General features: G+C 45.1%; 1 protein-coding gene across 1 annotated transcript; it reads left to right on the forward strand.

Moving 5' to 3' along the window:
- Positions 1–11,070: 11,070 nt before the first annotated feature.
- On the forward strand, positions 11,071–46,657 carry OCIAD1 (OCIA domain containing 1). Its single transcript, XM_088475253.1, has 8 exons — positions 11,071–11,269; positions 17,606–17,678; positions 19,088–19,141; positions 36,600–36,647; positions 40,479–40,596; positions 43,532–43,695; positions 44,527–44,682; positions 46,517–46,657. The coding sequence occupies exons 1-8, from the start codon at positions 11,213–11,215 to the stop codon at positions 46,552–46,554; spliced, it is 708 nt and encodes a 235-aa protein (XP_088331379.1). The 5' UTR covers positions 11,071–11,212; the 3' UTR covers positions 46,555–46,657.
- Positions 46,658–55,103: the final 8,446 nt, after the last annotated feature.

A 55,103-nucleotide genomic window follows, 5' to 3' on the forward strand; every position in this document is an offset into this window, starting at 1 on the left:
TCCTGCCAGTACAGGTATGGACTGTCTGACATGCCTACTTGGATGCTGTCACCGATGTAATCCTCCACCATTCTGTCAATGGTGACAGTATCATATGCAGTGACAGTAGACATGTCAGAAATTGTTGCCAGGTCCTTCAGTCCGGACCAGATGTCCAAACTTGGTCCTGCCTGCCCTGCATCACCGCCAGCGGGTTGCTTAGGATACCTACGTTTTTTCCTGGCAGCCCCAGTTGCGGGAGAAAATGAAGAAGGAGCCGTTGACGTGTCACGTTCCGCTTCAGCTGACAGTGTGTTCACCAGCAGGTCTTTGCACCTCTGCAGGCTTGTGTCGGCCGGAAAGAGAGACACCACATAGGCTTTAAACCTAGGATCAAGCACGGTGGCCAAAATGTAGTGGTCTGATTTCAACAGATTGACCACCCTGGAATCCTGGCAAAGCGAATGAAGGGCTTCATCCACAAGTCCCACATGCCGAGCGGAATCGCTCCGTCTTAGCTCCTCCTTCACTTTCTCCAGCTGCTTCTGCAAAAGCCTGATGAGGGGAATGACCTGACTCAAGCTGGCTGTGTCTGAACTGACTTCACGTGTGGCAAGTTCGAAGGGCTGGAGAACCTTGCACAACACGGAAATCATTCTCCACTGCGCTTGAGTCAGGTGCATACCCCCTCCTTTGCCTATGTCATAGGTGGATGTATAGGCTTGTATGGCCTTTTGCTGCTCCTCCATCCTCTGAAGCATATAGAGGGTTGAGTTCCACCGCGTCACAACCTCTTGCTTCAGGTGATGGCGGGGCAGGTTCAAGAGTGTTTGCTGGCGCTCCAGTCTTCGGCACGCAGTCGCTGAATGGCGAAAGTGGCCAGAAATTTTTCGGGCCACCCAAAGCGTCTCCTGCACGCCCCTGTCGCTTTTCAGAAAATTCTGCACCACCAAGTTTATTGTGTGAGCAAAACATGGGACGTGCTGGAATTTGCCCAGATGTAATGCCCGCACAATATTGGTGGCGTTGTCAGATATCACAAATCCCCAGGAGAGTCTAAGTGGGGTAAGCCACTGGGCGATGATTTCCCTCAGTTTCTCTAAGAGGTTGTCGGCGGTGTGCCTCTTACTGAAACCGGTGATACACAGCGTAGCCTGCCTTGTAACGAGCTGGCGTTTCTGAGATGCTGCTACTGGTGACGCTGCTGCTGTTGCTGCGTAAGGTGATACATCTACCCAGTGGGCTGTCACAGTCATATAGTCCTTAGTCTGCCCTGTTCCACTTGTCCACATGTCCGTGGTTAAGTGGACATTGTGTACAACGGCATTTTTCAGGACACTGAGGACACTTTTTCTGACGTTTCTGTACAGTCTCGGTATCGCCTGCCTAGTGAAGTGGAATCTAGACGGGATTTGGAACCGGGGACACACTACCTCCATCAATTGTCTAAATCCCACTGCACTAATGGCGGATACCGGACGCACGTCTAACACCAACATAGCAGTCAAGGCCTCAGTTATACGTTTTGCTTCAGGATGACTGCTGTCGTACTTCATCCTCCTCGCTAAGGACTGTTGGAGGGTCAATTGTTTAGTAAAAGTAGTGGTGTTCCTACTTCCTCTCTGGGATGATGAACGACTCCCAGCAGCAGCAACAGCAGCAGCGGCAGCAGTAGGCGTAGCAATGCAGGATCCTCCAGAGGAATCCCGGATAGGAGAGTCAGTCATGCCAGTGACATGGCCTGCAGGACTACTTCCGATCCTGACTAAGGAGGAAATTGACGAGGAGGGAGTTGACGGTGTGGTTTGCAGGCGCTTGGATACAACAGGACAACGGGATTTAGGTGTCCCTGGACTGCTTACGGTCTTAGCCAAAGTTTCTGAACTTGACAGTAACTTTTTATGAACGCGCTGCAGGTGCCGTATAAGGGAGGATGTTCCTAGGTGGTTGACGTCCCTACCCCTACTTATTTCACCTTTACATATGGTACATATGGCAAGACAGTTGTTGTCCGGATTTGGATAGAAATATTGCCAGACCAAAGAGGTGGAATGTTTGGTCTTCTGCCCAGGCATGACCGTGATGGGCTTTTTCATCCCACGGACAACAACTGTCTCCCCCGGAGCCTGATTTAAACAAACCACATCACCATCAGAATCCTCCTCGCCAACTTCCTCCTCAGCGCCAGCTACACCAGTATCCTCATCCTGTTGTACTTCAACAGTGACATCTTCAATTTGCATATCAGCAAGTGGACTGTGGGTGCTCCTTTCAGCACTTGCAGGGGGCGTGCAAATGGTGGAAAGAGCCACCTCTTCCCGTCCAGTGCTGGGAAGGTCAGGCATCGCAACCACCACCACACTTGGACTCTCCTTGGGGATTTGTGATATCTTCTTAGAAAGCACAGTTCTTCGCTGTGCTTTTGCCAGCTTAACTCTTTTGATTTTTTTAGTGGGAGGAGGGCTTCCATCGTCATGTGAAGCTGAACCACTAGTCATGAACATACTAGGGATCGACCTTAGCCGTTCCTTGCCACTCCGTGTCGTAAATGGCATATTGGCAAGTTTACGTTTCTCTTCAGCTGATTTAAATGTCTTTTTCAAGGTCATTTTCCTGAACTTTGCCATTTGGGATTGTATGTGCCCTCTACTATGACATTGGGCATCGGCCTTGGCAGACGACGTTGATGGCATGTTATCGTCTATGTCATGACTAGTGGCAGCAGCTTCAGCACTAGGAGGAAGTGGTTCTTGATCTTTCTCTATTTTATTTTTATCGGAGAAAGTTTGGTCCTCCATTTATGTTATATCGATTTGATATATACGTGCGGCTAAACACAGAAAATAATTTTTTTTTTGGTTTGGACTGGAGTGTACTTTGGGGGTTACAGCACCCTTTAACGGTCAAGCCAGCCGGCCCTTTACTTATGACACAGGCGCACTCTTGGCACTACTTTGTTGATGCACGTGCGGCTACTGCGCACACAATTCACAAACACAGAAAATAATTTTTTTTTTGGTTTGGACTGGAGTGTACTTTCGGGGGTTACAGCACCCTTAACGGTCAAGCCAGCCGGCCCTTTACTTATGACACAGGCGCACGCTTGGCACTACTTTGTTGATGCACGTGCGGCTACTGCGCACACAATTCACAAACACAGAAAATAATTTTTTTTTTGGTTTGGACTGGAGTGTACTTTGGGGGTTACAGCACCCTTTAACGGTCAAGCCAGCCGGCCCTTTACTTATGACACAGGCGCACGCTTGGCACTACTTTGTTGATGCACGTGCGGCTACTGCGCACACAATTCACAAACACAGAAAATAATTTTTTTTTTGGTTTGGACTGGAGTGTACTTTCGGGGGTTACAGCACCCTTAACGGTCAAGCCAGCCAGCCCTTTACTTATGACACAGGCGCACGCTTGGCACTACTTTGTTGATGCACGTGCGGCTACTGCGCACACAATTCACAAACACAGAAAATAATTTTTTTTTTGGTTTGGACTGGAGTGTACTTTCGGGGGTTACAGCACCCTTAACGGTCAAGCCAGCCGGCCCTTTACTTATGACACAGGCGCACGCTTGGCACTACTTTGTTGATGCACGTGCGGCTACTGCGCACACAATTCACAAACACAGAAAATAATTTTTTTTTTGGTTTGGACTGGAGTGTACTTTCGGGGGTTACAGCACCCTTAACGGTCAAGCCAGCCGGCCCTTTACTTATGACACAGGCGCACGCTTGGCACTACTTTGTTGATGCACGTGCGGCTACTGCGCACACAATTCACAAACACAGAAAATAATTTTTTTTTTGGTTTGGACTGGAGTGTACTTTCGGGGGTTACAGCACCCTTAACGGTCAAGCCAGCCGGCCCTTTACTTATGACACAGGCGCACGCTTGGCACTACTTTGTTGATGCACGTGCGGCTACTGCGCACACAATTCACAAACACAGAAAATAAATTTTTTTTTGGTTTGGACTGGAGTGTACTTTCGGGGGTTACAGCACCCTTAACGGTCAAGCCAGCCGGCCCTTTACTTATGACACAGGCGCACGCTTGGCACTACTTTGTTGATGCACGTGCGGCTACTGCGCACACAATTCACAAACACAGAAAATAATTTTTTTTTTGGTTTGGACTGGAGTGTACTTTCGGGGGTTACAGCACCCTTAACGGTCAAGCCAGCCGGCCCTTTACTTATGACACAGGCGCACGCTTGGCACTACTTTGTTGATGCACGTGCGGCTACTGCGCACACAATTCACAAACACAGAAAATAATTTTTTTTTTGGTTTGGACTGGAGTGTACTTTCGGGGGTTACAGCACCCTTAACGGTCAAGCCAGCCGGCCCTTTACTTATGACACAGGCGCACGCTTGGCACTACTTTGTTGATGCACGTGCGGCTACTGCGCACACAATTCACAAACACAGAAAATAATTTTTTTTTTGGTTTGGACTGGAGTGTACTTTCGGGGGTTACAGCACCCTTAACGGTCAAGCCAGCTGGCCCTTTACTTATGACACAGGCGCACGCTTGGCACTACTTTGTTGATGCACGTGCGGCTACTGCGCACACAATTCACAAACACAGAAAATAATTTTTTTTTTGGTTTGGACTGGAGTGTACTTTCGGGGGTTACAGCACCCTTAACGGTCAAGCCAGCCGGCCCTTTACTTATGACACAGGCGCACGCTTGGCACTACTTTGTTGATGCACGTGCGGCTACTGCGCACACAATTCACAAACACAGAAAATAAATTTTTTTTTGGTTTGGACTGGAGTGTACTTTCGGGGGTTACAGCACCCTTAACGGTCAAGCCAGCCGGCCCTTTACTTATGACACAGGCGCACGCTTGGCACTACTTTGTTGATGCACGTGCGGCTACTGCGCACACAATTCACAAACACAGAAAATAATTTTTTTTTTGGTTTGGACTGGAGTGTACTTTCGGGGGTTACAGCACCCTTAACGGTCAAGCCAGCCGGCCCTTTACTTATGACACAGGCGCACACTTGGCACTACTTTGTTGATGCACGTGCGGCTACTGCGCACACAATTCACAAACACAGAAAATAATTTTTTTTTTGGTTTGGACTGGAGTGTACTTTCGGGGGTTACAGCACCCTTAACGGTCAAGCCAGCCGGCCCTTTACTTATGACACAGGCGCACGCTTGGCACTACTTTGTTGATGCACGTGCGGCTACTGCGCACACAATTCACAAACACAGAAAATAATTTTTTTTTTGGTTTGGACTGGAGTGTACTTTCGGGGGTTACAGCACCCTTAACGGTCAAGCCAGCCGGCCCTTTACTTATGACACAGGCGCACGCTTGGCACTACTTTGTTGATGCACGTGCGGCTACTGCGCACACAATTCACAAACACAGAAAATAATTTTTTTTTTGGTTTGGACTGGAGTGTACTTTCGGGGGTTACAGCACCCTTAACGGTCAAGCCAGCCGGCCCTTTACTTATGACACAGGCGCACGCTTGGCACTACTTTGTTGATGCACGTGCGGCTACTGCGCACACAATTCACAAACACAGAAAATATATTATTTTTTTAGCACTTGGGGGGAGCACCCCTGATGGACAGAGCACCCCCTGGACAACACTGCAGCACTCCTTTAGGACTGGGACACTGCACAGGACTTTGGAGTGGACACAGCCCCTATGGAGAACTGACTGCACAACACAGTCCAGCCAGCCCCTATGGACTTTGAAGTAGTGGACACAGCCCCTATTAACAACAGCAGCACAGCACAACACAGCCAGCCCCTATGGACTTTGAAGTAGTGGACAACAGCAGCACTACACTACACTACACTACACAGCCCTAACTCCCACCCTCCCTCTTCACTGTCCACAGCCGAGTGAGAAAATGGCGCCGACGTGGGTACCTTATATAGGATCCAAAACCCGCGAGACTCGGAAGGCGGGATGATGACGTTTTGCCTCGATTTCAGATCCGAGTCAGGCGGGAAAAGTCGAGCCTGATTCGGATCGGACTCGGATCGGGGGGGCTCGGATTTCAGAAATCCGAACCCGCTCACCCCTAATATATATATATATATATATATATAAAAAAAATCCAGTGGTCCTGCACTCACGTCCAATGAAGCCAACAGCGGGGTGCAACCTCCCAAGACTTAGCAATAATGTCCCAATATATCCAAGGAAGTCCTATATGTATAAGAACAGAGGGCACTCACCAATAGCCAGTAATGTCTTTTATTCAATATCTCACATGGGTGTATAGCCTTAATCGACGTTTCGATCCCGGAGGACCTTTGTCAAGATAATCATCACCTGCATTTAATCGCCAGTAGTATCACCAACACACATGTATCACCCATGACATCATCTCATGGTTATGATGTCATGGGTGATACACGTGTGTTGGTGGACTTCCTTGGATATATATATATATATATATATATATATATATATATATATATATATACAGATCCAATGGTTCGGCAGTCCAGTGAAATGACGATGCAGCCCCCGTGCCCTCCGCAAACTTGTATACGAACAGCAAAAAAAGGACAGCGGCACTGAGGGTCTTGAATATGTGAAATATATTGTCACCAACGTTTCAGGGCTAAAATGCCCTTTTGTCATTGTAAAACAAACAAAATTAATTACATTCTTACCTTACATAACCTCACCACTTAATGTGACTATCAGCCTCGTGGGACCCGCGAGTCTGCACACTGCAGGGTGCGTCCCTCCATGATGATGTAGGGGCGCTCCGTGTACTCTCGTTTCCATAGCAACAGGACACACTCCAGAAGACCCCTTCCGTCTAGCGGCTGTGACACAAAATAAACATACAGTGAAATACACCATTACCAGTTAAAATAGATAGACAAGTACGTATGTAATTAGCTGGAGAAATACAGTATGACATACACTCTGACATAACCATAGATGAGAACAGAGGCAAATGTCAGATCAAATAACTAGGTACACATACAACATATCAATAGATCGGTGACAGTACTGGACAGTACTGAAAAAACTATAGTGAGAAATCTAAAACCTGACAGGATGATTAATGACGGGATCTGTATCACTTAACATACTGGGTACATGTTATATAAGATGGACATAATTCATGTATACGAATGAAAATGATAAATAAGAACAATACGGCATAACTGTATTGCAAATAATGTAGAGCATTTAAAGATGATAGGAGTCTGGTGTGCTAGACCATAATGCAGTTCAATTATAGCATGTTCCAACAGATTTTATCCTTTGGGATTGATAGTATCCATAGTCATAATCCATCTTGCTTCAAGTCTCAAAAGTTGGCCTGGTCTATCTCCTCTCCTTAGTGATTCCGGTATATGATCAATTATATTGTGTTGAAAATTTGATAAACTATGTCCCCTCTCAACATAGTGTCTGGCAACAGGCTGGTCTGTAGGTTTATCTGATAATGCTGCGCGTATCGCAGAGCGGTGTAGCGCCATGCGTTCACGCATAGTTCTCATTGCTTTGCCCACGTACAACATGCCGCAGGGACAGATGATGATATATACTATAAATGGCATAGTACAGGTAACAATGTGTCTGATCTTGTATAGTTTGCCACTCTGTGGATTCTTAAAGTCTGATCCTGTTAACATATTGCGGCAAGTGGTACATATTTGAATCCAGAAATGTCAGTATGCATAATATAATCCTTAATATTCCGACTTCTGGTAAAGCATGTTATGGGTCTCTGTCCATGGAGACCAGGTAATTCCTTGTCGGACGTGATGATCGGCCAAAGAGCTTTGATAGCATGTTGTAATACAGGACTCGAGGTTGTGTATTGATGTTTCCAGGTTATAACGTTCTCCTTTTTCTTAGTAGTGGTTTTCAACAGTGTTTCACATGCTAATTGTAACACCTCCTGTTTCTGTTATTTCAAAAGGTTCAAACTGTATCCACTATTGCTAAATTTGGTGATAACCTGGTCAACAGCTTGTTCAACTTCCTCTTTTTCACTTGTAATGTGTGCTGCCCTAATCATTTGTGATTTAGGTAAGCCTTTCTTTAATGATTGAGGGTGATGACTTGCTGCCAGCAGTAAGTTGTTTTTATCCTTTAGTGACACAGAAATGAGAGTACTCAATAAGGGTCTATCCTTCGTACCCACAAACGCCCATAGTGAATTTCAGTGGCAATTTGATCTCCACAAATTCTCACGGAAACTGTGTCTACGTGAACACTTCCAATATAAACAAAACCCTTCCACTAGCAATAAATTCACACAATTCTTACAAAAGAGATCGACATCTAAATTTAATCCACAATCAAATAATTAATCGATAATAACTCATTCTGAGATTATCAAGTGAAACTGGAGTTATGGACTGAATAAGTCTTTAATGAAATCATCTGAACCATCACACAAAAGATTTTATATGTGAATTTACAAAGTTTGCATTATTATACATTAGCGCCTTCAGGTATCTCTTATCATATATATATATATATATATATATATATATATATATATATATATATATATATATACAGTCAGGTCCATAAATATTGGGACATTGACAGAATTTTCATATTTTGTCCTCTATTCACCACCACAATGGTTTTGAAATGAAACAAACAAGATGTGCTTTAACTGCAGACTTTCAGATTTAATTTGAGGGTAATTACATCCTAATCAGGTGAACGGTGTAGGAATTACAATGGTTTCTATATGTGCCTCCCACTTTTTAAGGGGCCAAAAGTAATGGGACAAACTAAACAATCCTAAATCTAACTTTCACTTTTTAATACTTTGTTGCAAATCCTTTGCAGGCAATTACACCCTGAAGTCTGGAACGTATAGACATCACCAGACGCTGGGTTTCATCCCTGGTGATGCTCTGCCAGGCCTCTACTGCAAATGTCTTCAGTTCCTGCTTGTTCTTGGGGCATTTTCCCTTCAGTTTTGTCTTCCTCAAGTGAAATGCACGCTCAATCGTATTCAGGTCAGGGGATTGACTTGGCCATTGCATAACATTCCACTTTTTAGCCTTAAAAAACTCTTTGGTTGCTTTTGCAGTATGCTTCAGGTCATTGTCCATCTGCACTGTGAAGCGCTGTCCAATGAGTTCTGAAGCATTTGACTGAATATAAGCATATAATATTGCCCGAAACACTTCAGAATTCATTCTGCTGCTTTTGTCAGCAGTCACATCATCAATAAATACAAGGGAACCAGTTCCATTGGCAGCCATACATGCCCACACCATGACACTACCACCACCATGCTTCACTGATGAGGTTGTATGTTCTGGATCATGAGCAGTTCCTTTCCTTCTCTTCTCTTCCCATCACTCTGGTACAAGTTGATCTTTGTCTCATCTGTCAATAGGATGTTGTTCCAGAACTGTAATGGCTTTTTTAGATGTTGTTTGGCAAACTCTAATCTGGTCTTCCTGTTTTTGCGGCTGACCAATGGTTTGCATCTTGTGGTGAACCCTCTATATTCACTCTTGTGAAGTCTTCTCTTGATTGTTGACTTTGACACATATACATCTACCTCCTGGAGAGTGTTCTTGATTTGGCCAACTGTTGTGAAGGGGTTTTTCTTCACCAGGGAAATAATTCTTTTGTCATCTACCACAGTTGTTTTCCGTGGTCTTCCGGGTCTTTTGGTGTTGCTGAGCTCTCCGGTGCGTTCTTTCTTTTTAAGAATGTTCCAAACAGTTGATTTGGCCACATCTAATGTTTTTGCTATCTCTCTGATGGGTTTGTTTTGATTTTTCAGCCTAATGATGGCTTGCTTCACTGATAGTGACAGCTCTTTGGATCTCATATTGAGAGTTGACAGCAACTGATTCCAAATGCAAATGTCACACCTAGAATCAACTCCAGATCTTTCACCTGTTTAATTGATAATGAAATAATGAGGGAATAGCCCACACCTGTTCATGAAATAGCTTTTGAGTTGATAGTCCCATTACTTTTGGCCCCTTAAAATGTGGGATGCGCATATTGAAACTGTTGTAATTCCTACACCGTTCACCCGATTTGGATGTAATTACCCTCAAATTAAATCTGAAAGTCTGCAGGTAAAGCACTTCTTGTTTGTTTCATTTCAAAACCATTGTGGTGGTGAATAGAAGCAAAAATCTGAAAATTCTGTCAATTTCCCAATATTTATGGACCTGACTGTATATATAGTGTCCAGAAAGACTGGGGAGTGCACTTTTTTCTGGACACTATATTAATCCTTAGACAACAGGGCATTGATGTGGCACCCCAGTTTACTGAATATAATGGAGAGAGTGTGGACACTAGTAACTGTTTATATATATATATATATATATGCCTTCAACTTGCGCTCATAATATAAAATATATATTAAAGATGAATAACAATACTTAATAAATTCACAAGTGATTTATAGTCTTTGGATGATGAATAATCTCAGTCTGTTCTTTTTATAATTCAATCTATTAATAGAAGAAGATCCGGTGGTGACCCAGAGATCTTGTTGTCTTCTTTGAGACTGTATGATCCACATTGTAGACTTTCTCTTGAATGGATTTTTCACGTGGGTAACCTTTTTACTAAAAATAAACTCTCACACCTTCAAATTCTTTGATTCACAAATTGTGGGGACCTAAAACAAGCGTGCTCAAACTGTACAGTATATATACTAAATTCCCAATTTAATTGAAAAAAAAAACATCTGTTTGTGATCGATCCTATCCGAGTTGAAAAACGGGACAAATCGGGACCAAATCGAATCCTAGTAAAATTACCCCTTAATGTAAGGACCCTTATAATACACTGCACAGTGCTGTGTGCAGCTGCTTATATCAGGCAGCAGGAGGAGCTCTGCACTATAATATACGGCACACAACACACAGTGCTGCTGTTGCTTAAACCGGGCAGCAGGGGAAGCTCTGCACTGTAATATACTGCACATACAGTGCTGCTGTTGCTTATACGAGGCAGCAGGGGAGCTCTGTAGTATAATATACTGCATGTACAGTGTTTGCTGTTGCACATACCGGGCAGCAGATGGAGCGCTGCACTATAATATACTGCACACATAGTGCTGCTATTGCTTATGCCGGACAGCAGGTGGCGATCTGCTGGGTGACTGCTTCCGAGAACAGGGACAAGGATATCCGGACTGCATGTTGTGTATGAGCCAGAGAGAGGTCATTGCTCACATGTCAGGCTGATGTTAATTGTAACAGCAATCAAATGGACCCGCCGCACGGACACCTGGGCAGGCGGCGAATGGAGCAGCGGAATATGCAGGTCAGCGCTCTGTGCCCTCTGGCCATTATGGGTTGCTGCCAGGAGACTGGGCATCACTTATACGGAGTTACATGTATGCCCATCCCCTGTATGATATGTACTGCATATTCTGCTGCTAGGGGACCAATAACCACTTTTACAGTGTTATAGATATGCCCATCCCCTGGGGTATGTGTGTTACTGCACTGTCTGCTAGGTAACTGGGCACCACTTATACAGAGTTGCCTATATGTCTATTCCCTGTATGTGTGTTAAGGTGCGTACACATTGGGCGATAAAGTGGACGACTGAACGATAACGATATCGTTAGCGTTCAGTCGTCCACTTTATCGTCCATTTTTAAGCCCAAAAAGATGAACGATGACGACGACGCGCGTTCCCGCGGGTCGTTCGTCATCATCGTTCATCGGGCTGACATGCAGGCCAACCTGACGATCTCGTCAGGTTGCTGCATGTCAGGGAATGGGGGAGAGAGCCCGGCGCTGAACGATATCGTTAATGATATCGATCAGCGGCTGTGCTCAATGTCATGAACGACATTGAGCACAGCCTGCCGGGGACACACTACACGATATCGCTTAGGGAGCATATCATGTAGTGTGTATGCACCTTAAGTCTGCTGACAGGGCACTGGGTACCACTTATGCAGTGTTAGTGTTCATTCTAGCACCCTGCACCTGTCACCACCCGTGCAGTTCCTCTTTCCTGCCATGGGGTATTGCTCTCTACTCTGGTGCTTCTAGCACACTCTGGTGTGTATCTGAACTGTTTGTTGCAACAGTTTAGTGTGTTAGAAGCGCCAGAGCAGAAAGCGACACCCCAGGCCGGTAAGAGGAACTGCACAGGATGTGACAGGTGTAGGGTTATAGAATTAACGCTACAGTGTTACAAATGTGCTCATTAAAAAGATGGAATTACCCTTTGTGGTGGGATGGACTTCCTTTGTTATTCCCTTGGGTGTTTTACAGTTTGTTTAGGATACGCATACTGTAATTAAAATGCCATTACTGATCACGATTCTCATGCTGCTTGGCTGCTGTATGGTCACCAACTGTGAGTGTCAATTGTACACCATTGTGATTCGCTCATTTATAGAATAGTCGCTGCCAAAACCTGGAACTCCTGGCCTCAGGGCGGTGTGTGTAACTGCTGCAACACTTTTACTGAGCACTTAATCTAAGGGCCTGCTTCAGACCCGCTTGCAAGCGGGTCGTTGGTGGGCCCGGAGTGAGTGAGATCACTCGCTCCGGGGCTCGCTACAAGACTGGGCGGCTGTCGATGTTGATCGACAGGTCGCCCCGTTTTGTAGACGGGGAGGAGGGGTGGTTGCACAAACTGAGGCGTTCCTGAAGGAACACCTGACGTTTGGGGGTGGCCCTACTGACATCACTAGTGATGTCAGTAGTGGACTTCCTGCTCTATTAGAGCAGGAAGTCCACTCGGGCTTGCGAGACCTGAGACCCTACCACAGGGTCTCCTCGCAAGCCCGATAATCGCGACCATCGCCAGGCCGCACGCACACGCTGCGGGTGGTCACCCACAGCCGTGCGAGCTGCCTGGAGGCCGGTCAAAAAAAATTAAATAGGGACATACTGATTGAGAGCGAGCGCATGCAAATAGCGTGCGCCTCTGAATCAGGCTCTTAATCAGGACCAGACTAGAGTGTTAGCTGTAATGCTGTGTACACACTGGGCGATATATCGACCTTTATATGGAGTGTCGACAAATTCTTATCCCTGACCAGTGTTGTCTGTGCTGACATCATATCGGCAGAACGATTGGTAAGTGCATAGTGATTGCAAAATACGCGCTATAGCAAACTGGGGACCCAGTTTTAGAAACTGATCGGGTCCTGTAGGACACACTGGAGTTGTTTGTGCTGCAGTAGGCAATCGCCGCACAGCGGCATCTCCCCCCAGCCAATCGCCGCACAGCGGCGTCTCCCCCAGCCAGGTGCCCTTGCCGCAAGACTCTCACTGCATGCAACAGGCAGCAGAATTGAAGGTGGTGCTGGGACCCTCTAGCAGCCTGCGCTCCTTCAGTCAGCTGAGCTCTCTGCATGCAGGAGGCAGGGAAGGTGGACACTGCATGGGACAGGAGGGAGCTGCAACAGTGACCTGGCCGGACGGCTCCCAACAAAAGCAAGGAGATAACCGCTACCCCATGTGCCGCCTATCTTTATCCCCTCCCTGACCACAGTACTGCCCCCAGTATTGCCTGCCCCTAACCCCTTCCTTGCCCCCAGTACTGCCATAGTTATCTACCCTTACCCCTCCCTACACTCAGTATTGCTTGCCCCTAACCTCTTCCTTGCCCCAAGTACTGCCCTGGCTGCTAACAACTCTTTTCTCCTCTATGCCTCCCATACTGCCCCTGCTGCTATCTACACTTGCCCACCTCTCTACCCCCAATGCTGCCCCAGCTGCTATCCTGACCCAGCACTGCCCCTAACCCTTCCTTGCCCCCCCAGTACTGCCCGAGCTGCTGTCTACCCTCGCCCCCTCCCTACCCCAAGTACTGCTTTCCGGTAACCCCCACCGTGCCCCCCAAATGCTGCGCCAGCTACTATATACCATTGCCCCTCCCTACCCCCAGCACTGCCTGCCACTAGCCCCCCAGCACTGTTGCAACTGTCTGCACTCTCCCCTCCCTGCCTGTCCTTACTCCCTTATATCTGCAGCTCTACCCCAACTTCTCCCTGCCTTTACCCCCTGCTCTACCACAACCCCCTCTAGCCCACTATATACCCCCCAGCACTGTCCCAACTGGTACCTGCCCTCAACTCCCATAACTTGTAACTGGACCCAGAAAAATTGGTATAGGACCCAATTTTTTAAACTGAGGGGTCCTTGGGACCCACAGTTCTGTTTGCTCAGCGCGATCACTGGTGTATATGCACTTACCATTCGTTAGGCCAGCTGTTGGCCAAATTTGTACCCAGCTTTAGTCGCAGGACTATATTAGGTATGGGTGCTTCACAGGCAAAGAGACAGAACTTTAGTAGTCGTGATCATTCTATACTCACAAAAAGTTGTTATACACAAGACACACTTGAATGTAGTAATTATTATGCACTTTTACATGGGGCTGTTTACTCCTTAATTTACAAAAATGTGTTGATTGGATAATCGAGTGCCTTCTCCTTTTACCCAGGCCAATATGATTTTCTGAACTATCAAAAGAATCAGCTAGGTTAATTTTTTTACTTTAAAATGGCACTCTGTGGCTACAACTGACTGCGCTCTTTGAGCTCCTCTGTGGTGCATTGCACCCTGGCATGCCCAGAGACAGGCCACCATCAGGATCCATTGAATCCTTTAGAAAAGGGGCCTGGAGAAGCTGCTTCCTGATCTGGTCACAGCAGCCTGCATGCTGGCAACTTCCGCTCACTTATTCACTCCTGCAGGGCTAAAGCCAAACTTACACTGGGCTACTAGTGTTCATTCTAGGTCCGGCGCTGGGCAGGGCGCCAGAACGTAGGAAGGGCACTGTCGCGTGTGCCCACAAGAAAAGGGAGTATGTCTTTTAATCACTCTTGGGGACATGCCCAGCACTTATTGACATGCTGGGCTGCCCCCAAGCTCTCCCCTCACTGTGGATAGATGCCATGCACACAGCATCTATTCACCGGCAGTGAGCGCTGCACAGCAATTCCCCCGCCGGACACTGTGGCCCCTGGGTGGGGTGCAGCACCTGGCATTTTGTTTTAGCAAGGCACCGCCATAAGGGCAGGGTGCATTCTGCTCTTCTGAAATCGGGCAGGACACGTGGGGCCTCTCTACAACAGCCTAGCGGGAACGCTAGTCTACGATGGACCTTTTTCCTTATCCGGCGCTTTAGACAGATCAGCCCTCTTTGGACCTGCCCGACCCACACCTGACCACCAGTGCAAGACTTGCTAGTTTAAACTTCAGAAGCACTCCTCACGTTTTTAAATAATAGTTGCAGTTTGAAAAAGGCTCCTAATACTTAAACATTACATTTTATAGAATGCACTTAAGGCATTGTGAAACGCAAATAACATATCCCCACACCATGGACCTCATTCAGAGCCGGATGCTATTTGCGCTCGCTCGTTCAGAAAAAAGGGGTGGCTATACAAATGAACTGTTCGCTCTTTGCGGTCTGTTCACGCCTCTGTCTGAACGAGCGAACAAAACATGCGGTCATTTTTGGGAAAACTACGCCCCCTGGCCGCTCGTATCCTACGTCATGTCCGCTATTTATTAGATTAATCGAGTACATCAACCAGCGTATGAACTGCTCGCTATTCTTGTGGTTGGTTTTTCCTACCGCAATCTTGCGAGCAGTTCTGACTATAACATAACCCAGTGACGTGGTCAATGACGTTGCTGTATTAATTATGCACACCCTTAAAACGCCCGTTTTGACCTTTAAGCACGCCTGCGTTCGGATCTCCACTCCCCGTTTTCAAGCACCTTCCCCCGTTACCACCCACATACGCCTTCTCCTGTCACTCAAAATAGCAGGCATTCGCTATTTAGCGAACAAACGATTTTCGGCCGCACTGACTGGTTCGCGCATGCGTATTACGATCCGTACGCATGCGCAGTTGTGCAAACATCGGAACGAACGAGCGGCCGCTTACGAGCGGCTCTGAATCAGGCCCCATGTTCACATGCAGGGGTGACCTTGAATTATTAGTTTAACTGTATGTAGGTGATAGTTGCACCCACAAAAGACATAATTTATTTTGAGTATTAGGTTATAAAATGTATATATTCACATTCTAGCTGAGATACCCGGCATTGCCCGGGTTGAAGACTGGACACTGATGTACACCTGCAGCCTTTTATTTGTTTAATTGTCCTCGCCTATAACCCCATTCCATTGATCCTGAAAAGGATCCCACTGCTGCTAAAATGCATTCAAACAGTGGTGTAACTATCCTGGGTGCAAGGAGGGGGCATTACTGTGTGGTAAAATGTGTAAGGGGCCCTACTATTGCGTGGAATAATGTGTTATGTGGGGCACTACCACTATGTGGCATAATCTGTAAAGGACATTACTGTGCTATGTGTAGGGTGCATTACTGTGTGGCATAATGTATAAGGGGCACTAGTACTGCGTGGCATAATGTGTATTAAGGGATACTACTGTGTGGCATAACATGAATGGGCTCTGTGAGGCAGCAAGTGTATGTGTTTTTTTGTTTTGTTTTTGTTTACCCTGGGGGGGGCTTTTAAGATCTTGCTATGTGGCCCACAAAGTTGCACCTATGCAAACCTACAGGGCTGACTAATATATACGGTCACTTTAAAAAGGACTAAATGCCCCTACACACTACACAATATTGCTAACAAATTGGCCGATTCCGACGCATTGGAACAACAAATCATTCATGTCGTGCAGTGTGTATGCATTACATTGTGTAGTGCACACTTCCGTGGGGTCATCAGCCGTGCTGTCTTTTTCTTTTGTACATGCAGTAAAATCAGGCGCTGCGGCTGATGATCCCAATCAGCGCAATACAGCAGCGGCCGGCATATTGGGCGGTCGGGTACCGGATCGTCGAGTTTTATGTTGGCGATGGCATCATGGATCAAATCGCCAGTCTTAACTCTTGATTTAATATGAACTTGCATGAGTCATAAAGTTTGACACTTGCTCAGACTGTGAGGTTAAAAGGATACTTCTGTAGCTTTCTACCATGCCCAAATTGGTGGAGCTAGGTCCAAAACTCTGGCGTGCATAAAGGACAGACAGGCTTTCTCGCTTATTATATAGATATGGAATATCTTATGGGTAACATAACATTGTTTTACATTGTGCTGGAGACATAACAATTGTAAGGTCTCATCAATTATAGGGGTCTATGTTCTAAGCATTGGAGAGAGATAAAGTGAATGGAGATAAAGTACCAACCAATCAGCTCCTAACTGTCACTTTACAGGCTGCAATCTAGAGATCATTAAACCTTCTAAAGAGGACAAATAGTGGTGTTGGCCAAAACAATCCGGTTGTAGCTATTATTTTATAAAATGTACTAGATAAATGATACATAGATCCTGATTGGTTGCTAAAAAGAACACCTCCACTTGTCCACTTCAAAACGTTTGATACATCTCTCATACAAAGTACAATGTATTGGGAATTCTCTGAATTAATATAGATCATTAGGGATCTGGGAGAGTAAAGCACATGTAACCCAAACTCATTTGTAGTGGGTCTGATATGGAATAACAAATACATCCTTATATTGTTGGCAAGATCTATGGGCTTCAGAGTATATGATGCCATAAATGTATAGTTGTTTGTCACTAAAGACTTTGCCATATTACTGGCTGAACTGGAGACAGTGCTTTTATTTTACAGGGCGCCAATGCCCCGACTGAGGAAGAGCTACGTGCCGCACGGGATTGTTTGATTAAGAATTTTTGGTACAGATGTAAGTACTGTATTTTTAAACCAAACCACTCACTTTATAATCTGTTGTTGTACAATGTAAAATACCAGTGACCTTTATTTAAAGGCATCAAAAACTAATTTGTGTTCTTTGTGTACAAGAAGGTAAACTTGAAAATACCGTCATACTAAAATCATCTTTGGATAAATGATGTAGAACAATATGGCTACAAGTCCAAACGCCTACAGCACATATTACATTTCTGTCATCATGAACAAATGTGTGTGTGTGTTTATATAGAAAGGAAATTGCATGTAAATATCTACAGGCGGCTAAATAGTGTGGGTTTCCTGATGGCTGCTGCTGTAATGGTAACCATAAAATAAGTGATTTTACGAGGGTATTTCATATATAATATAATGTAATATATATATATTTATTTCATTAGTCTGTTTGTTTGTCCTGTTAATCATTCGGACACCTATGAAACCAACGCAAGGTGGTCTAGTTGGATCTTGGCCAGGTTTTATGGGGGTTAGGGTCCCGGTTGGACCTCCTGTTGGTGAACACTGGGCAGAACTTTGACCCAGGGAGTTTGTTCTGAGCCTTCCACTGGATGGATTTGGACGAAAACTTCGCAGAGTGGATATACTAGGGGGCAGAGTTCCTGGTCGGACCTCTCTTTGGTGTATGCTGGGCAGATCTTTGACCCAGGGAGCCTGTTCTGGGCCTTTCACTGTATGGATTTGAACAACATCACATAATAAAACGGCTACCATCCATGGTGGGGAACAGTCCGGTTCTCCACCATCATGATAAAAGTACTCGACCTTGGCCATAGACCATCGATGGTTTAGCCAGGCAGGGCTTGATAGGACTCACTGAGTCGGTTTCTGGGTGGGGATTACAGCCATGCTGGTCAGGTCCAAAAATTCAGATTTGTTTCAGAAAGATACCGAAGTTCTCTAAACGTGCACAAGCCATGCCCCCCACTCTGAGCCTACAACGAAATGTCCATTGTCACCAGTTGGTAGACAACTGGAAGCTTCGAATTGGAGCAGCAAGCGGGCCCCTCAACCCAAATCGGCAGAAGGCTCCCTCCTGGGGAAGATGCAACAGCACTATAAGTGTGACCCAGCTTACCTTTGTGATAACTCATTCATATAACTCTTTGGCCAGTGCTAGCCTGTGTGAGTGTGATTTTAACAATTAACTCTGCTGGTGGCCAGACCCACTCTGCTGTCCGGAAATGGGAGTATTGGTTGCACCTCCTGGTGGCAGCCCTGCAGCGAAGTGGGCAAAGTAAGTTTTCATGTTCACTTTGCTTAATTCCTAAGTATAAGGACAAGAACAAAGTGACTGCATATGCTGTTCCATCTGACTGCTCTAGCCGATGAACAATATTGTTCAACATAAAGCCAGAATCTAACCAGTATTTCACTTTATTCTAGGTGTCCCCTTAACAGTGATCAGCATGGTGGCTACAAAGGCCCTTCTCTCTAAAGGTACAGACTCTATTCTTCTCCTAATGATGCATTATGTACAGTAGCTATATTGTTATTTGCAGTGTTAGTATCTGAACTTTATTCATTCATCATATTTAAATGTATGTGATATCCACCCTCCTGCAATCATACTCTGAACTTTATTCATTCATCATATTTAAATGTATGTGATATTTTAAATTGTTGCAATAGTCATTTCCTTTTTTTGTGATGTTGTTGTTAGTGAAGCATAGTTTATGATGGCAAACTGGGCTGTTGTTTACATCGTCAAACACAAGGCAATATAACACCTTAGGTCAGCTGGACATGTCTCAGATGTAGCCTATGTTAATCAGCCACAGTATATCTTACTAGTCAGATCTAGAGAGCTGGGCTCGATTGAGCTGGGCATCCCATGCATGAAGTATCCTATGCATAAAGTATCAAAATGAACAGTTAAAAAAACAGTTGAACAAACATTGAAAAACATCATAAAGCAGGTAATTTCTAAATGCAAACAATAACTATTTATATTCTACGGATTTTCTCTTTTTATTCTAAACCATCATGTACCAAACATTTTTCATTCTTATTTCACTCCATGGCATGTTCTCTAAGGCTATTGCATCCTTTACTCTCCCTGCAGCTCACCCCTCTGTACACATTGCAGCCTCAATAATCTACTCCCCTCTTATGAACACACATGAGCTATTTACTTATCTTTCTAAATTGACCATAACATCCACAACCTGTTGCCATAAAAAACTTTCATACAAAGCACAGAACTTTATTTATGTCTCTCTCCTTCTACTTCTCTTAGCTGGTGACATATCACCAAATCCAGGCCCTACACACATGCCCTACTCACGGAATATAAATCCAGCAAACCTCAGACACATCACATGCCTCCCATCACCCTCCAAAACACTGAAATGTGCCTTATGGAATGCACGCTCTGTCTGCAACAAACTAACATCCATCCATGACCTCTTTATTTCTAATAACCTCAATCTTCTGGCATTAACAGAAACATGGCTCACACAAACAGACACTGCCTCCCCTGCAGCACTCTCACATGGTGGTCTACACTTCACACACACCTCCAGGCCTGGTAATAGTAAAGGAGGTGGAGTAGGAATACTACTGTCCCAATCTTTTACATACACAGTTATTCCACAGGTACTATCCCTTACATTTACATCATTTGAAGTACATTCTATTAGGACTTTCACTCCTTTCTCTCTGCGCATTGCTGCTATCGTCCACCTGGACCACCCAATCAATTTCTGGAACATTTTTCTGCCTGGCTCCCTCACTTCCTATCCTCTGACATCTCCACCATCATCATGGGTGATTTCAATATCCCCATTGACAGTCCACAATCCCCTCATGCCTCCAAACTTCTCTCCTTAACATCCTCTCTTGGCCTCTCCCAATGGACTGACTCCTCTACTCATCAAGATGGCCACTGCCTTGATCTTGTATTTACCAGACTATGCTCAGTCTCTGATTTCACTAATTCTCCTTTCCCTCTCTCAGATCATAACCTTATCACCTGCACACTCTCCTCCATTACATCAGCCTCAATGCCAAGCAAATCAACCAAACCTCCTCAAACCCGCAGAGATATTAATGCTATTAATTTTGAACAACTATCCACCTCTCTGCAACAATCACTCTTACCTATTTCTACTTTCACTTCTCCTGAGACTGCTGTATCACACCTGAACCAGACCCTAGAACTAGCCCTTGATGAAGTAGCTCCAGCTACCCATCACATTCCGCGTAGACTTAGACGTCAGCCGTGGCATTCCAAATTCACAAGACACCTACAAAAACTCTCACGTAAAGTAGAACGTCAGTGGCGAAAGTCTCATACTCCAAGTGACTTCCTCACGTATAAGACAATCTACCACTCTTATCGTAATGCACTGGATAATGCCAAACAGATATATTTCCAATCTGTTATCTCTGCCCAAGCCTCTAACCCCAAGCGACTTTTTAATACATTTAAATCACTTCTTAACCCTCCATCACCCAACCCACCTGCTACTATCAGTGCACAAGATCTTGCTTCCTATTTCAAAAACAAGATTGATAATATCCGAAATGAAATGGTATGCACTTCCTCAGCCAGGGTCTTGTTCAATTCTCTACCTGAACCCAATTGCACGTTCTCATCATTTGACCCCACTAATGAAGATGAAGTAGCTACACTCTTCTCATCCTCCTACTCTACTACCTCTCCTCGTGATCCTATACCCTCACAAATCAGTAAAGCTCTGTCTCCTGTGCCATTCCACACTTAATTAAAATCTGTAATCTCTCTTTCTCTACTGGTATCTTTCCATCACTGTTCAAGCATGCAGTGATCACTCCCATTTTGAAAAAACAAAATTCTGACCCTAACTCTCTCTCAAATTACCGTCCTATCTCCCAGCTACCTTGCCCCTCCAAGCTACTGGAGAGACTTGCCTACACTCGCCTCACACACTTTCTTAACACCCACAACTTATTGGATCCACTTCAGTCAGGCTTTCGTTCCCAACACTCCACTGAGACAGCACTGGCTAAGGTAGTAAATGATCTGGTCACTGCCAAGGCTAAAGGCCATTATTCACTTCTAATTTTTCTAGATCTCTCAGCTGCCTTTGACACTGTTGACCACTCTCTTCTCATACAAACACTACAATCCATAGGTCTTCAAGACACAGCCCTTTCTTGGTTCTCATCTTACCTATCTAATCGCTCTTTCACTGTTCGCTTTTCTGATTCTACCTCCACTTCGCTACCTCTATCAGTTGGAGTACCACAAGGTTCAGTATTAGGTCCTCTGCTTTTCTCAATATATACCACCTCTCTTGGCAAACTAATCAGCTCTTTTGGTTTTCAGTATCATCTGTATGTGGACGATACTCAAATTTACCTATCCTCCCCAGATTTGTCACCATCTGTGCTGGTCCGTGTCACTGAATGTCTCTCTGCCATTTCATCTTGGATGTCATCTCGCCACCTCAAACTTAATATATCCAAAACAGAATTAATTATATTTCCACCAGCCAATAGCAGTTACCAACCTGATATCTCTATTACTGTTGACAACTCGACAATCTACCCCACCCCACAAGCTCGCTGCCTAGGTGTCATCCTTGACTGTGAACTGTCTTTTGTTCCCCACATTCAATCTGTCTCTAAATCCTGTTACATACATCTAAGAAACATAGCCAAAATTCGATCATATCTTACGCAAGACACTGCAAAAACTCTTATACACGCACTCATAATTTCCCGCATTGACTATTGCAATAGTCTCCTTATTGGTCTTCCCAAAAACAGGCTCTCCCCACTACAATCCATTTTGAATGCAGCTGCGAGGTTGATCTTTCTCACCAAACGTTCAGTGTCTGCTGATCCACTCTGTCAGTCCCTCCATTGGCTGCCGGTCTTCTACCGTATTCAATTTAAAATACTTACACTCACACATAAAGCTATTAACCAAACCACACCAACATACATCTCTTCACTTATCTCAAAATATCTTCCAACCCGACATCTCCGTTCTGCACAAGATCTGCGTCTCTCATCCCCGCGCATTACTTGTTCCCATGCACGGTTACAGGACTTTTTTCGGGCTGCACCCACCCTGTGGAATGCCCTCCCATGCACAATAAGACTTTCCACTAGTTTCCAAACATTCAAGCGTTCTCTGAAAACTCACCTCTTTAGACAAGCTTATCAGATTCCAGGACCGCCCACCTAACCTTTTATAGCTCCCTATCTAACTCTCTTCTTATAGTAAACACACATCTTCTCTTTCTTCAATTGAACATCCTCCTAACCCTAGGCCAATTTTCCAGTGTGATTGGATTATACAGCCCACCAAGAATATCTGCAATTGGGCTGGACCAATTTGCAATAGCACCTCTCCTTGTGTATCAACACCTATTTCCCTATAGATTGTAAGCTTGTGAGCAGGGCCCTCTTACCCTTATGTATGTCATGTATGTATGTCTTTTACAACCCAGTATAATGTTAATCTTGATTCAAATTGTAAAGCGCAACGGAATTTGCTGCGCTATATAAGAAACTGTTAATAAATAATAATAAATAAATATATATATATATCACATGTACATCAGTATTCACAGCCTTTGCTCAATACTTTGATGCACCTTTGGCAGCAATTACAGCCTCAAGTATTTTTGAATATGATGCCAAACGCTTGGCACACCTATCTTTGGGCAGTTTCGCCTATTCCTATTTGCAGCATCTCTCAAGCTCCATCAGGTTGGATGGGAAGCGTCGGTGTACAGACATTTTCAGATCTCTCCAGAGATGTTCTATTGGATTCAAATCTGGTCTCTGGCTGGGCCACTCAAGGACATTCACAGTTATCCTGAAGCCACTCCTTTGATATCTTGGCTGTGTGCTTGGGTCCGTTGTCCTGCTGAAAGATGAACTTTCAACCCAGTCTAAGGTCAAGCGCGCTCTGGAGCAGGTTTTCATCCAGGATGTCTCTGTACATTCCTGCATTCTTCTTTCCCTCTATCCTGACTAGTCTCCCAGTTCCTGCCGCTGAAAAACACCCCCACAGCATGATGCTGCCACCACCATGCTTCACTGTAGGGATGGTATTGGCCTGGTGATGAGCGGTGCCTGTTTTCCTCCAAACATAACGCTTGGTATGCACACCAAAGAGTTCAATCCTTGTCTCATCAGACCAGATAATTTTGTTTCTCATGGTCTGAGAGTCCTTCAGGTGCATTTTGACAAACTCCAGGCGGGCTGCATGTGCTTTTTACTAAGGAGTGGCTTCATTCTAGCCACTTTACCATACAGCCCTGATTGGTGGATTGCTCAAAGATGGTTGTCCTTCTGGAAGGTTCTCTCTCCACAGTGGAATGCTGTAGCTCTGACAGGGCCCTTCTCCCACGATCGCTCAGTTTAGACGACCGGCCAACTCTAGGAAGAGTCCTGGTGGTTCCGAACTTCTTCCATTTACGGATGATGGAGGCCATTGTGCTCATTGGGACCTTCAAAGCAGCAGATATTTTTCTGTACCCTTCCCCAGATTTGTGCCTCGAGACAATCCTGTCTCAGAGGTCTACAAGACAATTCCTTGGACTTCATGCTTGGTTTGTGCTCTGCATGCACTGTCAAGCGTGGGACCTTATATAGACAGGTGTATGCCTTTCAAAATGTTCAATCAACTGAATTTAGAACAGGTGGACTCCAATTAAGCTGTAGGAACATCTCAAGGATGATCAGTGGAAACAGGATGCACCCGAGCTCAATTTTGAGCTTCATGGCAAAGGATGTGAATACTTATGTACATGTGATTTCTTAGTAGTTTTTTTTTTTTTTTTTTTCTTTAATTTAGAAATGTGAAGCTCCTCCCCCTCTATGCCCCATCAGCCCTCAGTTTAGAAAATGTGCCTCTAGGAGCTGGTCACAATCTGCTGTGCTCCAGCAAAGACACTTATTTATTTCTTTATTTTATTTTATACATCTTTTACATTCCTATAGGTACCCTTCGCCACCTATCTAAAAGGTGGGGTCCGGTTACCTGGCGCCCTGGTGTTTTAGAACATCAGGAAGGAGTGCGCAGGGCTCATTCCAAAAGAGCTCCTGACAGCTCCTTACCGCCACAACAGAGTCTTCACACACAAGAAGAGAAGACTCTGCTGACTGCCGAGAGAGACCTTCGGGGACACGCAGTGAGTAACATGCTGCGCATCCCCCGGCTCCTTCCCCGCTCCCAACATCACTAACACAGCATGCTGCGCTGTGCTAGTGTGTACATAGCGCAGGTTAACAAGCGCTACACGTGGCTCCTGTCACGCTGTAGGCGCTACACTGCACTGTGTCAGGGAAGCTGCGTGTACACGGCTCCCTGCTTCTCCCCTCTCCTCGCTGACCAGCGCTAGCACAGGCTGCGCTGTGTTCAGTTACACATAGCGCTGTTGAAACAGCGCTACACGCGGCTCCCTGCTTCTCCCCTCTCCCCGCTGATACATGCGGGTGGCGCGGAGGGGGAGGTAATGACCACATAGCAGCCATAATTGGAGCCCTTAGGGCATGAAGAAGGGGACGGAGCCTAATCAGCGCGGGCTGTCTCTCTCTATACGCGGCAAGCGGCTGTGTTAAACAGCGTGGCTGCCGCCGTGTTTAACTAATACATGCCTGCATCTCTCCCTTATTCAGGAAGTGTGCAGCAGAGCTACAGAGGCTGGATTCTCTTGCTCCCCAACCTGGCTGCAGTGTGCAGATACAAATTAGGCACAGAAGGCTCTGGTACAGAGGCTGTGCATAATACACTGGGGGTGCAGGGAATCTGATCTGTGGGAAGGGAGTCGGGTGTATCTCCTCCTCTGTGTCCCAAGCCAGCCTTCTGTTTTTCTTTACTTCTGTATATAATCTGTCCCTCTGTGTGTGGTGACTGTGTGTATCCATGTCAAACAGAACAAAAGCTGCTCAAAAGATGTTTGTCTGTTCTAGGTGTAACAACAAACTATCTAAGCCGCATGCCACTGGGTCCACGTTATGTGATCCTTGTATAGCAATTGATCCACCTATGGCTATTACTGCCTCACCTGCGCCTACATGGGCCGCTGACATGGTAGGAGTAATGATGGATTTAACGTCTGAGTTAGTTGAGGCACGGAAGTCTCAGCCTCCCTGGGTTGCTGGGCTAACCAAGTCTCTAGACACCCTGGTACAGGTAATGGGTACAGCTGTGTCCGCACCCTCCACTCCCTTACAGGGACCGACACAAAAGCGTCCTTTATCGACTGTTCTCCAGTCAGAAGAGTCTGACGAGGAATTCCTCGCTACGGAGGATACTGAGGAAGGGGAATTGGAGGAAGCGTTACAGGACGAGACCCCTCTAGAGTTAGAGTCCACCTCTCCCGGGGTGGAATCTCTAATTTTGGCAGTCAGAGAAATCCTTAACTTACCTGAGGATGTAATTCCTGCATCCCAGGAGTGTGAATTATTTAGTGAAAGCTCAGCGGTTTTTCCGTTCTCACTGCATCTTCAACAGCAGCAAATCAGTGGCCTGGAAACAACGGAATAAACGGTTCCAATTTGCACGCCGTTTTCAGTCTAGCTACACTTTTCCATCATCCATGAGGGAAAAGTGGGAAACACCCTCTCCAGTAGATATGTCTGTCTTCCGTCTCTCTAAGAAAACAGCACTCCCAGTACTGGGAGCTACAGTACTAAAGGATCCTTCGGATCGTAAATCGGAGACAACGCTAAGATCTATTTATACCGCAGCGGGTGCCTAACTTAGGCCCACCCTTGTTACTGCTTGGGGAACACATCCGTGAGTCTGCAGTTTACCTGGGAGAAGCGTCAAAAGATATCAGTCAGCTTAGTGCTCGCATATCTGCTTCTGGTATTTCGGGCCGCAGAGCCCTCTGGTTACGCGCCTGGCATGCGGACGCAGAATCCAAGCGTGCGGTGGAGGGTTTACCATTCAATGGCGACATGCTGTTTGGCCCGGAATTAGACAAATGGCTATTCCAGGCCACGGGGGGTAAGTCTTCCTTTCTCCCATTAACTGCACTGGCTCCCAGAAGAGCTTACGCTGGACCTTCGTTTCGCTCGCCAAATTCCTTTCATGGTAGAGCCAGTGGTGCTCCCTCACAAGCAAGAGGCGGCAGAGGTAGAGGTCGCCCACACGGTTGCACGTAGAAAGGAGCCTAAACCAACTGAGAAATAGGTGGCATGACGGTATTCAGTCCCACCTGGGACCACCTACAGTGGGAGCCCGCCTGCAAGGATTTCAACAGGTTTGGAACCAGACCTCTCCAGAACCGTGGATCTTCAGACTAATTTCCCTGGGGTACCGTTTAGACTTCGAGGTCCCCCCTCCACCTCGGTTCTTTACTACAAATCTGCCAATACCTGCAGACAAGACCATGGTTCTACGGGAGGCTATCCGGGCTCTAGTAATATCATCTGTGCTAGTTCCAGTTCCAGAACATCAACGAGGTATGGGGTTTTACTCAGATCTATTTGTAGTACCCAAACAGGATGGATCGGTGAGGCCCATCTTGAACCTCAAGTCATTGAATCGGTATCTGAAGATGTATCGGTTCAAAATGGAGTCTCTGCTGTCCGTTATTGCGAGCTTGGAACCAGGAGAGTTTCTATTATCCATGGATATCAAGGATGCCTATCTCCATGTTCCCATCTGGGAACCACACCAAGCCTTTCTGCGTTTTGCCATATTGAAAGATCATTATCAGTTTCGGGCATTGCTGTTCGGGTTATCCTCAGCTCCCCATATATTCACCAAACTCATGTCAGTCATGATTGCTCTCCTTCGGTCATAGGGAGTGAACATAGTCCCTTATTTGGACGACCTGTTACTCAAGGCACAATCGGTATCTCTTCTAACAAGTCATGCTTTACTGCCATATCAGACTCTAATCCAACACGGTTGGATAATCAACTTCAAGAAATCAAATCTCAATCCCTCCCAGAAGCTCCTGCTTTTGGGTATGATCTTAGATATGGCATCACAGAGGATCTTTCTTCCAATAGACACAGCCCGGGATATCCCGTTGTTAGTTTGGCTGCGTCTCCTGTGGAAAATGGTAGCTGCTTTCGAGGCACTACAGTTCGGGCTCTTCCACTCAAGGGTGTTTCAGCTGGACCTACTATCATCTCATCTGCTTCTACATCGACAGATCCGTCTGAGCCCAGTTACCAGAGTGGTCCTTCTCTGGACACAATCCAACAATCTTTTAGCGGGCCGAATATTCGGAGTGTGGGACTGGATCATCGTAACAACGGATGCCAGCCTTCGAGGATGGGGAGCAGTAGTCCTTGATTATCACTTTCAGGGTCGATGGTCCCTTCTAGAACAAAAGTGGCCAATAAATGTGTTGGAACTCAGAGCGATTACATTGGTCTGATAGAAGCAACAGAGTTTCTAAGGACTCGTCTGGTAAGGGTTCAGTCCGACAACGCGATGACCGTCGCGTACATCAACCGCCAAGGAGGGACTCTGAGTCGCATGGCCATGCGAGAAGTAACTTAGATCCTCCAGTGGGCCGAGAGCCAGTCAGTAATCCTGTCAGCGGTATTCATTCCTGGTGTGGACAACTGGGAAGCGGATTACCTAAGCCGCCAGGATATCCATCCCGGGGAATGGAAGCTTCATCCAGACGTATTCAATGCGCTGATATGTCGATGGGGATGTCCTCAGGTGGACCTCATGGCATCACGATTGAATCGTCAGCTCCCGGTATACGTGTCAAGAACTCGAGATCCGCAGGCAGAGGCAGTAGATGCTCTGACAGTTCCGTGGATCTACGACTTCGTTTACCTTTTTCCTCCGATTCCACTTCTTCCTCGACTGCTAAAAAGTCTAAAACACGAATCAGTCTGTCATTCTCGTGGCTCCGAACTGGGCTCGGAGAAGTTGGTTCTCGGACCTTCGGTCCCTATTGGCAGACGATCCATGGCCCTTTCTTCTGCGCCCGGATCTGATACAGCAGGGTCTTTTCATACACTTCAACCTAGCGCAACTGCGTTTAACGGGGTGGCTCTTGAACCCGATATCCTAAGCGCAGAGGAATCCCAGACTTTATTCCCACCATGCTACGCGCCAGGAAACCATTTTCGGCTGCGCATTATCATCGCATCTGGCGTTCTTATGTCTCATGGTGTTCCAGTCGGGATCTTCTCTCTAGGACTTTTCGGTTGTCCCGGTTTCTGTTTTTTTTTTCTTCAGACTGGTCTGGATTCTGGCCTTCGTCTTGGAACTTTAAAGGTGCAGGTTTCTGCCCTTTCCATTTTCTTTCAACGGAGATTGGCCCTCATTCCTGAGGTGCAGACGTTTCTTTAGGGGGTCTTGCGTGTGCAGCCTCCTTTTGTACCTCCGATAGTGCCCTGGGACTTGAATTTGGTGTTTGTTTCTTCAGTCGTCCATGTTTGAACCTTTGGAAGAGTACTTGTCTTGGAAGACGGTCCTCCTCCTGGCTCTAGCATTGGCTCGTAGAGTTTCAGAATTGAGTGCTCTGTCCTATAAGCCACCTTACCTTGTGTTTCATGCTGATAGGGAGGAACTCCGGACGGTTTCCCAAGGTACTGTCAGTTTTTCATATTATTCAGCCTATTGTGGTACTGTCTTTGGTGGAGGACTCTGGTGGTTCTTCTACCATGGATGTGGTTAGAGCTCTCCACATCTATGTTGACAGGACTGCTTCCCTCCGTAATTCTGAGTCGTTTTTTTGTCCTCTATGATGCGGTTCGGAGGGGTTGGCCAGTGTCTAAGCAGACTTTGGCACGTTTGATCCGGCTGACTATTCAGCAGGCTTATGTTCGTGCTGACCGCCGGCCTCCTTCGTCCATTTCGGCTCATTCCACACGTTCTTTGGGTGCGAAATGGGCGGCCTGTAGGGGAGCCTCCACGTCTCAATTGTGCCGTGCTGCTACTTGGTCTTCAGTTCACACGTTTGTCAAGTTTTACAAATTTGATACGTTGGCTATTTCGGCATCCCATTTTGGCCGCTTAGTTCTGCAGGTGCCGCAGAGCGCTCCAGCCCATGGGGAAAACTTTGGGACGTCCCCAGCGTAAGCACCTCCAGTGTCCCCTAGTGGATGAAAGAGAAAATGGGATTTTGGTACCTACCGGTAAATCCTTTTCTCTGATTCCACAGGGGACACTGGACGCCCACCTCAGCGCTCTTCGCCTGCCTGTTCGGTTAGTTCCGTATGTTGTATGTTTTGATTATTGTGTGTTCTTCTCTCCCTTTCACTCCGCTTGTTCTCCATCTCCTCTCGGTCTTCATTTTCTAAACTGAGGGCTGATGGGGCATAGAGGGGGAGGAGCTTCACACTTCTAAATTATTTAAAGTGCCGGCTCCAGGTATCCACGCCTCTATACCCCAGCGTAAGCACCTCCAGTGTCCCCTGTGGAATCAGAGAAAAGGATTTACCGGTAGGTACCAAAATCCCATTTTTACATGTTGTCATTATGGGGTATTGTGTGTGTGTGTGTGTGTGTGTGTGTGTGTGTGTGTGTGTGTGTGTGTGTGTGTGTGTGTAGAATTTTGAGGACAAAAATGAATTTATTCTATTTTGGAATAAGGCTGTAACATAACAAAATGTGGAAAGAGTGATGCGCTGTGAATACTTTCTGGATGCACTGTATCACAGTATTAAACTGTTACCCAGCAACCTACTGAAGGTGCAGACTCCTAGCTCCTGTAGTGGGGGTTACGTGTTTCATTGCATCCAACAATCTAGAAGTTATTGAATATGTATATGTGCAGATGGGATAGTGTATGGAATTCAGAGTTATTTGCATTGGGTCACTTGGCTTTCGTAATGAGTGGACATTGGAAATTATCCCTAAAGCTGGCCACACGCTAAATGACTCGCAAAAGATGCATTGTCATCGATTTGGACAGACAATATCTTGCTAAACTGTGCAGTGTGACTAATGACCTATCGTGCATCCTTAATGATTTCCCGCGCATCGTTAAGGAGATTGCCAGATCTTACCTGCAGTAGGTAAGATATGACAAACGACGCGGGACCGCTCATTGGATCGTTATCGCTTGTGGAAACTGGGCAACTTGCATGAATTTGAATGATTCATCGTTCCGATGCATCCAAATAGTGCAGTAAATCATCTAGTATGTGGCCAACTTAAGACTATGGGCCAAAAAGGTTTTATCACAGGGCAGGTACACAAAATATAAAGTAATGACCATAAATCTGGACACCATAAAAAGGCACCATGGATACTGGGGTACTATGCCATGTTGCACCCGCTATCGCTGATGATGTGCGCACAGTACCTGTTGCAGCATCAGCTTTCTGATGGGGAATGGGCACTTCACATCATTAGGCCCTACCCATGCACCCGCGAATCGCAGCATTATGTCAGCGACTGGGCATCCATAGTCAGCAGCCACGGTCGGGTCCAACGGGGAGTGTGTTGTGTAAGTGATGCAGCCGGCTAGGGAGAGTCCAGAGTGGCCAGGTTCCTGACCATATTTGCGGCAGTGTGGGGGCCCCTGGGCGACCACCCTGTCCTATAATCCGGCCCAGTCTGGACCAGACAAAGGCATGCCTGTGACAGCATGCGGCCAATCAGATTAGCTGCCATGCACTTGGTTGCGGAACTCTGTCTTGATGATGTGATCATTATATTGGAAGATCGCAACTACAGTATGTGCTTTTCTGCTCACTGCTCTAGTTGTTTTCCGACAGGCAGACAGCCACAACTTCTAGTCCAGGTAAGTATATTGTTTTAATGGATCGTTGCTGCTGACAGGGCCCGGGATTGTCTGTGTCCTCACTACATCACCGGGGCCTTATCGTCTGACGCCGGGGATCGGCAGCAGACTCTTCTGCTGCCACAAGGCCAGCGTACTCGGCTGGTTAACGCAGCTCAGGGGAGGCAGGCACACCTCCCCCGACTCAGACACAGTCCCTGTGAAGGGTTTTGCGCGTCTGGGTTGTTCCGCCTACCCTCCACGTGTATATAAGATGCTCGCGGTCCATGCTCTGTGCCCTGTAGCTGTTGGTCTCAGGAGGGTTTGGGTCAGTCTCCCTGCATACCTCTCCCCTGGTTAAGGTATATAGTGCTCGATATCCAATTATTTATTTGTGTTTGCAGTTTATTTAGAGTAGACTGTAATTATATTACATACACGTTGTATGTGACTGTTTGCTAGATGCTGTATTGTCTTTTATATCTGTCTGTCAATTATAACTATCACTGTTTTTTTTTTTCTCTCCATCCTCTTGGATTTTTCTCTGAGTACTTCACATTCGTTTAGATTTTGTGAAGGCTGTCACATAACCTTTACTGAACATGTCAAAAGATAAAGGGATACAGGAGTGGGAGCCCCCTGTGCTGGTTTCATGTAAATCATGTATGGCTTATTTGTCCCCTCAGGACAGTAAGGATGGTTTCTGTGTCGTCGGTCATAAAGAGCCACCTAACCAGTCCAGTTTTCCTGTTCCTGGACCAGAGCATTCTTGGGTAGCCTCTTTGTCCCAGGTAATGAAGCAGTTTGTGGGTCGTATGGCTGCTTACACTGTGCCTCCTTGGATGAGGTGTACACAGCAGGCTATGTTTGCACCTCCTATGCATTTTTCCTGGAAGGATGTTGATGGCCATTCTAGTTAGAGTATGGCACCATCTAATGTTGAAAGCAGACCGGTTGTTTACTAAGGCACCTAAGCGCAAGTTAGCTTTTTATTAGTCTGCTCAACATATGGCATATGGATTCAGATGCATCATCAGGGGATTCAGATAATGCGCAAAGTTCCTCTCCAGGGTCTAGTTCGGGGGAGGAGGACCTATCCGTCTACAGTGGATGTTGCTTCTTTGGTGAAGGCAGTTAAATCAATCCTAGACATTCAGGATGATGAAGCAGCTCATAGTAAGATGGCTCCAGTATTTAATCAACACCAGAAGGGTCAAAATGGAGTTTCCTGTATCTGAACAGCTCACTGAGCTTATGGATGAGGCATGGGGTAACCCTGACAAACATTTTTATGTGAATAAGAGAATAACATTGTTGTATCCTATCCCGGCTTCTGTATGTACTAAGCGGGAGGTACCTCCTCCTGTGGATGCTCTTGTGACGCATTTAATCAGAAATGCTACATTGTCTATTCCGTCTGCATCTTCCCTGAAGGATTCCACAGATAAAAAGATTGAAGCATGTCTTAGACCGATCTTATTCATGTACCCAAGTTTCGTATGGAAACTCTCCGATCAATTATTTTGGCAATGGAGCCGGGGGATTACATGGTTTCCCTGGACACAGGATGCGTATCTGCATGTTCCTATTATATCATCCCACCAGCAATTTTTTAGGGTTTGCTGTCCTTCAGCAACATTACCAATTTCAGGCTCTACCCTTTGGCCTATCTACGGCTCCCCGGGTATTTACCAAAATTATGGCAGTCATGACGGCCTATCTCAGACGTCTAGTAGTCAGAATTCTGCCATACCTGGACGACCTTCTGATAATGGCACAGACTCCGGTTGTTTTACAAAACCATCTTCAACTGACCATAGCTTCCTTACAAAGGCACGGCTGGATCATCAATTGGAAGAAATCATCACTTCCTTCTAGACAGCAGATGGTACATCTGGGAGCTCTTCTGGTTTCTCGGGCACAAACGGTGTTTTTGCCAGAGGACAAGATTGTGGCCCTATCATTGTGAATACACAAGCTGCTACGCAAGCGAAAGGTATTCATTCTGTTAGCAATGCAGGTCCTGGGATTAATGGCATCCACCTTCTACATGGTGGGGTATGCTCCGTTCCATTCCAGGCCTCTGCAAAGATTGATTCTCTCCAAGTGGAACAGACAGTATCATCGAATAAAGTCCCAGGGGATCCTTCTTACTCCAGAGGTTTGTCACTCCCTCATGTGGCTGAAAAAGGATCATCTGAACAAATGGCGCCCATTCTGAATTCCAAATTGGGTGCTTCTCACCACAGATCCTCTCTTTGTGGATGGGGGGCAGTGACTGTCCATCTTCCCTGAAAGGTGTGATGACTAATCAGGAAAGTTATCTTCAGTACCAATAAACATTCTGTAACTGCGAGCAGTATGCAAAGCACTTGACATGGCACAGGACCTGCTACAGGGCTAGCCGGTCCAGATCCAATGCGACAACAATGGCCTACCTCAATCATCAGGGAGGCACAAGAAGTTACACAGCCATGAAAGAAGTGGCAAGGGTTCTGATTTGGGCAGAACGTCGTCTTCCGGCCATCTTGACAAAATTCATACCGGGAGTACTCAATTGGGAAGCAGACTTCCTAAGTGTTCTCACCATTTGGGAGTGTTTCAGCTACGGTAAACAAATGGGGTCTACCAGATATAGATTTCATGGCGTCACGTCCCAACCACAAGGTCCCCAGATACGGGTGCAGAGACCCTCAGCAACCTTCGTGGATGCACTGGCAGTAAGATGGGACTTCAAGCTGGCGTATCTCTTTCCTATGATCTTCCTCCTCCCAAGAGTTCTCAGAAAATTCAAGCAGGAAGGCGGAACAGTAATTCTACTGGCTTTGAATCTACCATCCTAGAAGCAAATGGTTTCCAGTTCTGTAATTCAAACGATGCTTAGGGCACAGAAGCCTGCCTCTGCCCACATCTATTACAGGGTTTAGCATTCTTTTGGTTAGTGGTGTGCCCACAGAAAGTATGATCCTAAGGTCTTCAGGATTTCCAGAGTACTGGCTTTTCTCGACGCGGGTTTAGATCGTGCTGAGCCACAACTGTGGTGCCGGCACACGTGGACGCTAACTATGGACCACTCTCCACTTCATTATCCACGCCGCTGCAGGTTACCAAGAGACTGGAACTGTTTGCACTCTACGATGTCCTCATTTCACTCTGCTGCATCAGGCCGTCCTCCGCTACAGTGTCCCGGCTAATGTAAAAGTACAGCGTGGTCCACGGGCTGCCAGTGATCATATACTGACAGAGCCCGGGTTTATTGTATGCTGACATATGAGATTTGAAATTTGTTCAGTTACCTGAGGGGACATTATACTTTGTTCCGATTCCTCTGGTTGGCTTTACTGACCTAATTGTTATACCGTGAAGAGGTATAATTAACAATACCTACTAACAAATAGAGAACTGGTGCATACCCTCTGTTGGAAGGATTCTCCGGTTATTTAATATAACAATATATTGCAACAGTATCAGCTTTTTAGATACAATCAGCTCCAATCGGATTGGCTACTGGCAATAGTAACCTTTTTTTATTTTCATCTATGGTTACTAGCCTGCATAAAAAAAATATACATTTTTCAACAATACCGAATGATCAACTTTTTTTATATATATATATTATATATATATATATATATATATATATATATAATATGTGATGTATTTGTTTGTCATCATTTGGCCTGACATATTGTGTTTGTGTATATATTATGTTTTTTATTGAATAAATATACAAGATTAGACTTGTGTGATATCAATGTCCCAATTTAAGTGTTACAGCGCAGTATATATCTGGTTTTCGTTTTTGCAAGTGAGGTTGACAACACCTCTTGTTTTTATTGCTGTATTAACACTAGATCCTCCTGCTTAGCTAGCGCTGTTTATTCCTTCTATATACAGGTTTCTGCACTGTCAGTCTGGTTACAGAGGAAGATTGCCTCTTTACCAGATGTTAGAATTTTTTTCCAAGGAGTTCTGCGAGTTCAGCCTCCTTTTGTTCCACCAGTAGCACAGTGGGATTTGTCTTCGGTTCTTAAGGGGCAACAAGCTCCTCAATTTGTTTCTCTAGACTCTGTAGATTGGAAGTGGTTGACAGTGAAGACACTTTTTTTTTTTTTCTTCTCGCTATCTATTCTGCTTGCAGAGTCTCTGATTTGGCAGCGCTTTCTTGTCGTTTTCCATTTTTGATTTTTCACCAGGATAAAGCTGTTCTTCATACAAAGGAGGGTTACATTCCTAAGGTAGTGCCCCGTTTTCATGTAGATAAAGAAATTGTAGTACCACCTTTCAGGCTCCAGATCTTTCTGCAGGTGAAGCCTCCCTGGATGTAGTTCGTGCTCTTCGTATCTATGTGGAGCGCACAAACCCTGTTAGAAAATCAGATACCCTTTTTGTATTATATGGTTTTCACAAACGAGGATGGCCAACTAATAAGCAGACTCTGGCAAGATGGCTACGCATGGCTATCTCTCAGGTGTACACACAGGCTGATCTCCCTGTCCCAAGCAAAGTGACACCACATTCTACTCTGTAGGGCCATCGTGGGCATTTATTCGTGGTGCCTCTGCTGAACAATTGTGCAAGGCAGCCACGTGGTCTTCTGTCCACACTTTTCTGCCTTTGATACTTTTGCCTTTCAGGATGCTTCCTTTGGGTTACTAGTTCTCCTTTCTGCTAAGGAGCGCCCCCCACCCTAGGAGAACTGCTTTAGGACATCCTCATGGTATCCCTGTGGATCTCTATGGACCCTGAAGAAGAAAATTAGAGTTATGGTAGACTTACCTAGATAACTCCATTTCTTCGAGGTCCACAGGGCACCCACCCTGATGCACCTGGCTGCATGGGTAATTATTTTTTCTTTCGGTCACCGATTCCCTCATTTTGTGTAAGAGTGTTTCTGGTGTACAACTGGTCTTCCTTTTCCTCTTTCCTTCTTCTGCCTTGAGGCTTGTTAACTAATCTGAAGTCCTATGGCTAGGGGTGGGGTATATATGGAGGAGGATCTCGAGGCATCCTGGGAGCTGAAGCTTTAACTGTTTGGTGCCTGGTCTCCAACCATAATATTGCCCATGGTGTCCCTGTGGACCCTATGGACCTCAAAGAAAAGGAGTTATTCAGGTAAGTCTACCATAACTCTAATTTTTATATAACTACACAAATCATGTTGATAAAGTACTAATAGTTCTATCACTGCAGCACTGTCTGATGCTAACTTTTAACCTATTTGTTTGAATTTACAGGAATCCTTACAGCATCTTCAAGATTTGGAGCACGCTCAAAAATTGCAGGTAAGTATCTCCAGCTTTGTGGTAAAGTGGATTTGCTCAAATTTCATGTAGAATATATCAGTAGCACTGTGGTGCAATCTGGCTGCCCTCATTGGAACGCATAGTAGCTGACTTAGGCCCGAATTCAGTTAGCAGTCATAACCCATTTACGGGTGTAAATGTGACTTTTTACGGGCAATGCGAATTTGAATTCATTTGTAAAGGGTGTTAGTTCTCCATAGGAGTTAACGACGTGTCTTTAATGATTAATTAGGTACTTAGTAGTTTTTAATTAGCTGAATTTGGCCAATAATGTTATTGCTATGGGAAATCTCTCCACTTCTAAAAACTTTCACTTCAGTAAATAAACCCCTAAGTGTCAGTCTGGAAAGCAGGTCTGGACACTGGCCTTCTGGCCCCTACACTGGCATCCAGGCACACTGGGCTCTTTTTTTGTTTCCACAGTAGTCCCATTTGGACTGTCTCTACATGCAGCCTGACTGGTTTGCCTCAGTCCTCATTGGACTGATTCCACTTGGCAGCCATTAGGTGTTTCTCCTTGTGTGGGCTGGTCTATATCTATTTTAAAATTGTGTTGGCTAAGTTTTAAGTAGATGTTCTTGACCAAATTCAATCATAAACAAAATTACCATTTCGAAACCGTTTTTGGAAAAAAAAAAATTCTTGTTAAGTGGTTAATACACTTCAGAAACTTTCCGATGCCTGCATAGTGCAGGCTATTACATTTACCCCATAGTGTGCAAAGGTGTCTTGTAGCCAGTAGGATGAACCTGAATAACTTATACAGTTTCTGTTTATTTATAATTGACTTTTTAATTTAATTAATATTTGATTAGATTCTTGAAGACCTGCTTTCATGTATTTTAATTGTTTTTGTGAGGTCACTGTAATCAAAGAGCGGGGGAATCAATAAAAATTTTGGGGCTTTGAAGTAAAATAAAACAAATAATTGTAGGGGGCATGCCTTGGACCGGCATGGCGTAGGACACGTGTAACAGTGTTCTCAAGCCTTAACATCGTGTACTGTGTTCAGTGCTGGTCTGCGGTGTCACTGTTTGGCTGATACGACTTGCTGAGGTTCTCCTGTGCCATGTGGTGTCTTCTGTGTTCCTCCAGTCCTTTCCGCTGCAGTATTGGTGTGGCAAGGTCTTGTCCGCTCTTCTCTGCTTTCCAACGTGGGCCTGTCCTCTCCTGCCATGGGTCTGGCTGCTTGCTGCTCCTGGCATTTCAGTGGGAGGTGTCTGTGTTGTGGTGGTGGCGGCTGGACCTCCTCCTCTCTGCCTGTATCCGGGTCCTAGCTGCGCTGGTCGGTGGTGTTCCTGGCCTGGTGGCCATCTTGCCAGTGTGTTTCCTTTTGGCTCCCATTCACTGAGTGACTTATACATACCTGATCTTCCAGTTGCTGGTTTCTACACCTACTCTTCTCCCTCTCCTGCTGCAAGGGATATCTGGGCTCCTGGAGTTAGCCTGCTGCAGTGCAGTGCCTTCTACTCAGTCGGGAAGAATTTTACTGGATACCATTTTGTACTACACAACCCACTTGTTTGTTTTGGGTGCCGGTGATGTCATTGATAATACGCTTTTTGAGCTGAACGACTCTTCTTTCTGCTGTTACAATGAGTACAAAATCCCAGGCTTCAGCTATGCAGGTAAATGTTTGCTAGATCTTCCCCATCACTGGATGCTAGTCCACCCTATGCAGATTCTCAATCCTACGTTACAGGTCCTTTGTCTGATACTCCTGTCCTTCTAATGGAACGATTATGATGAGCTATTACGGTTTCTGAAAAAGCGAGTCACGGCTTGGTCCACGTTAACTTATTTTTTGCATATTCTGCTGCATTAAAGACAAGGAACTGTGTCAGTGAGCCAGAAAATCGCATGTCTACGTTGAAAAATAATTCCTCTCCAGTTCCTGAGTGCATGGCTTCTCTGGAAACTCAAATGGTGGCCTGTCAGCAGAAGTTGGTGGATGTTGAGGGACGTCACCATTGTAATAACATTTGTTTGGTCGGATTGCCGGAGAAGGTGGAGGGTTCAGATCCAGAAAGATTTCTGGAATCCTGATTGACTTCTACGTTTGTTCAAGACTAATTCACTCCTCTGAGAACCTTTATTGCAAAACTCTTGCACCATAAGGGCTTTCTTACCCCTTGCTCGGGATAATGGTTCTCTGGAATACAATGGGCAGCGGGCTGCTGTTTTTCAAGACTTTTCTGCTGAGGTTCAAAATTATTGAGCCAAATTTTATTTAATTCTCTGCTCGCCTGCGAGTTGTTTTGGTAGGGCGCTCTCACTTTGTCGATTCTCCTAAAGATGCTGTCACCTAGCTTTGTCTTCAGACACCTCGTCGTGGTGGTTCTCCTGGCTGGATCTGTATTGTCTAAGTATTCTGTGCTACCTTTTATGGAGTGATTTTTCATGTCTCTCCTTTACTACTGTTATTGTCCAGGACTTTTCCTGCTGTATTCTATTATTCTGATTGCTGTGGCCCTTTATGGGCTATATCATCTGTTTATCTAATGTCTCACTGTGTGTTGATGGTTTTATTCTGTCACGGCTGAGTCTGTTATTGTTCTTGTTTATCTGTGCAAATGGCGATCACGGGTGCTCCTGGGCTGGCTGCATGTTCTTAGGGCATACTACTGTGGATGTCCCCCCTCTCTATTATTTACAGTTAGCGAGTTAAGAGGGTTTGTTTCTAGTTTAGGAGTAACTATTTGGGTTGGTATGCGGGGTGGGGGGTTTGGGAAAGTGTTATATTGTGTATTTAATTTACAATTTCTTTTGTATGGCAATTTATCATACTTGCTCTTCAAACAGCATTGTCATACAGATAGGGCTCAATTCAATTCAGCGCAGATTGAATAGCGCTGGGAATTAGCTACCGGAGTTATTCAATTCAGCGCGCTGCTAAGCTCGACTAAGGATTTATTTTCTCATTCCTCCTGGGATGCGAGCAGAAATCCAACAAAAGTCTAGGCACTATGCTGTTTTCTGCCCTTAGCGCGGCGGAAACAGCATCACGCTGGTAAGGTTAGTCGGAGAATGCCCATTCTCGCGACTAAACACCCTGTTTAAGGCGTGAGCGGCCGGAGAACGGGCATTCCCTGACCTAACAGCGCGCAGAATTTAATAGCTCCGGGAGAGAGACGAGCATGTATTGGTTCTCCTCACTCAGACCAAGCCCCAATTGACATTTTCTGTTTCCAGATTGCTCACATGAATGATCACATTTTAAGGCTCTGCCCGTTTGGTGATTAGGCCTGTTAGGACGATCGTCCATTGATGGCGCACACTGGTAAATAGCCACCTGCCAACCGGATCTAAGATCCTAGCCAAAAGTAGCCTGATTGAGTGAGTGTTTATCTTGGCTACACACAAGGAGATATTTGAATGATTTTGTGATATCAGTAATTGTGGTCATCATTTAGGGGATGTTATCTTCTGTAAAGACCATAATAAGCAAAACTAACCTAAAATTGAATGTATTTTCCTTGAATGTATAGTCCCTAATTAAGGACATGGATACGTAGAAGGGGGGAATTGTAAATCCTGAAATGACAGGTATTGGTGAAATAAAATTGACTGAACCTATATTGTGTACTGCAATATAAGTGAATTTGAAGAAAGCTATTTTCCTGAGCAATATAAAGTAGTAATCCAATTGGGAAGTAATGTAGAATGAATAATCCTTTTATGTAGCTTGTGGAAACGATGGATATCAAATGTGCATTTTTTTTTTTTGTTAATGCTTTTAACTACAGTTAGCTGTTGTATCTACATATTTGCTTATGATTTTTTTCCCCTTGTATGTTTGTGTGTGTGCAGTTGCCGGGGTTTTTGGATACATAGCTGGAAATATTTCATCCATGAAAGCTTGTAGAGAAAAACTAATGAAAATTCGGAGTTATCCTCTGGATGAGCAGGGAGAGAAACGTCCCACACAGTAAGATAATCTGTGTATCTGCACTTACGTATTGTATTATGTATGTGATGTAGAATGGATAAAATGATGTTCTGTAATGTAGATTTGGACAGAAACATGAAAATAAGTAGTAGCATAGTTAAGTCCTCTCTTTACTGAGGAGATGAATTGTGCTATCCAGAGGCCTTTCAAATAATTGCTCTATCCTGTCCTGCCTCTGCCTCCACTGTGGCACAAGTGGATTTTATGGAGTCACTATTCATTGTTTTCTCAACAGAAAACTGCTGTAGGTTCACAGTTCGCATTGTTTTATTGGGGTCTCAAAGCTCCAAACTGTTGAATGATTTCCAAACACAACACTTACATTTTCATGCATGAAATTACAGTACGTTATGCATTGTTACATTTGGCTTTCCATTGCAGCTATGCTGAATAGGAAACTTTCTTACTCCATTACAAACAGCTGAAGCCACATTTTGCATCTTTTGGACAGCGTTTATGATATTTGATCCAGCTCAAAGATATGACATTGCAGTGAGTTAAGCTGCTGTGGCATCACTGGCTCAGTCTGTTTGTAGGAATCCTTTCAATCCATAGTGCATTTCTATAGAGTAAAGCTGTGTACACACTGACCGATACCCGATACAGGCAATAGATGAGATGTCTGTGAGCGACTTAATTCACAGACATATTGCCTCTATCTTACAAATACATCGGCACGTCAGACTATCTGTACGGGTGATCCACCGACCACCCATGCACTAGCGGTCGTGATGTTAGCGCAGACCCATTGATTGGCAAGTGTGTATGCACTTCTCAGTCGTTAGGTCGCCAGGCCGGCCAATCGGCCAAGTGTCTACCCAGCTTAAGTTAGTAAGCCAGTACTGAGTCTTCTGGCTCAAATTTCCCAGCCAGTAGTGGTAACTGTCCCTAAATGTAAGAGACTGTCCCATGGCTTAAAGCACGGGTATTCAACATGTGGCCCTCCTGCTGCTGTGGAACTATACATACCAGCATGCCCTGCCACAGTTTTAGCATGCCCTAATAGCTAAACTATGGCAGGGCATGCTGGGCTGTCTAGTTCCACAGCAGCTGAACGGCTGCACGTTGAATATTTGTTTTGAAGATTTGTTTCTGTAAATGTCCCTATTGGTGAAATTTGACCAAGTGCACAATATGGTTTATGTTATTCTGTATTTAAGATGCAGTGTGTGTTTCCTTCCTATAATTATACTATTGGGTTTATATGTTGATACCAATCAAGGATGAATATTTGAAAAATGAAACAAAATGAAACATTTATGGTCTATTATCGCATTATTGCACTCTGCCTTCTACTACAGTCTTCTATTCCCATCACCCTTTCTCTCTCAGGTTTCCAACTTCTCCCCATTTCCTCCCTTCCCCTCCCCCTCCCTTTACTTTCAGCTCTTCTCTCCAATGCTAGTTCCTAGTTCTTCTCCTGCTCTCTGTCTGAAGTACTAGTACTTGTCCATACTACTGCCTACTACGAATGGTTACTTCTATAGTTACATTTTCCATAGGATCATTGGTTCCTATTACAAGCTCAAACACAAATGCACAGTACATACACCGCCTTGCACGAACTTAAAATAAAATTTGTCCCTGTTTTGTTATTTTTGTTTTAATGAAAAAGTTCTGTATCTCTTCAGATGGTTTAACGGGCTTGACAAATTTTTCTAAAATCTAGGAGCCAGGATGAAAGTGTAGGAGCCAGACCATCGTCCCCCCCCCAAAAAAAAAACAATTACAGGAGTGAGGAGCACAGCTGTGTGTTATGCCACTGTTATACACACTATACTAGTCCACAAAATGGTCACAGTTGAATGGATACAGTAAAACGGAGGCCCCCTCACTGCTCTGCACAAGCTCCCCTACTCCACCCTCCAGTAATAACGGACCACATTTCACATAAAACAAAGGTTTCCAGAAAGTACAACTAAACCACACACCCCTCATGGTCACACCACTATCCCTCTGAAGCTGCGTCCTCCCTCCAAAATCTAGTAGCCAGGCAGCAAAATCTGGTAGCCATGGCAACCTGGCCCCCGGGATTTGTCGAGCCCTGGCTTAAACAAAAGATGTAAATGCTGAGAGAAGGCTGCATACAAATTGAGCATTGTTTTTCTTGTTTTTATCCATCCGCGACACTTTTCTTCTCAGCAAGGTGCAGGATTGTTATCTGTTAGGATAGATATTCTTGATGATGCATATATTAGGTAGACGTTCTCTGCGGTGTCATGGAACAACCCTATACATTGTAAGCTTGCAAGCAGGGCCCTCTTACTTCTTTGTCTCTCTGTTACAGATGTGTCCTCATACACTATTGCCTCAGTCGCGTCTTTTTTTTGGCGCAACAAGTCCCGTGCGACTCAGCTCTTGCATCAAGCTTCTTTTTCGGACAAATGTGCGCCTTAGACGGACTCAGTTGCACACAGATATAAAAGTGTCACATGTCAAATTAATCAATTCAGTCTCGTGAAGAGGTTTTGTTGCATCGCGTAGCGTTTAAGACAAACATTTGGGTTAAAAAGGCACTTGGGCTCACTCGTGCCAGGCATCTTGTGCTGCATGGCCTATTGAGGCTAGGGGGTATATTTACTAAAGTGCAGGTTATTAAAAGTGGAGCTGTTGCCCATAACAACCAATCAGCTTCTAGCTTTTATCTTATAGAAGGTGCTAGATAAATGTTAAGTAGAATGTGATTGGTTGCTATGGGCAACATCTCCACTTCTAAAAACCCACATTTTAGTAAATATACCCCTAGGTGTATGAGGACACCCCTGTATTACCCAGTCTTGTTTTGTTACCAATTGTAAAGTGGAATGGAATATGCTAGCGCTATATAAGTAACTGTTAATAATCCTAATCACTGCAGCGTTCTCTCAATTTACAAAGACATTTTGCACTTACATTTTGTGTTGCTAAAATTTAGATTTTCGTCTGACTCCACATCACCAATCCAGAGTTTTACCCCACTGGATGCATCTCCAAACACTGAATACTCCAGCAACTTTGATTCTAGTGCTGCAGCTGTGCCATTCAGTTCATCTATGAGTGAATCCGCACCCTCTGGAATCATATATAACACAGAACAAGGTACTCTACTGGAGTGCAGGGATTTATTTTATATGCTTTTACTTTCATTATATTGAAATAATTTTTTGAAAATATTTATATTTTATTTTAGTCACTCACTACATACATTGAGAAGCCCAAAGCTTGAGCGCTGCACTGTGTAACACAAGTCTGACTGGACCATCATCAGGGGTTAAAGTGAGCCTGAACGAGGCAAAACTGCGTTCCGTCAGTTCCATTTGAAGACAGAACGAGTTCAGTCTCCTCCAGCCCACCTTACCCGGCCAGTCGTCCTGCGCCACAGGGAGGCTCCATTTGCCGGGCACCCGCTAAGATTTTGTTACTAGTGGGCCTGGCTCCTTTCCTACAGGCTTCTTTAGTTTCTGATCGCTTCAGAGACCAGCATTCTCAGTACTAGTGGGGGTCTGCCGAGCCAGGAGCTGCATCGGAAACTCAAGAGCCGCGGGTTGGCCACCCCTGTTCTAGAAGATAACTAGAATCTGGTTGCTATGGGTAACATCTACACTTCTAAAAACCTGCACTTTAGTAAATATACCCTTGAGACTCTCCGCTCTCTGTCAAAAGAATGGGTTAATGGTCGGGTGCCCAATCAGGAACGGTCTCGTGACACACATCTGTAATTCCTATTGCATGAAGAAAATTATTCGCACTCCTCTCAAGGGTATATTTACTAAAGTGCAGGTTTTTAGAAGTGTAGTTGATAAAAAAGGAAAACAGTCTTTATAAAACCAGTTTTAAATGTGTAATATACCAGAACGATCTTTTTGTCTATAGATATCTTAGATGATATTTTTATCTTACCTTTTTATAAATAGTTTAATGTTTGTGCAGAGCCTGAACCTGTTCCAGAGGAAAGATCTAAAATGAAAACTGTGACTTATGATGAGCTGAGAAGCAACAACAGGGACCCCTACCATACAACTGGCTCTCCTATACAGAGGACGCCTCAGAGGACACCGCCTGAAGACAAAGTGACTTGGAAGAAAGGTTCTGTGTTTCCACATCTCGCAAAATGTTCCTAATCTTGAGATAAGAGGCCGAATTCAATTAGAGGCGAAAAGTCGTGTTTGGAGAAAAGCGTTTAGTTATATACCAGTGTATCACACTATTCAATTCCCAAATGTTTTCGCAGGTACAAAAATTCCAGAAACAGGCAAAAAGTTTTCACCACCTCAGAGGCAGGAGAAAAGTGTGGGGTTCAGAATCCTTTAAACACCCCCCAATGACTAATTCGGTTAAAAAAAAAAAAAAGCTTAATTCCCCCTAAGAATATGTAATTTCTGGGGTGAAAATGTAAAAAGTGTTGGAAAATGGGTTTAAAGTACAGTGTCATGTATATTGGGGGGCTGTATGGATGGGACAGGGGTTTTTAGGTTTGCAGGTGGTGCAGAAGGTGTATTTTGAACAATTTTTAAAAATGCACTTTATAGACTCAAAAATATACTAGCACCCATTTTAATGTACCCCCAATTTATGTACAACTATTATTTTTTCCAAAAGAAATTGCTTCATATAATTTTTTAACACTTATGCAAATATGCATATAACAGCCATTTGACTCAATTTAAGAACCCAAAATACTATTATTAGGGCTATTAATACACTTCTATATTTATTTCCAAGGTCAGTTAGGCTTTTTAGGGGTTACAGACTAATTTCCCCAAAATATGCTGTACTTTTCGCTAGTTTCGCCATTTGCAAGTTTCGCACATATGCGTTTTCGTCTGTTTTGCAATTAAATAGGGTGAAAAGCGGGAGCGCACATTGAGTAAGTAGGCGAAACGTTCACTTCAAAACAGGCGAATGAGGCGATAAGATTGCAGAGGCGAATGCTTTACGCCGATCGCGACTTTTCGGCTCTAATTGAAATTGGCCCAAAGTTGGTGTTAATACTTATAGAATATGGAATTTTTTTAGGAACAGTTTAGCTGTTTAATCTTTAGCCGCTATCGGCGTGTCAGTTCCCATGCTTATGCTGGCCATACACCTGCCGTTTGCCCGTTTTTCGACGCATTGTATGCTGAATTGTGTATTTTTTTTAAGTAGGATGCGATCCGATGCGCGCTCCCGCAGCTCCTAAAACGGATCGTTTGATCAGATGTGCAGCCCATATGATCCATCGTATCATGTGCAGATCGTACCGTGTATTTTGTGTATGCGATGCATCGTGAGTCCATTCATGTCATTTCAATAACTTTTTCCTGATGAGCGCGGGAGGCACACGATCGATCATACTGTACATGCAAAGAGAAACAACAAATCCTGCCGCCGGGACTGCCAGGGAGCTCCGGGGAGTCGTAAGGTGAATCTTAGCTAATGCTGGTTGTACTAGTGTGTGGCCAGCATAAGTCTGCACAAAAAAACCTTTATTGTTCTGACCACCAGCCAATGTCCCGGTTCTGCCTCTCGCTGCTTCTACAGTTTGTCCCATTCTCATAAATAAACATAAAAAAAGGTGTCCCGCCGTAGCACCAATTAATTAACATTACTATCAGGTACTTCTCTCAGATGGAATGCTAATATATTCCTTGATCTTTTTAGTCCTTGTAGAGTGGTGTAGTACAATATATCACAACATGTAAAGAGAAAAAAAAAATCCTAGTTTAGATTGTCTTAAATAAATACAAAAAATGTTGTCACCCCCATAAGTTAGGTTTTACCCCTGTTCACAAATCAAATCGTAAACCCCCACAGATTGCATTTTCACTGACTAGAAAGTGTTAACACCAAGTCCACGTTCTCCTTAGTGTCTCCTCATTGATCGTACATGTGTGTGCTCCGTTATATGTGGCTTACAGTATTGTTCTATTTTCTGTTCCAGACAAGAAGAACAAATATGGTGATGTATGGGAAGAATGAAAATAGTGTTTTCTGTACAAAAATTTCTGTCCCCTTGTGAAAAACCAATCAAAGCCCAGCTGGTCCATATGTTGTTAGTTAATAAATCTGATTATAAAAATCATTCAGTTTTAATGTTGTCATATTTTTCTTGTTTTCTGTTAGTTGCTGCAACTATAAAATCCAGCAGTAAGCAGTATGGTGTTCTAGCATAATCTGGAAGTGATACACTGTTGAGAAATAGGAGAAAACAAGGTTGCAAAGTGTAATAATAAAAGGCATATTTCGAAATCTACAATATGTTTCTACAGTCTACTTCATGCCATAGGAGACACAGTCATTACACTGGGTATAGATTGGAGCAGGAGGAGTCTGGGCCCCCAGCAGCCCTGGCTCTGCCTCCCCTATGTCCCACCCCAGACAGGCCAGTTTTTTAGTTTGGTGCCTTGCAGAGTATTGCGCTACTGCACGATTTGTAGTGCTGTACTTTATCCTGAACCTCCGGACGGTGCTTCACAGCCAGTAGGTTCAGTCGGCCACGTTTGCCAACCAGGAACTGGCTTGAACTACCTCTCTCGGGACCACCATGGGTGCAGTCCTTCTCGCAGGTAATGTTGCAGTGGTCTAATAGACTGGCTACCCCAGGGCTTGTATCCTTACCGGGGCCCAGCTGCACCTTGTTGTACCATCTCATCAGTGTAGGGTTTAGCTCAGCTGTCTGCATTTTTCCAGGGGCAGACCCTCCAGGCTAGATAATGCTATGTCCCTGTCCGGTTATGATTCGGAATCTGAGTTCCTCCGCTCACAAGGACAATATGTCCAATGCTTCAGGGGCCAAGACCTCTTATTTCCCTGAGGCCTCCCACACAGGAAGTTTTGCAGAATTATTTTAGTCTGCTCAGCTAGAGGGCCTCTTAGCGGAGGCATGGGTGTTCCTTAAGGCGGATCAAGTCAAGTGGGAGTCACCTCAGGGTACTCACATTGCCTGCTTAATCATGAACACTTCCTATTCCTAATACGGCATCTCTTAAGGATCCGACAGAAAGGTTTCTCAAGGGTTTTAATACTCATTCAGATGCTATCGCACATCCAGCCCTGGCTTTTGCCTGGGTGGCTAAAGTCATTGGAGGCTGGGCAGATGTCCTTCAGGCGGGCATCAGATCTGCGTATCTATAGGAACAAGTTTTGGTGGTTAGTGGAACATTTCAGGGAGGCAGCCTCTTATTTTGTAGAGGCAGCAGTAGATACTGGTGTCCTGACCTCCAAGCTGTCAGCATCCTTGGCTGCTTGGGAAGCCCTCTGGCTTCTTTCCTGGTCCTAGAGTATCTTCCTTTTTCAGGGGAAGTGACTATGGTAGCGGCGTCCAGTACTGCCTTCCTCCCTTCTCTGGCAGCTCCTATATTGCGATCGTCTCAATTTCGCTCCTTTTGTCTGCCTGGAAAGTCATGGGCCAGCCTTGCTGGAGGTCACTGGGTTACTCACCCAGGGTTCTAGGTTAAAGCTAAACAACCCTGGTCTACCGGACACCCTACCACCAAGTCTACAGACTATCCTACCGTTTTACGGGGCGGGCTTCCACCTGGGGGATACCAGCTTGGGAGACGGACTTCTGCTGTTCTCCGAGACCTGGTTAGCGACCACCTCGGATGCCTGGGTGCGAAGTTTGTCTCCCAAGGCTACGTCCTAGCCTTTTGGAAGCAGGCTGCAAACCAATTTGTTAGGTTTTACGGTGGATTCAGGCAGAGTGGTGAATCCTGCAGGAGTCTTTTCACCCCCTGGCGGGCTTCCAAAGTAATTGTTCAAGTTCCTCCGTCTCAAAGGGGAAGTGGATTTCCGGCCAGCCTCCTCATAGTTCAGATGCCGATCAGTTCCTTTGGTCGATCCTCAACCTGAAGCCCATCAGCAGGTTCTTGTGGTCCACAAATTCTGTGTGTAAGTTGCCTTGTTGAGGCACTAGGTAACGCGTCCGACTCATAATCTGAATTCGTAAGTTCAATTCTCACACAGGGTATTAAGTCTCTGCGTTTAATATTTCTGGCTCTGCAGCCAGGAGTTTTCATAGGACACCCAGGAGGCCTGCGGGTCGTCTTCCCGCTAGAAAAGCTTGGGGTCTGTAGGCCAGGATTCGCAAGTTCTTGTGTCATCGCTGAGAGTCAATACTCTCTCTTTCATACAGATCCTGGGCTCTCTGGTCTTTGCCTTCGACAGGGTGGAATATGTTCCGTTTCACTCCCGGCCTCTTCATTGGGGAGTTCTGTCCCGGTGGAACTGGTCACACCTGCAGCTGAAGATGTGGAAAATAGTTCTCTCTTGAGAAGTTAGGCTCTCCCGCTTGTGGTGGCACCAGGGCGCCCACATGGACAAGGGTCACCCCTTTTAGCTTCTAGAAGGGTTCTACTCACCAAGGGTGGGGGGCGGTAACCTGTCAGCAGAACTTTCAGGGTTAGTGGACGGCTCTGGAGCCGGTTGCCGATAGAGGCTCTGGAGCCTCTTGCGATCTTCAGGGCTCTTTGCCTGGCTCTGCCGTCATATTTCAGCTTTGTCCTGTCCAGGTACAGTACGATAACATGACAGCCGTCGCCTACATTAACCATCAGAGCAGCAATCACAGTAGAGACCCCTTTCTCAGCTAGCCAGAGCGTCATCTACCGGCATTGTCAGCGGTTTTATTTCCTGGGGTTCAGAATTGGAAAGCAACCTTCCTCAGCCGCCAGGAGGTTCACGCCGGCGTAAGGTCATTTCACCCAGATGTCTTTCAACTCCTGGTTCTTCAATAGGGCTTGTCGGACTTCACCATCCTGGCACTTCCAAAGTCTGCTGTGATTCTGCGTTTGCACCATGATCCTGGAGCCTTTCGGTTGTACGTCTTCATGGGCCGGTGAAAGTTAATTCTCCTGTATGTCCTTCCCCCGATCGATTGACTCCATGGGTCCTCTGCAAGCTAACGTTGGAGGGTGGGACGGTATTTCCGGTAGCCCCCGATTGGCCACGTCGTGTTGGTATGCAGATTTCCTTTGCCTCTCCGTGGATGCTCTGTTGTGTCTTCCTCGGAGGCTGTTTTTATTTCGTCTCGGGCCTGCACTTCCTTCTTGTTCTGAACAGTCTTCTACGACTGTTACGGACGGGTCTGGCCGCCTCAAGGACGGACTTTTGGCAGTTGGCTCGGGGGGGGGGGGGGGGGGGAATCTTCCTTCTCTCTGTCGCTCCAGCCTTGCTAACTAAACTGGCCTGGCTGGGGTTGGATGTAGGAAAGGAGGAGCCGGGGCTGCTGGGAGAAAACATTTAACTAGTTGGTGCCCATGCTCCTCCTGCTCCAGCCTATACCCATGGTAATGACTGTGTCCACTATGGATTCCGAAGGAAAGTATTTAACCAGATAAAACCATATATCTCCTCCTTTTTTTTTTTTATAACACTTTACCCTTTTGTCCTATATAGCTTAGCATTTTGCCTTTTCCTAGTTGTCTAATTTGTTTGTAGTGTCATATAAATAAATAATGGTAATTACTGATGCCTAACACAGGAGATCAGTATTCACTACTTTGATTCTGACATATGACAGGTTAGGTTGGTAAAAATGTAATCGTGGAACCAAAACTGTAACTTGTACAGAAACGGAGGTTGCTAGAAGTAAGGTTCTGTGTTATAAGCAGGCAATTGTAGCCAAACCTCCTATCTGAAGTGTTAGTTAATATTCCCGTAAGTTATAATAAATGGCATAGTGATTTTAATTCGGCAACATCATTACTCGATGGTTAGCCTTTGATTGATTTAAAAATTACTTGTTAGTACATAATTTGAAGGTCAAGCAACATCAGCGCAGCTATATCGCTAGTCTTCTCTTACAAGAACAGAACTTTATGATACTATGGATGACAAGAACCCCTAAGCCAGCGGTTCCCAAAGTGTGCGTTGCGGCTTCCAGGGGTGCCGCGGGTGGATGGTCCGTCAGCTGATCGGGCCGCCCACTACCTCCTTAGCAGCCCGCATTCATTTACACAGCACAGCCGGCCCCATGCTGTGCTGCTGCTGGCTCTCGAAACCCTCTGGTCCAATTATCCGATCATTCAGAATTCCTGATTGATGTTGGTCACAATATTAAATTAATAGATAAAACAAGAACCAGTCGGTGCTAATTACCATAAGGGTGTAGCGGGACTAAATAATGAGACTGAAAAAGCTGCTGTTCCAAAAGAAACTCTGTGGTCTCTCCCAAAAAATTGATAACCATAAATAAATATAAGGAACTGCGCTAAATCAATCAACATATATAATTTGTCATAAAATTAAAGTATTTAATATAAACAAAATAAGCACATAATGCATGGGTCCCAGCATAATAAAAACATAAACAATGTTAGCATGTGATAAACATAATAAATACTTGACAGAAAGTTGTAAATGGACAAGTATAATGATGTATCCAATACTGGGTAGTCCAGAAAATCCTCTATTATGGGGAATATTGTGAACAAAGGGGGTCATTCAGACCTGCTCTCGTGAGCGTCAGGACGCTCGCAAGCGGGTCGATGTTCCCCACTGTGCATGCGCACGACGGAGGGTGCTCCGTCGTGCACATGCGCGAGACCCGGGGAGCGACGGGCTTTCCATTGCTCCGGGTCTCGCACCAAAGGGGGCGTGCTGTCGATGTTGATTGACAGCACGCCCCCTTTGGTGGGCGTGCCGGGGGCGTGCCTGCCAGACGGAGGCGTTCCCATGGGAACGCCTACCGTCTGAAGCCGGCCCCACTGACATCACTAGTGATGTCACTAGTGATGTCAGCTCTGATAGAGCCAAAATCACTCCAGGGCTTGTGGCTGGGAGATCCTACCACAGGGTCTCCGTCGCAAGTCCGATGGTCACGATGGTCAAGACCATCGCGACCATCTTTTTGGCCGCTCGCATATGCTGTTGGTGGTCACCCACAGCTATACGAGTGGCCAGGAGGCCGCTCCATTTTCATGGAGGAGGGCCCTGATTCAGAGCGAGCGCTCTGGTCAGAGCGTTCAGCTCTGAATCAGGCCCAAAGTTCCAATATGTATCAGAGAAAAATATACAAAGCTGCAGGCTGTGATGCCTGAGTAGATGCAACTATGTCTCTAATATAAGGTAGAGATGTTATTCACAAAAAAATCCCGGGCTATAGTGCCAATCAAAAGTTATTGAAGTGGATAAGCTTTGCTGATAAAGGACAGCATGTGTGGTATGAAGCTAATAAATAAATAGTTCCAGTGTTGATAAGCTCAGCCGTAGGTCCGTACTGGATACCGAGGTCTCCACACACCTCGTCAGGTGAGACCGACGTCTCTAGTGGGCGAGGGGTGGTGTCCGTCAAGTGTGTCGCAGCCGGGGCTCCTGTCTTACAGTGTGGATGAATTCACCCGTGGATCCGTGCTGGATACCAAGGTCTCCAAACACCTCGTCCATTGAGACCAACGTCTCTAGCGGGCGAGGGGTGGTTTCCCTCAGGCACGTCGCAGCCGGAGCTCCCGTCCTCCAGTGGACCAAGTGCCGCGTCTAATACTGGCTGCAGTCAGCGGCAAATGAATAACACATGCAAGTGTGAATGGGTATCACAGGCTTCCTTATCCTTATAGTGGCAAACAAGTAGTAGAGGATTTTTGCAGTCTTCCTTCTCCTAACGTGTTTCTTAACTCCTAGTAAAGTATTTATTATGTTTATCATATGCTAACATTGTTTATGTTTTTATTATGCTGTGACCCATGCATTTATGTGCTTATTATGTTTTTATATTAAATCCTTTATTTTTATGACAAATTATATATGTTGATTAATTTAGAGCAGTTCCTTATATTTATTTATGGTTATCAATTTCTTAGGAGAGACCACAGAGTTTCTTGTGTAGTGCAGTGCTTGACAAATTTTTCTAAAATCTAGGAGCTGATCTGGATATACTAGTGCTGATCTGTATTACCGTCTCTTTTGGGTGGTCACCCGTATGTCTGTAAATGATGGAAACATAAGTAAAAACTTTCTGCAGATTCGGGTATGACATGCACAGGGGATGGGTACGGGAATTCCAATGCCGGCATCCCGACCAGCTTACAATCCCGACACCTCCAGGTAAGTAAACCTAACCCTCCCTGCCTGCAGCCTAAACCTAACCTCCCTCCTAGTTCCTAAACATAACCCTCCCCGCACCCTAAACCTAACCTATATATTTTTATTTTACTTTAGTCAATATGCCATAGAATTATTAGAGTCAATTTTAGTATACTTATACCTCTTTCACATCGCAAACCCGGGTATGATCCCTTTCACACTGCAAGTGCGCCCTGCAAAACCCTATGGATGTCATTAATAATTAACTTTTTCAGGCTCACAAAGTTGTCACAAAAGGGAGGGGTGGGGACAGCTCACAGCAATCATGGCTGATGGAATAACACTGTGTAGCCCTGAGTTCATGAGTGTTTGTGATTTACTGTTATTTAATTCAGCCAGTGAGAGTATGATGCAGCTTCTGGCAGCATAGTGTACAGTTCACATCTTCATCACTCCAATTAGCCATCACTGTAGTGACACTAGTGGTATTAACCCCTTTCAGACTGCCGGAATGCTGCCTCTGCAGTGTGCTGCCTGTGTGTCTGCTGACAGCAAGAGGGACCCAGGAACATCTAATCAGCAGTGTTTGCTGAGTCCCGGGTTGGATAACCCGGGTAGGACCCGTTCACACTACACTACGACCCGGGTCAGTCCCGTACGCGACCCGGGATATTTTTTGGTGGCTCGTTCAAACTGCACCTCAACACAGGTTATTTTGGCAGTGTGAGGGGTATTACTGTAATTGAAAATAAAGCATTTCTCTTTATTTTCCCCATGTTTGAATGAAATGCATAAAATCTGTAGGAATAATATGGTAATCAAAGTTGAAAATTAGATCACCGACCACAGTGTTTCTCAATCCAGGTCCTCATGGGACCCTAACAGTGTATGTTCTCCAAATCTAGCTGGAGCAAAGGTGTGTTAATTGACTAACACAATAGATATACAGGTGGTACTAATTCTTCCTGAGGATATCTTTTGACCCTCTACAGTGCTAAGGACAAATCCCACTTGCCCTCAGTAGCCAGGGATTTTGTAGGATTATAGTCAGGTGTATGATTAACCAATCATACCAGACAGATGATAATGATCATCATTTTCATATGTAGGTTGAAACAGTCATTAACTGAAACAGAAACAGCTGTGTTGGAGGCTTAAAACTGGGTGAGGAACAGCTAAACTCTGCTACAAAGGTGAGGTTGTGGAAGACCGTTTCATGTCACAGGTCATACACCATGGCAAGACTGAGCACAGCAACAAGACACAAGGTAGTAATACTGCATCAGCAAGGTCTCTCCCAGGCAAATATTTCAAAGCAGACTGGGGTTTCAAGATGTGCTGTACAAACTCTTTAGAAGAAGACACAGTAGTCAGCCAAGGAAATTTAGTGCATCAAATGAAAGACACATCAAGCTTACTTCCCTTCCAAATCCAAATGTCCAGCAGTGCTCTGTACTGATGGCAGCAGGTGCTCTGTACTGATGAGTCAAAATTTTAAAGATGTGGCTGTAACAATAGGCAGTATGTTCACCCAAGGACTGGAGAGCGGTACAATAATGAGTGTCTGCAGGCAACAGTAAAGCATGGTGGAGATTCCTTGCAGGTTTGGGGCTGCATTTCACCAAATGGAGTTGGGGATTTGTAGAATAAATGTGGAAATTTATTCTGCAGCAAGACGACTGCAAACATACAGTCAATGTCATTAAGAACTATCTTTAGCTAAAGAAGTGGTACTGATCTCAACATCATCGAGTCTGTCTGGGATTACATGAAGACAGGAGGATTTGAGCCGGCCTACATCCACAGAAGATCTGTGGTTAGTTCTCCAAGATGTTTGGAACAACCTCCCTGCCAATTTCCTTCAAAAACTGTGTGCAAGTGTACCTAGAAGAATTTCTGCTGTTTTGAAGGCAAAGGGTGGTCACACCAAATAATGATTTGATTTAGATTTCTCTTACCTAAGTGTCACTTTAGTTGCTCTTCTTCTCTCTATTTACCTTGACAAAGGGGCGTGTCGCTCCGAAACGTTGGTTACATATATGTGAGGAACACATTAAATAATTTTTCAAATCTTCAAGTGCCGCTGTGTTTATATATATATATATATATATCTATCCCTGGTGATGCTCTGCCAGGCCTCTACTGCAAATGTCTTCAGTTCCTGCTTGTTCTTGGGGCATTTTCCCTTCAGTTTTGTCTTCATCAAGTGAAATGCATGCTCAATCGGATTCAGGTCAGGGGATTGACTTGGCCATTGCATAACATTCCACTTTTTAGCCTTAAAAAACTCTTTGGTTGCTTTTGCAGTATGCTTCGGGTCATTGTCCATCTGTTCTGTGAAGCGTCGTCTAATGAGTTCTGAAGCATTTGACTTAATATGAGCATATAATATTGCCCCAAACACTTCAGAATTCATTCTGCTGCTTTTGTCAGCAGTCACATCATCAATAAATACAAGGAAACCAGTTCCATTGGCAGCCATACATGCCCACGCCATGACACTACCA

Source organism: Taudactylus pleione, unplaced genomic scaffold, assembly GCF_031769625.1.
Source record: "Taudactylus pleione unplaced genomic scaffold, aTauple2 ptg000169l, whole genome shotgun sequence".
Lineage (NCBI taxonomy): Eukaryota > Metazoa > Chordata > Amphibia > Anura > Myobatrachidae > Taudactylus > Taudactylus pleione.

What these genes read in the sequence shown, in the direction of transcription:
- OCIAD1 (XM_088475253.1), top strand. Translation starts at nt 11,213, where the DNA reads ATGGACCCGCCGCACGGACACCTGGGCAGGCGGCGAATGGAGCAGCGG. An exon ending in TGGAGCAGCGGAATATGCAG is followed by an intron (nt 11,270 to 17,605) that starts GTCAGCGCTCTG and finishes TTTATTTTACAG; the next exon opens with GGCGCCAATGCCCCGACTGA. An exon ending in TAAGAATTTTTGGTACAGAT is followed by an intron (nt 17,679 to 19,087) that starts GTAAGTACTGTA and finishes ACTTTATTCTAG; the next exon opens with GTGTCCCCTTAACAGTGATC.